Source organism: Parus major, chromosome 1 (assembly GCF_001522545.3).
Source record: "Parus major isolate Abel chromosome 1, Parus_major1.1, whole genome shotgun sequence".
Classification (NCBI taxonomy): Eukaryota; Metazoa; Chordata; class Aves; order Passeriformes; family Paridae; genus Parus; species Parus major.
The window spans coordinates 10,705,463-10,777,551 of record NC_031768.1 but is presented as its reverse complement, the minus strand read 5'-3'; the positions used below and the strand labels follow the sequence as shown (position 1 = coordinate 10,777,551).

General features: G+C 39.9%; 2 protein-coding genes and 1 long non-coding RNA gene across 12 annotated transcripts in view; 1 reads left to right on the top strand and 2 right to left on the bottom strand.

Moving 5' to 3' along the window:
- Positions 1 to 515, top strand: part of GK (glycerol kinase) — a 34,727-nt gene extending 34,212 nt beyond the window's left edge. For all 3 annotated transcript variants that reach the window (XM_015637702.1, XM_015637712.1, XM_015637694.1), the window contains one exon: positions 1 to 515. This exon is cut by the window's left edge and continues 1,917 nt beyond it. The gene's annotated coding sequence lies outside the window, so the exon portion shown is untranslated.
- A 12,837-nt stretch (positions 516 to 13,352) lies between these two features.
- LOC107206753 lies at positions 13,353 to 23,197 on the bottom strand. Its single transcript, XR_004496038.1, has 3 exons — positions 23,007 to 23,197; positions 22,833 to 22,889; positions 13,353 to 13,602 (listed from the first exon to the last, which is right to left on the bottom strand). It is a non-coding gene; the product is annotated as an uncharacterized LOC107206753 (long non-coding RNA).
- Positions 23,198 to 25,392: 2,195 nt separating this feature from the next.
- Positions 25,393 to 69,717, bottom strand: TAB3 (TGF-beta activated kinase 1 (MAP3K7) binding protein 3). 8 transcript variants are annotated; one of them, XM_015639863.2, is made up of 8 exons: positions 69,468 to 69,709; positions 43,751 to 43,939; positions 39,778 to 40,909; positions 39,460 to 39,633; positions 36,238 to 36,398; positions 33,826 to 33,919; positions 32,173 to 32,256; positions 25,393 to 30,026 (listed from the first exon to the last, which is right to left on the bottom strand). In XM_015639863.2, exons 2-8 carry the CDS (start codon positions 43,850 to 43,852, stop codon positions 29,878 to 29,880), a joined length of 1,896 nt encoding a protein of 631 aa, XP_015495349.1. In that variant the 5' UTR covers positions 43,853 to 43,939; positions 69,468 to 69,709; the 3' UTR covers positions 25,393 to 29,877. The 8 variants fall into 8 exon arrangements, 7 of the variants coding, with proteins under 7 accessions (XP_015495349.1, XP_015495357.1, XP_015495365.1 ...); XM_015639871.2 differs by having other exon boundaries at positions 39,460 to 39,597; XM_015639879.2 differs by having other exon boundaries at positions 39,460 to 39,537.
- Between the last annotated feature and the right edge of the window lie 2,372 nt (positions 69,718 to 72,089).

Genomic DNA, 72,089 nt, shown 5'->3' with positions numbered 1-72,089 from the left:
TGAGGAAGAGGAGTGGAGCAGCCTGTGAAGCACAGGAAACAGGGACAGCACACACCTCAAACTCTGGACTTGTGAAATATGACCTCTGAGTCTTGCCAAAACCACTGAAGTGCTGAACCTGGGAACGAATAATGCTGAAGTGTTGCCTTTGCCCATGGTAAATGTGGCAGGGGGAAAGCTTGTATCTAACAAGTAGGAGAGGGAATTTTTGCTGCTTTTCTGACTTACCTTTTACTGGGAAACACAATTCCTATTAATTTTTCACTGAGTAAGAATCACTATTTTATTTTCAATTGCTGTTGCAAATTTTTTTAAGAGTTTCACATCACTGTTAACTTTCTACCAACATAGTTGAAATATATTGTAAACTGCTTGTTGGCGGGGAGGGGACAAACTGTTAAAGTTAGCTTTTTGTGAAGCTGTGATTTATTTTTTTTTTTTTATAAATTACAAGTTTATAAATTCTTAATTGAGAAATGCATTAACTTGGTATTAAAGTACCATAAATGAGTTGATGTCGGGTGTCAGTTTGTTCTTGCACATCATCTTTCAGACATACTGTCACTGGTATTTTTATGTGAAGCATGAGTATGCACTGCTCATGTATACAAAGCAGTAAAGCAGCCTCTCTGAGACATGCTTTTTAAGTTGCTCAGATGTACAGGTGAAATATATGCACTTCTGCATTCTGCTTCAGTGATGCAAGGACTTGAGGACTGGATTAGAAATCACATTCCCTCAAGTCCCTCCATGTTCAGGAAAAAGCAGGAAAACACAAGTACAACGACAGGAAGGAACGTGGTCATAGTACAGGTTTGATGCAAAGGTGGGGTGGGACCAATACACCAAACAGGTTTTGGTCTTATACCATAGTCTGGCAATTGCTACAGATTCAAAAGCCTTTGTGAGCTGTGGGGAAAAAATGTTCATGAAATAGCAAACATTGCTGGGGGAGTGGCTTGGAGCAGAAGGTGCTTCTGTTATTTTAAGAAAGGAACATGGGGTGTATCTGACAGGTACATTTAAGGAGTGCGCCTGCTGGATTCTTATTCTGTCTTTTTGTGGCTTCCAGCTGCCTTCTACACATCCAGTGCTCCATGATGATCCAAGGACATGGCCTTCATCTGTAGTCCTTACAAATCCCTGGTGTCCTATATGGAAATAGTTGTGTGTATAGAAACAAGACACACACACTGACACACACCCTGGAAACAAGAATACATTTAAATTTCACATCAGCACACAAACCTGGGGTAACCCCTTATCACTCAATATCAGGCTTCTCTCTCTGCTCATGAGACTCCAGTGTCTTCCTTTCACATGGCAGAATTGCAACCTTGCCCTTAGCTGCCCTGCACAAGAATGTACTCAAATTTCATGACTCATCAAGCTGGAATAGGATGACATTAGAATTTTATTAATTTAATTAGTTTCAGAAGCTTATAAATATTTTTTTTCAGCAAAAGCTAATACAATGTGTGTTACTGGATCTCTGTGCAGTATAAGCAAGCTTCTTAATATCCACGTCAGCATCTAGGCTCTAATCTTTCCATCTAAAGAGCCCTGAATCTGCATCAGCTATTGGAATGTTGTCCCATTATGAGCTGTAGCTGGGCCCAGTATGATTGCTGTATGTCCATATATGTTTGTCTAATTACTATATATATTATATATAAATTACTGGAATTTGTGGAAGTAGTACTCATCAGTTGTGGAGATAAAGATGACCAAATGAGTAGCAGCCCTTTAAAGTTGGGAAATGGCACAGGGGCATTGCTGCAGTGATTTGTCCAGAGGGCCCAGTGCTGTCCTGAGGGATCTCTACAGGCTGGAGAAGTGGGCTGGCAGGGACCTGACAGAGCTCTGATAGGGGAAATGCCAAGTCCCACGCCAGGAGGGGCAAACCCCTACACTGGGACAGGCCAGGGACCAGCCTGCTGGCAAGCAGCTCTGCAGGACAGGTCCAGGGCATTCCTGATGGACACCAAGTTGAACCTTTGTTTCCAGCAACTGCACAAAGAAGGCAAACAGCCCCTCGGGCTGGGTCAGCAGAGCAGCAGGTCAGGGGAGGTGATCCTTCAGCCAGCCCTGCTCACTCACACCTGTTATCCACAGGAGCTGTGGATGCCTCACCCCTGGAAATGTTCAGTGCCAGGTTGGATGGGGCTTTGAGCAATCTGGTCTAGTGGAAAATGCCCCTGCCCATGGCAGAGCAGCTGGAAGATCTTTATCATCATCTTTAAGATCCCTTCCAGCCCAAAACGTTCCATGATTCTGTGATACCTGGAGTGCTGCATCCTGCTCTGGGGTTGCCATGTTGAGAGACACACAGACACAACAGAGGGAGACCTGTGGCCACAGAGATAGATGAAGTGTTAGAGCATTTGTCATGGGTGAGATGTTGAGACACCTGGGCATATTCAACTTGGAGAGGGCTCAGATACAAATTCCTGACACAAGGACTAAAAGCCAGACCCTTCTCAGTGGTGCTCAGTGACAGAACAAGAGACAAAGGACACAAGAGAGCAGGAAACCTCATTCAAACAAAAGAAAACTCTGAGGGTGGTCACAGGGAGCAGGTTGCTCAGAAAGGTGGGATCTCCATCCAAGATACCGAAAACCTGATGGGACACGGTCCTGATCTCACTGACCCTGCTCTGAGCAGAGGGCTGTCCCAGACAGAGGTGCCTCCCGCCTTGGTCCATCTGTGGGGCTGGTTAGATCAGCCACAGCTCAACCCCAGCACAGGCCAAAGGCTTGAGCCAGCTCAGAACAAAGGCTGGGGGAAAGTCCATGCTGGTTTATTTGGACAAAACCAGTTCAGTTTGTATGAACCAGCTTTCACCCACTGTTGTATTTCAACATTCTTCAGCTGGCAGTCTTACTGTGTTACCCTGTGTATGTATTTGCTTTGGAAGAGTCAGCCTGACTCTGTGGGCTGGTTATCTTGCTTGGTTTAGTCCTGGGAGATATTCTCTTAAGCAGTTGCAGTGGGAGTTTAAATAAAATTACTCTTTTTCAGTTCCTTGATTGCTTTAACCTAATACCCTATTTTTAATAGGGACTTACACCACCAGGTGGTTCAAAGGAGGCTAGAAGGCAAGCATGAGATAACGTGTTTCTGAAGACATCACAGTTAAATTAACAATTAATTAAATTTAGCAATTTAAACTAAAGTATGGCTTCCTTAAATTTTTGTAATGGGAAGACAGGAGTTTGGGAATAATTAATTTTATTTTCTGTAGTGTTTTTTTTCTTCAGATCTGCTGAGGCTGCTGGTCTAGGAATTCCTTCTCTGACTATCCTTCAAAGTACATCCACTTCAGCTGGAAGGATCTCCCACACTGTTCCTTTTCAGTTCTGCAGGGGCACTCTGAGAACTGAGGATCCAGCAGCTCTAGCTTCCTGATCACCTAACACAGCTCCTAGGTCCTGTGCAACTAGAAAACAGACAGGCTGGCGCTGGCCATCACTTGTCAGTGTCTAGATCAAGCATTTCCCCTCCCACCAGTTGTATTCTGTTTGTCTTGGCAGGAGGATGAGTTAGCGTGCTCAACAGCACCCACATTTCCTTTGCTACTTCATAAACAGCTTCAGGGGTTGGGGGGCTATCACTTCAGCTACTTATTTTTGCTAAGCTTTCACTCCTATCCCTCCTTCTTGCATAGGTTGTCTTGCAGGTGGAGCCATTGCTAAAATATTGCCACAGAGCTTATTTGTGATACAGATCCATGAACTCTTTGCCTTTAGCTTTTATGAGCACAGAAATCCCTTTGTTATTACTACTCAGTCTTCAACACCAGGAGTCAGTTGACAGGATACATAACACAAATATTAATTCCCTTCCCTGCATGATATTTCAGTATTAAAATCACTTTCTTCCACAAACACTAAAGCCGAGTGCTGCACCAAAATAAAGGAAGGTTACTTGAAAAACTATGCAAACTGCTTCAATCTCTATCAGCTTATAACTAGAATCTAAATCCAAGTCTTCTGTAGACAGCATTTTCGGGAAATGAATGTACCAGTGCAGCTTTTCAACCTTGATTTCTCAAGGGCAATTGATTCTTCAGTTGTACAGTTCTGAAGAAGTGACTCTTCAGCAGAAGAAAGTGCTTTAACACAATGAAATGCTTTTAGGGATCTCACAGTAGAAATACTGGAGGCATCAGATATTATCCATTTTTGGGGAAAAGGAGGAAGGGGGGAATCTGGAACATGCAAGAATCATGTTGTCACTGTGAAGCAAAATACAAGATGATAACTATAATATTGTTCTCAGCTAAACTTGTAGATGTATTTTTAAGTCTCTCCACCAGGAAATAGGTATGTATCACCAACACAAGCTATTTTCATGTGGACTCTAGTCCTCTAAAAGGTGCAGACCACTTCAAGTGCAACGTGATGCCTCTATCCTGTGACTCTAATATATAAACCTTAAAGAAAACAAATTACACCTTGTCCTGCTTTGGCTTTCAGCTCACTGATAAACTTCCAGCTCAAGTCAGGGGCTGCCATACCCAGCAACACATTTGGGACCATGCCATCATTACTTTGGCTCTTACCAGACTTCTGATATCACACCAACAAACAAGTGCACACAAGGCAGGGTTTGTCAAACTTTGAAATGTTAAGTAACATTGAGAAATGCTAAGCACAATTCATGTTAATATAACTAATGATTAAATTAAATTAAACATAATTGTGCTGAAAGATTTTATTTGCTAATCTTGAAATAGGCTATTTGCTTATTCATGAGGATGTGAAATACTGAGTCACATTTGATGTGCAGATGAGCTATGCTGTATTGAGGTAAGCACTTAGGAAAGGTAGAAAAAACATACCTGAATTTTAGCAGTTCAGAACAGAGTGTAACACAATAGTAGATGACTATAACAAGCGACAGGATAATTAAAGGTCATAACAGTAGGATGACACTGGTTTACAGAATATCCCTGATATATCTGAAATTGTTGGAAGAGTTCATTATAGCTTCATTAAAGAAAGCCTATCAGTTATTCCCACTTGCTTTTCAAAATCTGTTGAAACTATCACAGCAGCATCTGGCACGGTATTGTCAAAATGAAAATGTTGAAATCATAATTTAAATATTTATGCAGAAACATGAGTCACAGCTGTACTACCTTACAATAGAAACAAAGATAACATCAGCATGCGGGCAGCTCACTTACACACTGTAGATCAGTACTGCCAAACTAGTTTGCACTTAAAGTGTGGTACTAAACACTTGGGAGGAAAGACAGTGAGGTCTTTCATAATAAAATTAAAAAAAAAAAAAGTGGTGTGGTAATTCTTGTTTACAGATATTCCCTTAAGATTGTTCATATTATGAATTTTCACCTAAAAGACAGGAAGTTCCAGCACCAAGGTTACACACTCACCTCGTAGTCCATATTCATTAATCAGTAATTCCTTTCGATGAGTATTTCATTTTGGACACTGCCTAGAATTTGAAAAGACTGATGTTCCATAATGAAGAAAATGGATGTAAGATCCATGGATGTCTTGTTTCTCTTTTACTTTGAAGTTGGCAGTTTCGTAGAGCATAAGACATGGGACTGAAATTACAAAGCCACAACCTTTGCAGACACACCTCCAAGGTGCCTGTCTCTCATCTTCTGGCACTGCAAATAACACAGACATGTTCAGAAGGCTGTTAGCAGTTGTTGGTTTATTATTTTGGGTTTGCTTATCTACTCCATCACTCTGTCTGGACATGGTGTCAGTTAAAGCATTCCTGTTTCAGAGCAGGAGCATCATGTATCCCTTCTCTTGCTGGACAGCTGTGTAGCTCCAGCCCAACAGAAACGCTGTACAGAGGCAAGAGCTAAACAAGAGTTCTGCCAAAGTCCACACACTGAGTGTTTGTTGGGGTTCAGGGTAGTATCTCATGGATTATTGATAGGTTTGGCTTACATCATGTCAAGAACAGAGTACTGCTACTGGAAAACAGCATTTGGGAGTGAAAAAAAATAAGAGTTTGAGGCACTGCATTTGTATAACACTGCATTTCAAATACTCCACTATTTTCCAGGCTCAGTGCTGAAGCCAGGCCCACATGGTGGCCCCTGGCCAGCAGAGCTGTGCTGCCCATGGGCAGAAGGATGCTCTGCTGGGCTGCTGGCATGGTGTCTGCACACCCCACACATAACAACACTGCTGTGCTCTCACTGGCTTTTTGGGCATTGGGGTGGGGGCTGATCTAAACCCTCTGTATCACAAATCAGTATCACAAAATTGCTCTACTGCTATCTCATTTCTCTGCATTTAGAAAGGCTTTTGCAGAGCTCCCCTTGGCATCTTGAGCTTGAACTAAACCAGGCTGATATCAGAGCAATTTCAACAGCTCATTTTTCAGGGCAAGTCACATAATGCTTCTAATTTAAACAAATAAAAACAAATAGAGTCTATTCAAAACTAATCTTTCTTCAGTGAAGACAAAATTCCAAATCATGCAAGAATGAATGGTGAGAGTTCACAAAAGTCCCCTGTGACAGAATCTCTTCATTTTGAGTGTGTGCACAGGTAAGATCAATCAATTCCTCAGTCCCCTTTGCCCTTACATTGAGTTTGAGTTGCGTTCCACATGGTGGAAATTTTTCCAAAGAACAAAAAGTAGATTTGTCACCACTGTCATTTTCTTACCAGAGCAGATGTTAAGGAAATGTGGTCCAGACTGTAAATATGAAAATACTGATTGATCAGTCAAGTAACTACTTTCCTGTCCCCATGTGTGGGGCTTATAATTTAGCAGTACATATTTGATACACAGAAGTAATTTGCATAGATATTTATTATGTTATTATGTTCATTTTCAACAAGGCTATATTCATTTTGCTTCTTTGACATCTTCATCATTTGATAGTGACACCTGGGTTAAGATTCAGTTAATGCCACAAGAGGCTTGAAATAGTAAAGAATTGTGCAATTAATAAACTGCAATATAAGCAAAACAAAACAAAACATGTCCACATGGTTATGGTAAATTCTGCTTTGAATCTGAAGCTTTTGATTGATTAAAAGTTTAAAGCACAAATTGTATTTTCTGAACAGAGGAGCTTTCTTAATCATGTTTTGCCTTTGCTGAAAAGTACCATCTGTTTATAATTTAAGAAAAGACACTTGTTGACTGTGTTAATTTCTCAAGAAAGCTCAATTCAGTTATAATTAAAGGCGCTCACTTGGCAGTTTGACAAACACAAGTCCTTTGTTTGTTCACAAAGCAAGCCATGTGCAGGCAGCACACTAAGTCTTGCTCTCTTACCCTTGTGCATCACATAACCAAGCAGATTCATGCTGTCAATTACATCTGGGCCATCTTTTTGGGCAGAGGATGTGTGGTGAGATTACACTTTGTGTCTGTGTAGGTCCTTGTTGGATGGATACAGCGGAGTGTTTAACACCATCATCAGTAGGTGGGCAAACACCACTGGCCTTGTGTCAGTGTCCTGTGGATGGATTTGTCAGGCAACAAACTGGCATCAGCCTGGATCCATTCACTCACCTTCCTTCACTCATTTCTCTTCATTCACTGACTGTTTTGATATGGGCACACCCTGTTTAAATGACTCCAAATAGGATTAAGAGCAGTGGGACCAGCAGCTGGCCCTAAACTCATGCCCAGTGTGCACCACAAGCTGCACTTTGGGAGGACTTCAGGTTCTTTGAGTAATGATTTTAGACCTTCAAAGGCAGCAGGGCTCTAGGCTTCCAATAGGACTGAATAATTCACCTGGGGTCACACCAGAATTCTTTAGCTCAGGGTTGTCACTCGTAAACAGCAGGGCCTAAACAGATAAGTGCAGTCTGATCAAAGACCAGGTCCTTAGCCAGGAGGGCAGCCACAGGCAGCTCCCACTCAGCCATCCACATCATGTCAGCTTGAAGAAACCTGCCAGGGGCTTTGACAAAAACAAAGCCAATTTAAAAATCCAGAGTGCCGTAATTGCACAGGTTTATCAAATGTATCAAATAAATTATGTAATGGAAGTGGACTTAAAGCACTACATAAGTTTTAATTAAAATTTATTTCATTCAGTATGTAAAAGGAAACCACCAACTTTTAAAATTAAATCTTGGCAAAAGGATTTCAATGTAAATGCCAGTGCTTAAATTGCATTAATTGTGTAAAGCTACTCAATATGGCTTTCTCTGCTACTCTGCTGATAGAGTAGGAAGAAGGATGAAAGCACCATACCAAAACCTCTCTGCACAAGAGGGGATATTAGTCACTTCAAATTCTTTCCTGTTTGATAGAATGCATTAGCTTAACTTTCAGAGGGAGGAAAGTAATATTCTCAGTGGTGAAAAACAGCTGGGTATCATTAATGGCTTGAAAGTGGAGGTGGTGCTTTCATCACTTCCATTTCACTTCCTCCTCCCTTCTGCCTCCTTTTCAGAGCCATTGCTTTATTTTCCCTGTTCTCACTTGACTGACTCCCAGTTACAGCTTTCTGGCAAAATGAAGCTGGTTTTTGGATGTTTGCTTCTATATCTTGTCATCAAGACACTGGTGTGTAGCATTCAACAGATTTGCTTTCCCTCTGGGTTATGTTCCCTTTGTTGTCTGAACCACCTCACAAAAAATGCAAGAGAAGCTCTCCTCCATCTCGTGCTCAAACCCCCTCACTCCTGACTCCTCCACAAGTGGAGCTGTAACTTCGATCTCAAAAGGACAGACAGCTTTTATTAGTTTCCCTCTTTTTCCATCAATGACTCTTGCCTCCACAATGGTGGCTGCAGCCCCCTGTGCATTCTGCTCTGGAGAGCTTTGTTCTCTCCTTGCCCTGCCCCAAAGCCACAGCCAGAGCAGAAGGCAGGCTGTGTGCTGTACATCCAAGGGGACATTTTCCTCCTCTTATCCCAAATCTGTTTGTTTTCCTTTCTGTGATCCTGGAGGAAGGACAAACAGAAATATTTTTTATGTGGCCTAATCTTTCTATCTACATTTTTTTTTGTATTTGTCTTTGCCAATAAATTCTGATGATCCTAAGAAATAAGAAAGGGGCAGCCCAATAGCTGAAGACCAGATTTTTCAGGATTAGCCCCAGTCAAAGTGCCATCAGTGAGGATACATCTGGAAAAGGTCACAAAACAGAAGACCTGTCTCTATTTGTTCCCTCCTATGGCCAGGATCCAGTGTTCTCTGGGTATTACTGTACCCAGTCTTTTAGGAAAGATGAACTTCCCTGTTCTCCCATACTCCTTCACCTGGTACATGCTTTCCTCCTGATTACTGCTCATTCTTTGGCAATAGCAAACCCTGTTGCTCTTTGTTTTATGCATTAGGAAAAGCCCTGGTGGCACTCCTGGATGATCAATAAATGAGTCACAGCCTGTGGCATTTCATTCTTTACAGCTGTACCCCAAGCAGGTTTCAGTGATACAGCTGTGGTTCTGTGGTGGAAGGTAAAGCTCTTAATTAATAAATTGATTGTCCCAGAGGGCTGGGGGTGGAAGTTTTTCACTGCCACCAGCTCCTCTGTTACTGCCAACCTTTAATTGGTGAGGAAAGTCATGAGGTCTCACCACTGCACCGGAGATGATGCATTTAGCAAATGAGGTAGGTGCATATCCCAAGGAACACAGACAGGATAAAGACTTTAATCCCTTCCTCCAGGGGACTACAACTGGCTTCCCAGACAATTATTTTTTTGCTTTTCCACTTTCTCCTTCCCAAGGGATCACTTTTCCACCTAAGGGGATTACCATTGTTAACTTTAATTATTTTAATATGAGTTTCTCAATGTTTACAGTTCTGGATTAAAGATATCAGTTGCAGGTATAGTTATGTGTATCTGTAAGTATTTTATAGTTTCTACTTTTCACCTCTTCTCAAGCTTCAAGGAGAAGATTTATATAATTCTATATTTCAAATCATGTATTGTTTGTGTTGTTGGAGTTGACAGCATATTTCTGTCCTCTAATTGGACTTTAGAAGACAGCTCTCACATAGAAGTCTGTTGGGTTTCAAGGAATTATCTTTATGTACCTTTTCTTTTTCTCTGTGATGTAGTGTGAGTATGTTGGGATTTTTCTACTTGAAGTTTATTATTTTTCTATTGCCTTCCTTTGTAAAATGCTGAAAGAAAATCTTACATTTAGAGTGCTTCATACAGCTGTAATATGTCAAATAGGTGATTTTTATTTTTGACTCCCTTTTAAAATTAAATGGTATTTTCTGCTTTTTAGGATTTGATCTGTAACATGATGAATCATTGAAAAATTGTAGTTAGATTTTTTTTTTCTGGTGGGGACACAGAGAAGTGAATACAGCAGTTTGTTATTGGAATGCAAGAAGTTCACAAATTATTCTAAAATCCAAATGTGAGTAGGTGGATGAATACATAAACTCCTAGCAATTATTGTGCTTTCCAGGCTGCATGGTGGGACTTGTATTATTTATATTCTGTCACTGATCTATTACCTACTAACTGTGATGAACCATCAGCTCCAGATTAAGTTTTGAGTCAGTGTGCTTTTCCCTGCATGATCATTTTGGTTTCAAAATAACCTTCATTCTCTTCCTGCTGCTCCTGATGGGGCTAATGAGCAAAGCTTGTCTAAAATACCCCAAAGGCAGTTAAAACCTCAGAATTTAATTGCTGGTTAGAAAAAACCTTTATTGAGAACATTTCTATTCCAAGCCCTGAATAGTCATTTAAAATCACTCAAGTGATGTTTTCTTAGCTCCTTCAGGATAAATATTTTGTAGTGGGCTGTTGATTGGGTTGCTAAATGTCTTTGGGGTTTGCTCAGGTCTTCTTTGCTCATGAGTAACCAAATTTATGTCTGAATAATTCTTTGCTCATTTTCAAACACTGAAACTTCATTAGAGAAAGTAGGACTGAGTGGGGAAGTTCTGGGGTTGTGGGGACATGCCTGGGTTTTGACTGGGCCATGAGCAGATCTAATGAAATGTTTACCCCAGTAGTTACCAGGACTATGAATCGTGGTCAAGACAGGATGGTTCTCCTTATTTCCTTCAATAGTAGGAGCAGTTTGGCTGTTTTGGCAGTGCCCAAGGACATCTTTTTTTCTCCTTCCCATAACTAAATGTGCTGGTTTGAGAGTAAACCAGCAGAAGAAATGTACCCCACACAAATACCTTGAGAGAGATTTCAGGTCAGCATTGCAATATAATAGAATTACAATAAATGCAATGATAGAGAACAGCTGGTTTAAACCCATAAAGTCAGAGTACAGCCTGGCACCCTGTTGATCAGGGTGAGGGTGGTGGTCGCAGTCTGATTAAGCAGTGGTTGCACTCCTGGTGAAGCAATGTTTGCAGGCTTGTTGAAAGCAGTGATCCTGTGGAAGTTTGGGTTCTCCTCTGGATCTGTTCTGTCCAATGCTGTTCCAAGAAACCTGTGGGATAGCTGGACACTGGTGCCAGGCAGTGGGAAGTGCCACCAGGGACTCCCTGCTCAGAAGCCCCCAGTCCTGGCAGCCAGGAACTCCCCAGTGCTGCACAAAAGCCTGTTCCAAGTCCCCAGGGCACCCAGATTATACGTGGTCAGATTCAGGCAGGAAGGTTCAGTATCTCCCCCAGGGCAGGGAATTTCACAATGGGATGATGTATTTCTACAAGTCACAGGATATTTTGGGGACTCCTTGGTGGCCCAGGTGCTTACAGCTGCCCACTGGGGCCATTGAGCCATTGTGGGCCATTGGCAGAGCCCCTTGGGCTGGGGGTAACTACCACAGCTGAATCCCTTTGTGAGGATAAAGAAATGCTGTCCTGCCCAGGCTTTGCTTCTTTCCTATATCTGACACCCTGCCTGCAGCTGTGTGTGCCCTGGGCAGCTGCTGGAAACCAGCACCATTGAGAGTTCATCAGGAATAATAATAGTAATAATAAATAATGCAGTGGGGTAGAAGCCATCATCTGGTTACACCCCTCGCTGTAACCCAGCACACTGAACAATAGATTAAGTGCAGAGACTGGAAACAGAAGACAACCCACTGGAGGGTTTGGTAACTGCTCCCAGAAAATCCCGTGCAGTGGCCACAGGCACAAGACCTGCTGTGTGGCTTTTTTGCAGCACTGGGGAGCTCCTGGCTGCCAGGACTGGGGGCTCCTGAGCAGGGAGTCCCTGGTGGCACTTCCCACTGCCTGGCACCAGTGTCCAGCCATCCCACAGGTTTCAGCAGGCTGAGGAGAGCAGGGGCCTCACTGGTGAGTGCACACCCCCTTCCACCCTTCCCATCAGCTGTGTTGGCAGAGTTGAGGGCTGCTGGTGGGAGGATGATGATGGTCTGGTGACTGAAATGAAGAAGAAGCTGCCAATCCCTCACTCCAGTCATCCCTTCTGCCTGACATGAACCTCCCACAACAGTGGTGCACACAGGGTTTACCCTGCTCCTGCCCAAGCACAAGCCTCAAACAACGCTATAAATTCTGCATTTTTTCCTGTTCTCAGGGAAAACATTTTCTTGTTGTGCTCTTAGTAACTGCAACACAGAAAGAGTTTTACTTTGATTTTAAGAGGAAGTAAGTTACTGGCTTTTCAGCCTAGAGAAGAAAAGGACAGGGAGACTCCAGTGTGGCAGTCCAGTATCTTAAGTGAGTTTATGGATAGGAGGGGCAGGAACTTTTTAATATGGGGACAGAGCAACAGGAAAAAGGGCAATGATTTTAAAATGGAAAAAGGCAGGGTTAGAGCAGATTTTAGGAAGAAATTCTTCACAGTGAGGGTGGTGAGGTACTGGCACAGGCTGCCCAGAGAAGCTGTGGATGCCCCTGGATCCCTGGAAGTGTCCAAGGCCAGGCTGGATGGGGCTCTGAGCAGCCTGGGATAGTGAGTGACATCCCTGCCAGGGCAGGGGGCTGGAAGGGGGTGACCTTTAAGGCCCCTTCCAACCTCAACCATTCTATGATTCCATGAATTTAAATTCTACAAGATAAATCAAAGATTTCCTGACAATTTGTAAGTTCCTTTCCCTCAGCACTAAAAAACATTGATGCATCTTTTGTATGGCATGAAGCTGGAGTTTAAAGCAAAGGCATCTATTTGTTGGTATCTGCTACTGCATCTCTATTTGAAATTTGATTTTGCAACTAAATTAAACTATTGATGTCATTTGATAGCTTAATAACCTCATTTTAAAAAACCTATAAAGGAATAGTTCATCATTATTTTATTTATAACTTAATAATGATTTAACATAAATATCTGTTAATAAAAAGATGTCAAGTCATTATTTCTGTTGTATTTTGTCGTGTGCTTTTCCCATCTGAAAGCTGAAGGACAGGAAAGGATTTTAGTTTTCCCTGACAGTGCATGTTTAATTCAAGGACAGGCAAATGAAAAAATATATATATACCCAGGACAAAGTGCTGGATGTAATAGCTCTGATCCAGGGAAATGTCTTTATTGAGAAAAGAATTTTAACTGTATTTTAACATTATCAGTGAGAAAGAAGTAGGTGTATGTTTCCAGAATAAAAAAAATCAGCTTTGAAAAATTTCAGTGCTTCATCCTTCTCCCCAGGAGGGATGGGAGGTCTGAGTTCCTTGATGAATGGGAACAATGAATATGCAGATCCTGTGCAGTGGCCTCTTAAGTCCTTTCAGGAGACCTGGTAAAAATAGACAGATCAAATAGAAGTAGGGAAATTTTGGTGTGTATCTCACATCACTGGCTCTTTGAAATACAGAGTGCCTGAAGCAAAGTGAAACCAGTAAATGTAAGGACAGGGTGGCAAAACTGGAGTAAGAATCTTTCAGAGGAAAAAAAAGAAGTTTGAAAAAATAATAAATGTTTCATTGCCTTAAATTCTGAAAGTTTAATCAATAATGGGAAAGCTACCAAGAATTTCTGTATCTCAGTATTGATTTTTATGCTATATTTATCCTTTGAAAGGCACAAGCAGGTCATTACTGAATCAGATACAAGAGCCCTGAAAAGCTGAGGACTTTTATCACCCTCAAAAGCTAGGTATTTGTCACTTAAGATCACAGTAAACATTTATTTTTGGAAAACCATTAGTTCCTCATGGTATGTAAGGGAGAACAGTCCCAGCTGTCAGAGAACAAGCCTGATGTTTCTGTTGCTGTTTGTGAGAGTTCATACATCATATTTATGTTTCAAAAGAAGATTATTTTTCTAGCCTAACAAATAATTGATTAATTTACTTTGGCTTTTCAGTTCATCATTACCCAGCATTGCACCATTAGCAGGTTTGTGACCCTCTTGATTACATTTTTATGGAAAACCCATGGCATTTACATGTGGGACTTTGTATAAATAAACTCTGGACTAACCAGAGGCTCTGCAAAAGAAAACAGTTAGCATTCCAATGGCTAAAAATTTCCCCCTCCCCTGAGGAGACTTGACAAGCTCTGCATTTGTGTGAGGGTTTTCGGGGCTTGGGCTGTTCACTCCTGGGCTTCCCACACGGATCCTCCTGCCAAAGTGCAATGTGCAGCCCTGTCATAGCAGCAGTCCCCAAAATGCCCCTTGTGCAATGTTTATTTTACAACTTCTCTATATTAGCTTGCCAGTAGGCCTTCTGTTTAATTACAGTTTAAACTTAAATGCTTTAAAAAAACCCAAACAGCTCTATCCCTTTTCAGTATCTCGTTTCAGTGTCCTCTCTGCTTTCTGAGTACTTTTTCTTAGCCCTTTGTTTCCTTCTATTGCCTCATGGGGAAGACAGTATTTTCTTTGAATATTAAACATACAGTAGGATATAAAGGAGAAAGAAATCTCCAAGTTAAGCCTTCTGTCTCATTATGCTTTACAACTTCATTTTGATTTTTCCTCTAATAGCCTACCAAGATCATGATGAACTGCTCCAGATAACCCTTTTCCCTCCACAGAGATGCAATGATTGTGTTGGGGTAAAAACCAGGAATTGTTTAGGGAATGATGGATGAACACCATGACAGTTCATAATCAATTTCCTAGAGAAGCTGACTCTGTGAATAAGAGGAATGTGCTATGGGGAGCTGAGCAGCTCCACAGTGGGTCAGACCCCTAACTCTGTATCTGCTGAGGTACCAGCAAACAGCTCCACCTGCATCCTGTGCATAAAGCAACACTAAACTGCCTAAATTAATTCTGTGCTATTCTGAGGAGTGGGGAAGACCCCCCAAAAATAAAAGAAATAAACCCCCTGCCCCCATTGGTTCTTTTTTGCAAGTAAAAGATGATTGGGATGTTAAAGATAGCATGGTGTCCATAATTTATTCAGTTGTTTTTACTTCAGGTTTTGGTGCCCCAGTTAATAGAAATGGTATTCAGGCTTTCTTTGAAAAAAATAATTTCAAACTTTCCCTGCAGATAGGGATTTTTTGACAAGGGCTTTGTGATGAGTGTCTGATTTAATAAATCTGTGAACTGCAGTAAAAGAGAGTTACAGTGAACCTGAAACTCAGCCCCAGCATCTTTTATATTCTTCCAGTGTCTAATGTCTGTAATTTACATAAAATCTGCTCTGAAGATTTTTTTCTCTTTGTGAAAAAAATGCTTCTTTTGCTCTTTTAATCAGACAACCGCTGCATCTTGTATTATTGACAGGTTGCCAAAGTGGAGATTTAAGTTGTACAATTTAATTTCTTCTCAGTTTTGAAAGATGTGGTTATTTCTGTTGATTTTTTCCTAAAGATTATAGGTCTTCAGGCAGAGAGCTTTAAACAGTAATTATTCCTGTCAGAATGAAAGGTGGAATAAATGGACTTGTAGGTATTTCCTATTTACACTGATGATATCCAGCCTTGCTCTAAATGTCTTGTCATTATGTTTACAAGATAAAGGAACCTCCGTGTTTTAGCACCAAATTTTGCTGCCTTTCTTGATGTACACAGTCTAGGCTGTCAAAACAAGTAACAAATAGAATGAAAAGGAATCAATGAAACCTGTAGAAGACATGGACAAAAATTAGTTTTCTTACTGAAAAGAGAACTGAGCACACGAACCAAAGAGACTTTTTCCATTAATACTCTTCCCTGAATTTCCACTATTGCAAAGGTGCTTTAGTGCTGAAAATCAGAACTTGCATTAATATTAGAGCTGATTTATTCCATATTTTCCTGTTAAATAAAACTGGCTTCTATAAATAAATAGACCTGCGTGTTCCAGGCTAATACCTTTTTACTCTGTGTTGTAATCTCTGTAAGTGCTGCAGTTCAGAGATTCCAGGAATGCACACAAAACACTGACTGCTGGACACTGTGCTCACTGCATTCTCATAAATATTCCTGTAAAGCATGTTAGGAATTGTCACATATCCAAATCAGCACTGGGTAGCTCTTAGCAAATGTTTTGCTTGTGTTCTAAGTTGTTTCAGCCATGACTATTTAAATTCAGATATCTTCAGGTAACATGAAACAAAATACTATTAAAACCTGTGAGGTTGTTGTTTTATTTACCCCAAGGCTCTAATCTGGGGCAGTAATACAGCAGGCATGCCTGTGACAAACTGGATTCTTGCAGAAGTTTTGGAGGGAGGCAGATTTTTTACTTCCCTTTGTAGCTTGGTTTTCAAACCTTCTCCTTGTACCTTACCCTAAGAATTTTAATGAAATCAATTTTGTGCAGGAGGCTCTGTTCCAGTGTGAAAAATGTCACTGCAGGCTTGGTACTGAGAACATGATTTCCTGTGAGCATAAACTCATGTGCCAATAAAGTTAAAGTTCAGTTGGGGCTGCTCTACACAGGCTCAGTCCCAGCAATTTCACAGCTGGTTTTGAGTTGATGCATATCCAGTGTGGGGGATAACTCAATTTGAATGGACTGAAGGCAAACACCTTTTACCCTGCTCATCTGTATTTATTAAGTCTTTCCATTTACCTCCTTTAATTTCATGAAAAATGGTAGTGACCAGCTAGGCATATTTTATCTGTCTACAGAGGGGGTCATGTTTTCTTTTACCTCAGTACATTAATAATGATAATATGTTTCTAGTTTTGATGTAGCAAAGGCTGTTCTTTATTTTCAAGGCTTGTATTATGTATACTGAATGTAATATGTATACTGTACCTTTTCTTTAATCAGTTAAGATATGTAAATCATAAGGAACAGTACTTGGATGACCCTTGTGGGTCCCATCCAACTCAGGACATTCTATAATTCTGTAATTCTACAAAGTAGTTAATTCACATTGGCTTTTGTTTAAGTGGATTTTCCTAAAACCACCTAGAAGTTGATGTAGGTGTTTTTAACCATGAACTATGACTTATTCATAAGGATTTCCTTCAGCAGCTGTCTGATAGCTTGTGCTGAGATGAAGATTGTACAATTTGAATTTTGCTGTCCAGGACTGCTCAGGAAGGCAGGGATGGTGTTTTCTGGCCGGGTGCCCGATGCCATGGCTGGGGTCACACTGGGGGTGTGACAGGTTTGGGTTCAGCTCATGGTGGGTGACACTGGGTCAGTGCAGTGTTTGCTCCTGTGCTTCACCAGCAACACTCTGCTGCTGGCAGAGGATGTTGTGGGAATGTTGTTGGCTTCAATGCTGTCCTCTTGAAGGTCAGCTGCTTAACTGCTCAAAAATAGCTGCCTTCCCTTGTTTTGTTAGGAAAGTAACTATTTCATTGTCCCAGCTTGGGATTAATGGAACTCTTTGAGTCTGGTTGGGAGAGAAAGAAGAGCTTTCCAGGCATTCCTTTGGTTTATGGCTTATCTCAGCTTTAGCAAGAGACACAGCAGCACCACCATGACTTCCAGAGAAGGGTGCTGAGCATGTTTGTACTCGGTGATTTTACTGCATCCAGCAAAGGACTGATGATAGCAGCAGGTTTGCTCAGCACAGGGACTGTGGCATGTGGATCTTCATGAAACTCAGTAAAACTGACCCCTCAGCCCCTAGAAAGACAAGACATTTCCCTGACAGCCCCATACCTACAGATACAATGCCTGTCTCTGAATCTACGTTTATTCCATACAATGACACGATCAAGGTGAACTTTGTCAGATGCCAGAAATTTACCCTTGTGATGGGTAAATGTGTGGTTTTGCCAGGATTTGGAATGGAAAGCTTTGGCTGAGTGGCAGCCTTGGTGTTACAAGCAAATATTGGTAACTGCTTTAGCAGTGGCCGGGCGTGGCTCACAGATTAATGCCCACTGCAGTCTCAGATGCTGAGAACACAAACACTACACTCACTGTAAGCACCAGAAGTCAGTTCCCAGAAGGCAGAATGTTGTTTTCTCTGCAGTCAGAATTGAACAAGAAGTGCAGTTGTGGTATCCTCCTTTACCTGACTTTCAGGCTGTTACATGAAAATTGCAATGATCAGGTTTCTCTAGGCACTCACATCACCCCTTGCCAATTTTTCCAAGCCATTCTGGCTTATCTGGATGTAGGATCAAGTGCTTGGACACAAGTACTGCTGTGTAGAAGTGCTGATTGGTTTTAGACACTCTCAGAAGCTTAGGGATGCTACAGAGCACATTGTATAAATTCATGTCTGAGGCTTCAATTCCTTTAAATTTCTTTGTCCAGGTAAATCTCTGGACTCTCACAAGCCCTTTGCAATACAGTAAATCTTTTCCTGATAGTTACTTGGGTCCTGCAGCTCACTGTGGACACTGACATGTCAATGGTTCAAAACTGCCCTAGGGGAGATTTAGACTGGGTATTAGGAAGCATTTCCTTCCTTTTGGGGTGTTCAAAACCTGGAGCAGGTTTCCAGGAGAGGTGGTGGATGCCCCAGGGCTGACTGTCAGTATTTCCCAGGCGTTTGGACAATGCCCAAAACCATGTACTTACACCTGGTCAGCTCTGCCATGGTCAATTCAGTGCATGCAAGCCATCAGCCCCTCTGGGACCAGCTCCAAACTAGCAGTAAACTGGATTATTTTATGTTGGTGTACACAAACATCTACACTCCCAAACATCCTGCTAGAAGGGCAGGTAAAGGTAAAACTATCAATATCTTTTTATCAGATGAAAATAAAACCAAAACAGGTATGAGTACTCATATTGTGGCTCATGTCACAGATACTCCCTTTGTAAGGAACTTTTCTTTGTTAAATTCAGTGATTCAGGAAAAACTGCAGTGGAACACCCACCAGAGCAATTGCAGAACTCCTTATATTGGAAAGTGAGAAACAAAAGAAAAGATTACCTTGGAGAGGCCTGTGCATCACACCAATGTAAATTGAGACTAATTCATATTGGTTTTGTCTTCAAAATCTGTCAGGGATGATAAAACTGATGGATGCAGAGCAGGTTCTAACTGCTCCCATGCCCACAGAGCTGGAGATCTTGCCTCCTACTTCCATTTCTCCTCCTGGGAGGAACAGGGCATTGTTTCAGTGCTCAAGCGATACTGTTGTTCTTTGTAGGGAATGTCTGAAACTTTAGAAAAGGGCTTTGGGATTAACCTGTCAGAAATCCTGAACTACTGCAGTGTGGGAATAAATGTGACCTGAGGACTAAGAAGTTTGTCTTGAAGAAATAGTAGATTTTACCAGCATCTTCTGTCAAGGCTGATGAACAAAACTAAGTCATATAGACTTAGTGCTACTAGTGCACCTTTCAGAATTGGTGCAGCACATCTGGCAGCCTTACCTTAAAAAAAAATTTTAAAATCAGGAAAAAGAAAAAAAACCAAGGTTTTCAGTCAAGGTGTGACATTTAGAGCTTTAATCTAGATTATACCTCTCCCTACAGCATATGAAGGGGCTTAATCTGCTGCAGACTTTTCATTCCTAATATTTGAAATGGTGGCAAACTGAACATATTCCTTGGTAGAATTTTTATACTGTGGCATTCCTGAGAATCATCCCTGAGCTAATGAACTGCATTAGGAAAGAAAAGAGGAAATCAGAGAGAAAATCTGGCTGTTTAATTGTTATCTATTTATTACAAAATAATATTGAAAGTATCATTTATATTTTATCTGACACTTTTTCTTGTCTTTTGGGAAAGAGGGCAATAAGGGCAGACTTAGTGAGCAAGTGCCCCCAGGACGTTTGCAGGTGAAGATGAATGATGCAGGTGACAAACCTGAAGGATGGGAGGGCATCCAGAAAGACATGGAGAAACTTGAGCAATGGGACCATGGGAATTTCATGCAGTTTAACAAGACCAAGTGCTGGTGCTGGCCTGGCCTGGGCAGCAGCACAGACTGGGAGAAGAGCTCACTGAGAGCAGTGCTGCAGAGAAGGACTTGGGGGTGCTGCTGGCTGAGGGGCTGGCCTTGACCTAGTGCCCAGAAAACAAGTGGTGTTTTCTGCATCAAAGAGGAATGGCCAGCAGGTCCAGGGAACTGGCTGACTCCCTCTACTCTGCTTCCATAAGACTCACCTGGAAAAATAACCACTACCAGCAGAAGTTAATCCAAATGTCTTGAACACAGGTACCAACACATCTCTCTTGATGTTCCTCACTATTACTTTACTCCTCTCACACCCGAATAATGAATATTATAAATAAAAATGGCAGCTGGCTATAGTTCTTCCCAAATTCTGTCACTAAACTCTTAAATCTGTAGTTTTAAAAGGAGTAACTCAGATTGGCTGCCCCAAATGAGAGAGAGAGAAGCAGAGAGGCTCTGAGAAGCGACCAAGATCATGAGAGGAGCCTACGTTTGAGGATGCTGGGATTTCTCAATCCTAATGGCACCAGTGTTGACCTCTTCCTGTAAGAAAGTGGCATGACAGTGAATCACACACATCCAGGTCACACATGTGTGTATGTCACAGGGCAGTGACCTGCAGGAGCCCAGAGAGGCCTTGGCCTGCAACTGGCAAAGGCAGGTGGAAAAATGTGATAGCTGATAAAGAACATGACCTTATAACAACCTAAACATCTGCAGAAGCTAGAAAAATCCAGACAAGACAAAATTAATATCTGGGAGACAGTAAGTTATTCCTCTGGATATGAAGGAGGTCCTTAATTTGTCAGGACAGAGAATTTCCTTCAAAACAGTTTCTTATCTAGAACAAATTTGATGCCAGTAGAATTTGTGAGCTGGAAAATGAGCAAAGTGGTTATCTTTCACTTCCAGTTTTAAGGAACAGCTTTAAAAACTACTGGGAAACATTCACACACTCTGCATTTATTGCTGCAATAAACTTGCTTTCATTTTTGAAGCTGAGCATCACCATGTGGGAATTCCACGCACTTGGTGGTTTTTATAGCTCATGAAAACATCTGCATTTCCCTTCTTGGTGTAGAGACGATTTGAGTCTCACCCAGAATACTGAAATAGCGTAGCTGTATTTAGTGTAACACCCTGCTATTGCTGTGCTGCCATTGGTATGATCCTCACACCGGCTCCTGCACAGCTGGGAGCGCACAAACACATCCAGGGAGCAGCCCAGCCTCTCCCTTTCCCCTGCTGCTGGCACCTCTGCTTGTGTGCACTTGGGTTCTGCTCCAAAGCCTTTCTGGCCTCCTGGACCGTGCTATGGTGTGCACCATCCCTGATCTAGGAGTACAGCTTGGATCCCCAAAATCTCATCTTCCATAGCCCCAGTAGTGTGGACATCCTGTCAATGCAATAAGACAATCCCAGTTCATTCCCAGTGAGGGAGAGTTTATTTGGAGAGGGCACCAGAGCACAGGAGTCCTTAGAGATGGAAGTGAGTCTCAGTGTAACCAGTGACCCAGGCAGATCAGAAAGACAAAAAGGCAGAGTGACCATGGCTTCTCAGCCCCACAAATCAAGAATACAACTGGATTTGAAAACAGTCAACCTCTCATGAGAGACAGCTGAATTCCTACCAAGAATTTATTTTAAAAGAAACAGACACCATAACAAATCAGAAAAGCTAGGGCTTTGCACCTCAGCCTCTGAAGTGAAGAGGAAAATTCCAAAATTAGGAATTAACTAGCACCAAGCAAGAAATCAATACAGTTAACTCATTCTTTTCTAGTATTCAATTCAGAGAGAACCTGAAGTTCTACATGAACAGTGGCCCTTGCACTGGGATACAAATTGCATCAGCTCCCATTGCAGATAACCATCCCAGAATGTTTCAATAATGGTTATTTTTCATTACATATCCTGCCTGCACACACCTGTTCAACACTCAAAAGTTGACTTTAAATGTTCATAGTTCAGCTATTCAGATTTTTCCACTTCTAAGAGTCTATTCTATTTACAGAAGTGCTGCTGGAGAGAAGGTGATGCTCACCAGGTGAACATTGATACCAAGATCTGTGTTAATTTAGAAAAATTTTGCTATCCATCAGATAACCTTGGTAAAGGAGCCATCAAATACATGGGGAGTCTCCTTGGCCAAAGTAGGATGTATTTTATCTTAGATTTGTATTGAAAGGCAACTGAGCAACTGGGAAAATATGACAGAACATTTAAAGGGCACATGGTATCTTGTCTGGCAAGTTTAATAGTGCTGTAGTGAAAAATAAAAAGGATTTTGCTATCACTTCAATCATGGACCTCAGTTTTAACACTGTGATACACAAAGTGCTAGATTAATGTTGTGCATGCAAATCACTAATCACATGATTGATTAACTAAAAAGCTAAGTCCAACATATATTTTAAAAAATCTCTCTTCAATCTTTAAAATATCTCACTTCAGTGTATACAACACAAGGTAAGTAAGTTTTGCTGGCAGCTGCTGTTTCACTGGAGGTAACAATTCTTACTACTAGCATTGGCTTGGCTTTCTTAAAAGGGCACCAGGATCACGGCAGCCTGTCTGCTGCTCACTTTGAAATTAAAAAGAACACTAAAGCCTGCACTAAGTTTCAAAATGACGTGTTCTTTTCCTAAGATTTGCTTTATTGATTCATATTTATCCAGTTCTTCCTGTGTGATACAACACTGACCTGAGCACTATCAGTGTTGTGAGGAAGGGTGTGAACGTACACACAGCTTGTTACCTACATGCTGCAGCCCCCAATTTTCATGGGTTGAAGGATGATCATCAGGGAAAGCTTCATGCTTGTACATTATTGGTAAAAAAAAAAAGCAAAAATATAAAATAATGTCTTTTTGGCTTATGAACAATCAATCAGTTTTGAGACAAATGGGGGTTGGGGGAAATGTGAAATCAGTTACCTGGAACAGCTACCAAGCCATGAGGCTTCAGGATCCATGGTGATGAAAGTCACCCAAGGTTCTCCACCACAGCTCTCACCATAAAGCAAAGCAAGGCATATACAGAAAATTAATTAGAGGGAAGGGTTCACAAGCTCTCATAGAGCTCAAGTCCTTCTCTGGAAAGTTTTCTCAGACCCTGCTTACTCCCATCACCCACCTGGAAAGCGTGTTTGACTGTCACTCTGCCCATCCTTGGGAGGTCAGGGGGCTGCTCCACATGGATCTGACTGCAGGCAGTCACAGCAGGCACTCTGTGGCACACAGGGTATTGCCAAAAGCAACTGTCTTGCAATATTGTTAGATTTAACTGACTGGCTCAAAAGTAGAGAGTAATACTTTCAGGTGAAAGGAAATATAATTCCCCAATCCTGAAATGTGTAAGACTGGTTCAGGATACTTTAGAACAATCCAGCAGAGAGCCACTGAGAATTTGGGATGAATATTTGAGCTGTGACTATTCTGTCACTGCAACCAACACCAGAATTTGGCACCAATTGTACAAGACACTGTTGAGCTGCACCAGTCTAGAATTAGAACATGACATTCAAACATATGAAAACCTTCCTCACCTACCAGCTTTTTTCCTGAAGTATTTCATATTTTCCCTAAACTTCTTTTCCTAAAACTCTTCAGAAAAAAAATAAGCCTTTAGTCAAAAGCAAAGCAGCACCTGCATTACACATCTGTCATTCCCAGGATTTGTGGTTTAGTTTCAGAACAGTAGCAGAACAACAGTGACTTCATTTTAAAGCAAACATGGCAAGAAAGATTTTGTTAACTGCAAGAAGGAAAAAGGGACAATGAATTTGTATCTTCAAAACAGTTTGCAAAAGCAGCAAATACATGCAAAGTTTTAACTGTTGCCTATCTGGAAAATTACCTGAAGAGTTGTTGTTTGTTGCAGGTTTTGGGGTTTAGTTTTTTTTGTTTGGTTGGTTTAACTCAATACATTACTGTTTTCTAGAGAAACAGAATATTTTCTGAAGCAGAGTGGCACCCCTGAAAGAGGCTTTCACAGGTCTCGCCCGGCTTTACGGTCAGATTAGAACACGTCACAATCACAGACCTTTTAGCTAAAAATTAACAAAGTCCCTTTAACAACTTCACAAGGGCTCTACAAAAAATCAGGTGATCCATTGAGTACGTAACACTTTGAGTCCAGCTGTTCAGACAAAATCAGGTTATCAATCAGCTCCTTCCAAAAAGTGCATTTACAACCAGAGATAGTGATATAAGGATACACAGCACCTACCCATCACAGCAGAGACTATCCTGACTAGAAGCAGCAGCGCTAAATTCCAGGAGTACTTACCAGACCACAGGACAAACCACATCTCAAAGAGCCACAGGTTTAAGACATGGTTCACTGCTGACAAAAATAAAGCAATTCTGAGGAATTAATCAACCAGTTTTATGCAATTCTGCCGGATCCTCCTCCTCCTGAGTTCAGGGAAACAGCAAAAAAATGGTGACCACTTTGTTAGACTGGTTTCCTTTGGCTCTGTATGGTCTCCATTACCACAATATAGGTACCATAACTTTTGTATGGTTTTATTTTTTAAAATTGGTTTCAACTGCAATGATTTCTAAAGCAACAAAAATCAAATGATTAATTGAAATACAAACCTCTCCTGAAACTGTGATAACTTCAACTTAGCAAAAAGAACGCAAAGTGAAATTCTTACCTGTGTTTCCTGGCTGAAGCACAGCAGGTTTGTCAGTGGGAAGGTGCTGAAGGACCTCTGGTGTGTGTGAGAACAGAACCCAGCAGGGCATAGCTGGCTGTGGGGAGCTGATGCCATCAAGGACATGGAAAACACAACCCCAGAAAAGTGCCGGATTTGTGCACTTCCACCTCTCCACCCTCTCCTGGAGCAGTGCCTTTCCAAGAGGCTAAAGCAGCAGCAGGACATCTGTGATGCAGACACTCGGTACTGGTGCTAAGCAGGGATCCAGCCCATCATCCAGCCCACAGCCCAGAGCTGCTACAGCAGGTAAAGCTACTCCTTCAGTAACCTTCAACTCATAAGGGAAGGGAGAAGTGCTAAGGTCAGCCTCACACTCTGAACATGCTATGTCCCATTTCCACACCAGAAACTGCACAGAATATCCACCATCTAAATGGGATGCCTGCTCATTCACATCCATGGGAACAGGATTTGGACCCCAGTTCAGTATTCAGCAAATGCATAATGATCACCAAACAAAAACCCCAAAAGCCCTGAAACAAACTTGCTATAGCTACAGGTCCAAGTGGGAGACCAGAAACAACCAGGCTATGAAGGCCAAAAAAGGCTGTACTTTTAAAATGTTTCCTACTACATACAAGAACAAATGCAGGATGTGATGTTTGCTTAGTTTTATTAATTTATTTTTGCAGGAATCTGCAACTTGGAGTATGCACTTTCTGGAGGTACCATGCATGCATAGCCTCTGAATGCTTTTATACAATTTCATCTCTTAGTAATAAGTTCATTCACAGCATACACAAATCTAGAATGTAGACACCATATATACAGGATTAAACAAGATCGTGTCTTCTTTTTTTAATGAAAAAATTTAACAGGGTTTCACACAGCAGGAAGTATGGATTAGATACACTGGTGCCACCATAAATAAATAAGTTTCAAGAACACAGTTTTTTAAAATTGGTTTCAAAGATACTGGAAATCCAGGATTATAATATTGCATGAACTCCACTGATTTCTGATTATTCCAAGAAAAATATTTGAATTTATGGACATAAACAGCAATGAAAGCCCCAACTGAAAAAATGTGGCAAAACTCAGTCATGTCTGGGTTTATGTAAGATTGACATTTTGAAACGAAAACAAATGCAGCTGCACACAGAGACAGTACTGACTGTGAGATGTGATATCTGTGCGTGTCTTCCTTCCTTGTGGGATTTGGAGTCACTGCAGTACAGAGCACATCAATTCTGTGGTACCAAATTGGCTGTTGAATTGTTTATGTCCAACCATTCACTTCTCATCAGGATAGTCATGTTCACATTCTAGGGTACATCACTGGATTTTAAAAGAAGAACCATCATCCTGATGACAAGCTTGTTTTTAACATATTTAATATTCTCACATTCTTTTTTAAAACATTCTTTATTGGTTTTATTTTGTCCCCATTTCAACTCAAGTATTTCTATTTCCGTTTCAAGGGATTTTACAATCAATATTAAATGTAAAAGTATTTAGAAACTGAAAAAGTATTAAAGTATTTAGAAACTGAAGTGAGAAATGTATAGCTGGGAGAGATAAAGTTACTGAGCAAAAGTTGTTTTTCTTTTAAAAAAAAAACAAACGTGATTCAGTAGCATATCATAATCAGAAAGTACTGAGACCAGCTCTTTTAAGAATTATTACACCTTTTCACCACACCTCCCATTTTTCAAGGGAAACACACACATACCACAGACACACAGATACACAATTCAATCTGATCTAAGACTACATTTTACAAAGTACTTCCTTTTGCTTGACTTCCCACCCCTTTCCTCTTCACCCACGCAAGACTAATAATTACATCAAATTAAAAGTAGATCCAAAGTTTAGGATTTCTTTTGGTTTACTATGTTCTGAATAATTTTTCCACAAGCCCCACTCTAAATAAACTTTTAAAGAACTACAGTAGTATCCTATAATTATAAGGGAATTCATCTTAATAGCACAGGAAATATAAAATAAGCTTTATAAAATTTCAATGAACAGTGAGATCATTTTCAATAACTGAATGTCCGAGTCAGTTACAAACTCTACCAATCTAGTAGCATGATTGAGGGAAAGCTCAGTCAATAAGGAAAAAAGAAAACACAAGTAGTGCATTAACTCAACACAACAGCATCAGCATCCCAACATTCTCACACACACACACACACACACACACGTTTTATACAATACAGTGCATTTTGTATGCCAGCTGACATTAGGGTTTTATGTGCATTCAATAAATATTCCATAAACCAATCTTTTTGGTATAATCTACAATTCAGTTGGGGTTTGAATGGCATCACCTGCTTTCAGAAGGAAAATGGATCTTCCAATATTCAAAATACAATTACATTCTAACAAACTAGAAATATTCAAGCACCATGTCAAGTCTTCACTATTAACATTTGAGTATGGGCATTTACAAATAAAAGAATACAACAGAAGGTGTGGTGGTTTTCTTTGTTTGTTTGTACAAGCAACAAATGAGAGTAATTGAAAAAAACCAAGTAAAATCATTGGTACAAAGGACTTACTTTTCAATTTAATGGCGCTAACTCACTCTTCCAATAAGTACCTTGCTGTGGTGGCAGCCTTCTTTCTCTTCCCCTGGTGAAGCTGGGACTAAGATTTGCAAGTCTCCGTGTATGGTTATTGCAGTTCAGGGCATTTTTGGACTGAATGCATATTTGCACCTCCTCCTTCAAATAGTCACATCTTCAAAACTTCAAAACATAACTTCAAAATATAGTAGCATCTATTCTTTCTGAAAATGGCACAATGTATTTTTGCATGACAGCCCTACTCTCATTTGCTGTCACTTCAGTTGCTATCTTTCTGTAATTCCAGCAAAAACAAATGCTTCTAGAACTTCACCAGAAGTATAAAGGAACAGAAAATTGAAATAATACAATGACAAAGGCATCAGGATAGAAAAGCCATGAAGTTACTGGTATTATTTGGAGTCATTCATTATATAGCTGATAAGAGGAATGCTTCTGCTCATCTGCTTTCTAGTCCTCAGTTTTGTCAAACTGTCCACTGATATGCACAAAATTAATATCTGCCTTTCAATTACAGCTGACAGTAGTTGACAGTAACTTGCTTACCCCCTTCCAAATGTGATGAGCTCCCCCCACAGAAATGTAAATCACTAGGAAGGGTGGAAAACTATCTCTGATGCCTTTGACTTTGTTTTGCACATCAGTGGTACACACTGATTGCTGGAGATCTAGCTTATTTAAAAATTATCCTGAAGATTTAGTTAGTGCAAGAACATATTGAAAAATGCCAGATAAAATATTGGTTCCTCATCTAAGATCAACAGTTCAGTTCTTACTGTTGTCTTTATAAAATTGTGAGGACAGAAGACACCAGATTGAGCAACGCATTCAAGATGAGTTTACATCCACCCACCCCTTGCAAATGCTGCTTTATTTTAAATAAGGATTCAGACACATGATTGTTCTACCACAGCTTAGCATGTTATCACACATCAAGAGAACTGTGGTAATTGACAATATGGATGTGGCTGCCATTAGCTAAGAAGAGCTTAAAATGAAGTAGTTTAAAACTCTCATGGTAAAGTTAATAGCAAATTTTGCTTTACCAAGTCAATTACCATAATTCAGCTGAAGTGCTTGGCTGCATCTCTGAATTGTGATGAAGTTATACCATAAAACTCAAATGCACTGTACCAGCCTCTGACCAGGACACAGAACACCATACTCAGTCACACAGTTGTGTCACAGAATCATTCAGCTGCCCAAACCCAAGTTCGATCACAAAGTATCGAGTGCTTTATTCCAGCAGCCTGAAGCATTCAGACAGATTGAACATCACCCTTAGAATACAGTGTATCATAGACAGATAAGTACCAGCAGGATTTTCAATTGCAAGTCTTGTATTCTTTAACCTATGACAAATATTTCCTGATCAAAATAGAAAGAATGCTGTGTGTAATTCTTCAGGATCTGGCATCTGCTATTTTGTACAGGCTGGTTTATTTATAATGTGCAAATAAACCTTTACTGAAGAGCTGATTAATTATCTTTCAGCTAACTTTGATCTGGGGCACAAAGTACCTTCTGTGCTGTAAACACCATGAATTCTTCACAAATTGGAAGCTGAGAAGGCCTAAGGAACTGGGTACAAACTCTTCTCAAACACAACCATGGCTGAGCCCAAGTCTTCCAAATGGAATTTGGAGTAGCCTGTGTTTGGCATATGTCACTGTGCTGCTGCAGAGCACAGGCTCAGATGGTTGTATAGAAAAGCATCCTTTGAGCTTGGAAACACGACGGCCCAATGAAAGCATGCAGCAGGATTTTCATCCGCAACGTGGTAGAATTCATTCTTGGTTTATTACCAGTGTTGACACAGCCAGGTGAGCACTGTACAAGCAAACGGGATTGTAAAAAATTACCTCTGATTACACTCTCTATTACACTCACACGGTTCCTCATTTAGTCACCTCAGGTCACTATTTCAAACAGCAATTTTTTGTAGACATAAGTTACCCTGAAAAAAAGCAGCAATTACAAATACCCTTCTCCTTTTTTTTTATACATTGCAAAATTTATCATTGCATTTACCTGTCTTCTTTTTCAGTAGCTTACAATCTAGAAGCACAGGGAGCCTTTGTTTTCCAGCTAGCTGTGGCCAGGTTAAGTCAGCTCTGGCTCTTCAGTTTTTCTGGTTAAGTGTAACACTTCACACCATTACTAAGAGTCCTATAATTTTCTTTTAAAAAACAGTAGTTTCGGGTTGTTTGTTTTTAGAGCCACTAAGCAGTAACTATAACCACAGGAATAAACACCAGTAGTTACTTGCTTTCCTGCATACATTCTTCTCAAAATTAATCCTTTTACATTTTCAGGTTTCATTTTCTGCTTCGCTCACTGCAATGGGAAGGAATTTAACCCTTAATTTATTTATTTTCTAGTGCAGCAGAAGCAGAAACATCCTAACACATTACTCCCACCCCTTGCAATATGAAGATTGTTGACTGGCAAAGGCCGGGCAGATGGACTGAAAGGTTCCCCATGTTTCCTTCTCTTACAGGTGTTGGCTTGAGAGCCTGTGTTCAACCCAATGCAGCCCCTTCCTGAATTTCAGGTGTATCGTGGCATTTCACATTGTTCACAGCGATTTAGTGCTGGGTGATTTAGAAAGGTGCAGCTACCACAATTCCATGGGGCCCCTTCAAAGTCTTCATCTCTTGGCTGAGTTCGTGGAGTCTGTTTGGAGCTGTTTTGATGCTCTAAAGAAAAGCCAAAAGAAAACTTTTTTTCAGAAGAGAAGGATTAATAGTCAACACCACACTACTGGAAGGTCACCTATTAAACAGTCTATCTTAAAATGAACATGGAAACCTTTTCCTAAAGCAGTTCTAATTCCGTTTGTGAAATGAGAATATTTAAAGTATTTCTTCTGTAAAGAGTCAACACAAAACCAAGTAGAGCACTCACCACTGTTAAGTCACTGATACCGCTAAAGGTTTAATAGCTTAAAACATACAAGTTTGTTATTGGCACTGCAGCACCATCCAGTTAAGGTTTACACACAGCAGTTTATTTCCAAATTTTAAATTACAACAACCCTGCTTTACCTGAAGAGGGAAACTACTTCTAACTTTGTTGCTTCAGTCTGACAAAAGACATATTTTTCTAGCATTTATTCAGGCTGAAAAAGGATACAATCTAAAAATAAAATGACAGGCCTATTTCAAAACAAGACAATTTTTCCTCATACCTTTGAAGCAGGGATATAGGTATGTGAAGCAGCATTTAAGTCTGTTTTCACTCATAAAATCAGTATGTATGCAAATCAGACATTAGGCCTTAACCCACAGAAACACTCAGTTTTCCAAGTCTCCTGACACCACCTCAACACCTTAGGTTATCTACTGTAAGTAAGGAATACTCCCAGGATGGGGGAGCACAACACAATATTTATTATTTATATATTTATTAACGCATACCTAGAAGGTATGGCTAGGATACCCAACTGCTAAACATCTGTGAACTTATGTCTAACAAAGGCCAGCAATTTGTAACTGCACACAAATTTGCAGTTGCTGCCCCACCTGCTGAGAAATGCAGCAGAGGCTGATGACCTCAGTGCAAGTAGTACTTAAGTCTTCAGAGACAAACAAAGGAAATAAAAGTAACCTCTTTGCTTACATGCAAACAGTCTCCAGCCCAGAAGCTGCACAGTCACATCAGCAGTGCTTGACCTCAACAAATTCCTGGTAAGCCAGGCAGTGTGGGCACTCACTGCGTTCCATTGACTAGCCAGATGGCAGCACAGAGCACACCCTTGTCTGCCCACACCCGTCTGTCTGCCCACGCTTTCAACAGTCAATATTCAACAATATTTATTATTTAAAAAAAAATAAAATTATGTCTCCATGTAAAAATCCAAGCTCTGAATACAGTACAGCAGCCCTACAACTGATCTCTAATAAGCTGGCAGACAAAACCTGGAAGCTGGCTTTACAAATCCTTACAAGGCACTATTCTTTCTAACTGCCAAATAAAATAACTTATTTCACGTGAGTTTTGCACATTATTTTGCTTTAAAATAATACATCAAATATGGTAGTGTAATTAAGAGAATGGCAAGCACCACAAAGTTAACAATTTCTTAATCAATTGCATGATCTCTGCAATTTAAGGTGACCCCAGGCAGCTGCCTGCACACCATGGCTCACCTGATGCTATCTGCTTTCCTGGACACTACCACCTAATGCAGGGAACTCCTCCCGGTATTATCTTTTCTTTGAGCCACAAGCAGAAGTTCCATGCCTTCTTTTTCTTTTAAAATTTCCACACAGTAATAATTTTATTATACTGAAGGGCAAAACACTTGCTTCAAAAGAGGGGGGAAAATTTCCTAATATGAATTCAAAATTCACCTGCAGAAACCTTTGTGGAGTGTTATCAGCAACCAGAACTCATTTACAAACTTTGGAGTGCCAGGGAGACTGCAGGATTACTGATTCAGAAGAGCTACTTCTTTTCCACTAACAAGTGCAGTACGTGCTAGTTTACAGCAAGAGGAAACACAATATTATAAATCTTATCACACAAACCATTTTCAGGGAAAAGATCACTGATTTTTCTGTATCAGAGCATAAGACCCCACATTGGCTATTTCAGCTCTTTTTTTCTAATGGGGAATAACTATTTATAATCAAAGGGATATTAATGGAACATTCATTTGCAACAATCTACCTGAGGATAACAAGCTGTAGCCAGGATTTACTGCATGTATAGAAAAATATTTTGGTTTGAATTATAGAGAGAAAAGTTAAGTAAGTAGAGCTGCTTCCTGCCACCACAGGGATTGTTTAAGAAAGAAACATTACTCAATGCAGATTTGATGATTCCTGTTTGTTGACCTACCTTTTTTATATGGCTTTGGTGGCACAACAGGACCAGGCTCTATGTTATCATAGAAGTTACATGTGGCTTTCGGATCAAAGTTTCCTGTCAGAAAAGAAAGGAAGAAAGTGTAACCTGATGGTTATTTAAATGCCTATGCCAGCGATATGAACATCCAAACACTTCTTATTTTACACATATTTTTATTATGATATTATATCTTAGCTTTTTCACAAGTTATGTCACATATTTTTAGTTTTCTGTCAATCAGGGTAATTTTTAGCAGGGCAATCCCATACTGGAAAATCAACTCCAGCTCAACATTTTGTATTGCTGTGGAAACATGCAAAATGTATGTCTTCCTACAGGATACTTCATTGACAAAAAAGGACTGTGCATCTCCTGATCTCTTTGATTCTATTTAGGACAAGCTTCTGTTGCAAAAAGGACTTTTAAAAACCCCAGTAAAATTCTGTTTGCTAGCCTCTTGGTTGCAGCCTATAGTCCAGTTCTGTATGACGTGGCCACAGCATTTGTCAGCAAAAAGTTAAAATCTTAAGTAAAGTATCTTCACAAAGGAGTATTTTTTTTTTAATATGCTCCTGACAAAGTTATTTTATGTCACCACTCTTTCTTGCTAATGGAATTTAATTTGGCCAACAGAAGCATTAGCAAGTTAAGTTTATTAGTTTGCAACTGAAAAAACACCCGCCTTTTAGAGCTACGTTGTCATTGCTAATATAAATTGAACTCTAAAAATCCAAATATTCACATTTAAGCACATGCCATATTAGAACCATTGGATCATTTAGGTTGGAAAAGACCTCAAAGATCATTGAGTCAAACCACTACCCCAGCACTGCCACGTCAATCACTAACCCATGTCCCCAGATGCTTCATCTACAGGTTTTTTAAATACCTCAAGGGATGCCAACTCCACCACTTCCCTAGGCAGCCTTGTTCCAATGCTTGACAACTTTTGCCCTGAAGACGCTTTCCCTAATATCCAATCTAAACCTGCTGTGGTGAAACTTAAGGCTGCTTCCTCTGATCTGTTACTTGTTACCTGGGAGAAGAGGCCCTACCTCACCACAGCCTCCTTTCACATTATTGTATAGAGCAATAATGTCCCCCTGACCCTCCTTTTCTCCAGGCTGAACACCCCCAGCTCCCTCAGCTGCTCCTCACCACCCCTGTGCTCCAGACCCTTCCCCAGCTCCGCTGCCCTTCTCTGGACTCGCTCCACACCCTCAGTGCCTTTCTTATAGTGAGAGGCCCAAAACTGGACACAGCATTTGAGGTGTGGCCTCAGCAGTGCCGAGTCCAGGGGGACAATCCCTGCCCTGCTGCTGCTGCCACACCATTGCTGATCCAGCCCAGCTGCCTTTGGCCTTCCTGGCCCCTGGGCACACCTGGCTCGTGTTCAGCTGCTGTTGACCAGCAAACCCAGCTCCTTTTCCTCTGGGCACATTTCCAGCCACTCTTCCCCCAGCCTGTAGCTCTGCCTGGGGTTGTTGTGACCCAAGTGCAGGACCTGGCACTTGTCCTTGTTGAACCTCATAAAACTGACCCCATCCCATTGATCCGACCTGTCCACAGCCTTCCTAACCTCCAGCAGATTAACATTCATGACCATATCCAAATGATGTTTTTAAAAAAGTATCAATTGAATACCTCTAGATTGAAGGAGATCAACTTCTTTCAGTGTACAGTCAACATTTATCTGGAGTTGTCTGTTGAGGCTTCTCAATCTGGTCATTTCCTCAGGCTAGAGAGAAATATCCCAAAATAGTAACTGTGCGAAAATCAGCATCTTACATGAAATAGAAATAACATTGCTCTATCTTTGTTAACAGCTTTATTAAAAATTGAGTGAAAGGCACTGAAAGAAGCTCAGCTGTCTGGCCCGCTACCCCTAACTCATCTGCCTTCAAAAAACATTCTTCTATTAGCATATGAGGAGGAAAACAGAAAAGTTACTTAATATTAAAATTCGTTAGTAAGATGACATAGCTGAGCTCAAGTTTATAAAACCACACGTTACTAAATTCTGTATAAATGGACGACTTGCTACCCGAGTTTGCATCAAGATAATCAACAACAGAATACAAACTGCAGGCCACATTAACTATTTTACTTGATTATAACTGAATGAGGTCAAAAGTTTATTCATTTGCATCAATCCAAGGAGCTCCAAGAAGCCAAACCTTCTAGCCCAGTATATTTAAATCATTCAATGACGAAAGATTGTAATTATTCTTAACAGCATAATCAGTTATTTAAGTGCATATATTTGCATACCATTAAGAAACCCTAAGCTACTGGAATGAAAAGCTTTCTTAATGCTAGCAGCATCAATCACTAACACATTTTATCCCAGGATACATTCCAGTATCACAGTCATAAAACCACAGAATACTTGAGGTCACAAGGAACCTCTGGAGGTCATCTGGTCCAACTCCTCTGCAAAGTGTCCAATCAGACTTTGTGCCACTAATTGCCACACTCCAGTTTGTCCAGTTTTCAATGAACTTAAGTGCTCATCCAGCTATTTCTTCATCACTTTCTCTACGAAGATCTTACAGAAGACAATGTTCAAAGTTTTGCCAAAATCCAAACAGACAATAACCACTGTCTAAGTTACCAGGACAGACTTTGCATCCTAGAAGTTTACCAAATTGGTCAAGCTTGGCTTCCCCTTGGTGAATCTATGTGACTACTGCTGACAACCTCCTTGTCCTTCATGTGACTGGAAATGGCCATCAGCATCAGCTGTTCAATCACTTTCCCAAGGATCAAGGGGAGGCTGACTAGCCCATAGTTCCCTGGGTACTCCCCCTTCTTGAAGACAGAAGTGGTATTTGCTCTCCTCTAGTCTTTGGGAACTTTCCCAAACATCATTAATCAACCAAAGATTATCTGGAGTGGCCTTGCAATGACACCTGCCAGCTCCCTCAGCACTCACAGGTGCATCTTACCCAGGATTATGACCTCGTGTATGCTTGCTTTGCCTAGGCATTTCCTGACCTCATTCTCTTCCACTAAGGGTGTACCTTCCTTGCTTCACACTTTTCCCAGTGTCTCTGGGATCAGGGATTCCTGAAGGACTATGAAGACTGAACCAAGAAGTTCATTCAGTATCTCAAGCCTTTTCTATGTCCTATATAACCATGCCCCCCAACTTGCTGAGCCCACATTTTCACAAGTCTTCCTGCTGTCACCTGGGTAGTAACAGAAGCCTTTATTTTGGTCTTTCAAGTCCTGTGCCAGATTCACCTCCAGTTGGTCTCTGGCTTTCCTAACCTCATCCTAGCACTCAGTGGCTCTGTACTTCTCCCAGGTACATCCTTGCCAAATGCTGTCCTGAAACAGGTGAGACACAGAATAGCCACAGTAGCTAAGGAGCCAACAACCCTTCTGTGCCTTCCAGCCTACACCTATGTGCATTGTTTGTGTCAACACAGCCAGTAAGTCTGAGATGAATTGCTTAACTGCACACAGTGGAAGCTATTTTTCAGCCAGATGAAATTCCTTATCAGAGCTACACACATGTTTGGGCTAGAGTCACTTGCAGGTGGAAGTCACATAGATAAGAAGAATGAACAAGGAAAATAGGAGAGTTCCAATTATTTCAGGCAACACTGCCACTGAAAAGTTATTTGGCATGTCCTGCACATACCAAATGAGAAATACTGCCTATGAGAAGCAACTACTCAAACAATAAAACAGCTTTATAAAAACAAACCTTCCTGCATGAACACCAAGCTCTGTATGGCTAAGGCCATACAATAGACTTGGACATATTTTTATTGGTTGTTAGGAAACCAAATATATTCAGTTGAGCTTGTAGTCCACAAAAGCACATGCATACAACTTTCAGAAATTTTGTTGGGAACACTAAGAAAACTGTACACATATCTATTTCATAAACGACAAGAATTAGCTTATGACAAGTCAAGTACTTAAAGTGTCTCCAAAGACTGAAGATTTTATACTCAGAAGTATTATTTTGAACAGTCCTTTAGTTTCATCAAAATATAAAAAATAAATGTGTATGTTGAATTAAAATACTAACAAATTGCTTACTGTTGGAATTGCAGTTGTACAGCTGACTCTTCGAAGCCGCCTCTGCATCAGATCATGCTCCATACCATTGACTTCAGTCTTCAAGCGTTCAAGCTCTTCTTTCTCAAGCTTCAGTTCCTTTGCTAATCTCTCCATCCTTGCTCGTTGATGTAACAGCAAGGCTAATGTTTTACACAGAAGAAATAGTTACTAGCACATAAAAACCTGGAACACTGAATTCTTAACTTATGCGTAAGATTCATGAGTGACCTTTCTGGAAAAAAAAAGGTGATCGTAGACATGCAGCCAAATATCAGTGTGAAGATGCTTTCATGCCAAATGGACTACAATTTAGAACAGAGTTCTTCCAGAATAAAAACACATTTTATACAGTAACTTGAAGTTGTTATTACCATTTTGGTCAAAGCTTCTTTTTTTGCATTTGGTCTTTCTCGTCTCAAAAATACAAAGGCACCTGTACAAGGAGACAGCTTCTCAGGATGAAACAGCAACCTAGTTATACTAATACTCTACTGACAAAAAAAAACCAACCAAACAAACCCAGAGGTAAGATCAGAAGGTAACACACACTTCATACCTGCTGCTCAACAGCAGCTGACACACCAGCCTTTTGCTGAGACATTTGCCAAATATCAGTCCCAAACTGTTTTTTTTCACTGCTATTACAAATGGTGGTATAACTTTTAAGTAGTCTTAGCTTTTCAGGGAATACTGTAATCCTTAATACTGTAAGTTCCCCAGGTTTCAGAGGTAAAACTATAGAGATTCAACAAAATTAACTAGAGAATCCAGAAAAATCAAAAGCTGAGTCAGCTCAGGTGCTTAAAACTCTTAATTTTATGACAGATCTATTTCTCCAACCTCTCTCTGCTGTTAAGTCACTCCCTTAGTTTCATCATGATACTGAAATTTATGACTCTGTCACAAGCTCATGTTGGACTCTCAGAGAACCAAAGAAAAGAATTTTGACTGCTAGAAGATAATATTCCGTTTCCTAAAGAACATTTCTCAGTATTTCATCATGATGCAAAGCTGGCCAAGTCAGTGTGATGCTTAATCCTTTCTCATCGGGCTGGTTTTACCTGATTGGAGTCTGCTAGGACAAAGAAAAATAAGACATTTGATGTGGGCATTCAGACAAACATGCTGCTCATATAACAATGTTCCAGCAAACTGTTCAAAGTAAGGACACTGTAGAACTGCAAAATGGCTACTTCATGAAAAGCCCCAGCCAGAATGTGCCCTTTTCTTCACCCCATCCAATGAAGGCAAAGCACATAATACCTAAGAATATTAACATAGGAGCTAAAAAGAATTAGAAAAGTAAGTAACAACATGATAACTTACTGCAAAAGCAGACAAACACCCCGACCTGTTAGAAGTAGATACCAGTATTCCACACAAAAATGTAGCACTGTAATTTGTATTTTATATGGATTCACCAATTCATGGTGAAAGAATAAACACCAAAAATCCCAGCCAAGAATAACATCAGGTGTTTTTACACTATGTGCACCAGAATTATTGAACAGAACTGTTCTCCACTTTTTCAAATAGCATAAGTCACGCAAGCAGAATTAAGAAAAAAGTATAGACCCCAGACTGAATGATTTTCCACTGTTGTTACCAAACCCTATCTCCGTGTGATTCCTTCAACTTAATGTTGTGTGACTACATCTCAGAGCTTCACATTATACTCTGGTACAACTCATCAAATATGACTCATATTACAAAGAAGCAGTCGAAGTACAGACACCAGAATGAATTTCTCGTGACACTTTTTGCAATGTCTCGCATTCCAGCAAAAAATAAATAAACTTGTTCCCTAAATTAAGCTGTTAAATATACTCTTTTCTAGGACTCTTTTGTGGTAGTAAAGAATAAAATGTTTACTTTTCTACAATTTATTTCCATCAAGAGTTCAGAGTGCAGCAATAAAAGAAAAAGCTCCAGTAGGTATTGCCACAAATGCAAACACCCAAAAAGCATATACTAATTAGTTTTATTTGGTGTGCTTTTCAGAGACACAAATCTAGTGGAAGGCACGAAGACAAAACCAGGTTTTACATTTCAGGATGTGTTTTTCACAGCTATGTGAAGCTACTTGTGTTTTTCTCACATAAATGACAACCTTTACTGAAGCTGTAATAGTAACACCACCAACAAAGCACAAGGCCTCAGGTACTGACATACTGGCAGTCACTTTTACTACAGAATTGGGTCTACAGAATTTCTAATTGGGTCTACGAGGTAAAAAACAGCTTCGTTTGATGAGTTAGAACAGCTCAAAAGGCAGTAAGTGAAACAAGAAATTAAGAAGCACTCTAAGCTCTCACTTCAGCTCTCTGAAGTAATAAAAATGGCTTGAAGGAACAACAGAGGAATAGACTCTTCTTTCCAAACACAGATCCAGAAAATACCTGTTGCAGGTTATAATTCTGTCATCACCCAAATGACTGGTTTGAATGCATGCAGATTGATTCACTTGCTCAATTTTAAATGTTTCAAATCTATACAGCGATGACTCCAAGAAAATAACTTTTTAGCTTAGGGCTTAAGTTCACATTTTTCTTCTTTACTGAACTACTAAATTCTTCATTTATTTATGACATTAAAACCACATTTCATCCCTATGCAGCAGAACACACATCCTAAAATTTATCTGCCAATCTCTTCTTCCTCTTTGAAAACTCTAAGAGGAAGAAGTGAACTTTTAAATTCTTCAAAATAATTATTTTATTACCTTTAAAAAAATATTTTAATGCTTTAACTTTTAGCTGCATTCTTATCTCTCTTCTCTTTCACTTAATATTCTTCAATCTAAACCAAATGCAGAAAAGCCAGAGCTTCGGGTGCTCTAAAAAACTTGAATATGGAACAAATACAAAACATTAAAAAATCCACATGTAAATTTATGACCCAGCTCTTCAATGCAAAATTGACAAAACTGACACAGTATATGAATAAACTATTTATCTTCGTTAACTGCAGTGTTTTAAAAAAGTCCCCTAACATCAAAAGCACAGCAAAGTTAAGACCCTTAGAAATTTTTTATGTATTAGACAGAAATTTAGTAATATTAAAAAAAAAATTCAGATGAAAACATCTGATCTTTGACAGTTTCTATTTTCCTCTGTAGGGGTTCAACAATTCTCACTAAGTAGCAAAATCAAGCTGAAAATGCATTTTACAACACTACAATTTGCAGGGTGAAACATTTACCTTGAGTGTAAGCATAGTCGTCTGATCCAGAACTAGAACTCCTCTGATACTTATGGCTTCCTTTTTCTCCTCCAGATCCTGGGATTACAGAAATAGGCTGAATAGGTTCTGGTGCTGCAGAACGCTCTTCTTGGTCCACTAAATTTAAAAGATTCTCAGTCGGTGCTCGACCTACTGTGATTTTAAAAATGGTTGGGTTTGGCTGAGATACCATTACCCGAGGAGATTGTGTTGGTGCACCTGCAGGTCCAGTTGGTTGAGTGTAGGTAATAAACACTGGATTAACACTAAACGGAGGTTTGGGTTGTCCCGACATACCTCTGGATGGAGAGCCTGAAGGAGGAGTAGTGGCTGCATACAGCGGGTGCTGGTTTCGTTGAGATGGTTGATTACTTATTGGTGAAGGGCTTCTGTTCATTGCAGTCCCAGGTCTTTGTGGTGGCTCAACTGTAATTTCTATTTTATTCATGGAACCTTTGGATAAACTAGGTCCAGCAAAAGGAGGAAGGTACGATACAGAGTGACCACCTTGCTTTTGAAAAGTCTGGGATGCTTGCTGATACGGATGGGGTGGGACAGTGGAAGGACTAGGAGGCATGAAAACATGTGAACTCTGGTGACTCAGCTGAGGAGGCTGAACTTGGTGTTGAGGAGAGCCAAAGGGAGAGGGACACTGGGATGCCGGCGGTGATCGAAAAGCCGACTGAGGGATCTGGGGTTGTTTCGGAGAATACTGAGAAGGTTGGTAGTTCTGTTGATGTGGATATACAGGTAGAGGACGAGGAGTATAATGTGGAACTGGGCCCTGTGGCGATGAATGCCACTGTGTATTCTGAGGAGTCTGTCGTCCTGAAGAACTTTGAGATGTTTGTCTAATATAAATAGAGCCAGGAGTCCCATAAAGATTGCTTGGAATCTGTGGAAGAATTTGTAGAGCTCTGGGTACACTCTGTCCAGAGGGGAGGTTTTGTGATACTGTAACAGTAATGGGATTTGTACTGTACCGAGGTATGTGCATATACGTGGGAGGGCCTTGCATAGCAGACGTGTTCATTCCTGGTTGTATGGAAGATGGCTGTGGAGGTGGCTGTGGAGGAGGAGTAGCTGCATTTCTATTCTGGTCATTCATGAAAAATGGATTGTAACTAGGAGAAGCTGCCACAACGGCAGGAGCAGAGTGTGGTTCTTGAACTAAGCAAATCAGCTGTTTACCTGCCGTGCGCTGCGGGTCAATGTGTCCATCGCTTGAGCTGTGTACCAGTGTACGACCACCATTAAGTTGAGCTCCATCCCCCGCGTGATAGCTGGTATGAGGATGAATACCCAGATTAATGTGCAAAAGGCTATTTCTATTCATTCTGGTGTCATCAGGGCTGTGGTACTCCATATACAAATACTTGCTGCTCTCCTGCGCAAGGGCTCGACAACAGGCATCGAGGTTGTTGTTGTTCTAGGAGCAAGAACAGACACCTATTACTGCCAGAGAGCACAGGAAAGAGCCACCACTCTGGGTTCAACAGTCAGCCTCAACCACCAGGCCTAGCATGGACACAACTAGGGGTAACTTTTCATATGCAAGTATTGTGAAATAAAGATAATACTTGCTACATGGTATGCAAGTAATACACAGTTTACACTGCATCTGGCAAAATGCCTTGGTAACACTTGTTACACAATGACATTAAAAAAAAAAAAAAGTCCAGTTTTAGGAAAGCAATGGTTACAACTCTCTGTATGTTCTTCAAGGACCAAGTCTTTACAATTAACTACTTCTAGTAACAACACAAATCAAATTAAACTAGATCAAAATTGAAAACTCTGGAAAACCAAAAAAAAAAAAATGCAAATAACATTTCAATGTTTATCTGAGTGTTTACTGTTTTCATTTTCAGTTTACTGTTTACCCAGTTCTTGTCACCCAGAAGTTTAAAAACCAAACATTTTAAACCAGCTTTTATTGGTAGAACAGTATTTAATACCTTAACAATGAGGTCAAAGTATTGCTTGAAGTACTGGGGATTCCATACAGAACATTACAATTCCAAGCAAATTTAAACTGCCTTTAAGAATTTCAAGCTTAAGGCAAAGAAAGTTTACTCATACATCAGTGAGAAACCAAATAATCCCTTTAAATGTTAGATTTGTTCTGTGGTGCTGGCAGTTGAAACTATACAGACAAATTATGAATCAAATGAGAAATATAATGGGAAATTCCTTTTCCCTTCTTGCCCTCTCCACTTATTTTAGCTTAATGTAGTCTGTTAAAAGAACAACACAAATGATAACTTTTCCAAACAAATAAAATCACTAGAAAGCATTCCAGATGGTAGACTTCTTTTTCTCCCCACTTTACCATGTAACAGCCTCCATCAGCTGAGGTTCAGATTTTAACTTAAATAGTAGCTAAAGAAAACAAATTTCACTTTAAGTTCAACTAAATCTGACCCTTAGCACCCTAACTTTGTTAAACATGACCCAAGACTGGTACCTTCTGTGACAGAGAGCACCTCCTTCCACAGCAAGTGTGTACGTATTTATATATGCACATACACCCCTGCCTTCCTCAGTATGTTAAAATTACCATTCTAAGGAATATACATTAGTAATGGCTGCACTTCTATTTTAAACACTATCACTATATAAATTTGTATGCATATATTACATATATATTGCCTTGCAATACTATTTTCAACAGCCACTGGTTGAAAAGTCACGTTACATTTCTTTTCTCATGGACTAATACCTCGCCAGTCTTAATACCAGAGTGAAGATGATTTTCCCAAAATTTCATATGATTTCCTTATCAGATGAAGCCACATACACTGTATCTTCTCATATGAAGAGTTACTACTAAACATGCCAGAAGAGTTCAGCACTTAAATAGGAACAGCTCTAATTCTATGCATACTTCTCCCTGACAACCTCCCTTCATCCTGGGCTTTCCTTCTAGACATGAGTGGTCAGTGGGAATATCCAGACATATCACTAAAAATTTAAGACCAGAATATGTGGAAACCAGACCTCGTAATAACAACCAGCAGCACAATGCCAAGAAAGCAGTCCCAGAAAACTAAACCACTGCCATCAGCCACTTGCCATCTAAAGCGAACTTGACAAAAAGAACCTTCAGCTTCCTTACGTCACTTGATCAGGGTGCAGGTAAAGAGAATGTATGTAGGACAAGCTCCGATTACTTAAATCTAGAGCATTTATTGCAAATGGTTATTGGAAACCAGCTCATATACCTTTAAATATAAAGTGAGTCTGGAAACAAAATCTATACTTAAAAACATAGTATTTGCCATGCAGAGCTATCCAGAATGCCGTATTATAGATACAGAACACCATTTGCTTCTGTAGCGTTAGGGGTTCTTTAATTTTATCAGTTTAAAAAGTCTATGACAAACACAGTTCATCAAAAGGATCATGTACTTAACAGTACAGAAGATATGACTGTCAGGATAAGTAAAGCTTTAAACTGAAGGACTTCCCCTGCTTTACATTTGTTTGAAAGCAGTTTCTATTTGTATAGTTTAGAAGATAAAATGCAAAAATTACAACCCTTGTTCTAAGTAAGCCTACTCATCTGCCAGGGACAGGCAGGATGCAAGTACAGTTTTCCAACCTCAGCCATGGTTACACAAGGCCAAACCAGATCTTGCATGTTTCTATTCCGTTCCCGAATCTTCCCATTAATTGAAGGTATTCCCAGCTGACCATTACTTATTACATGCGGTAACTTATTATCACTTCCAATTTCTGATTTTAGATGAAGGCGGAAGAATGAAATGGAAGGGAAAAGGAGTGCAGGGAGAAGAACCACCTAGCTGACCTAGAAAGAGAGAAGTACAACTCTGGAGAGCCATAGGAAAAAACCTCCAGAGAGCCATGAAGAGGGAAAACTCTAAGATTGCTAGCTAAATCCAGCTCCTTTCCTTGGAAAGATGAGTGACTGTTCACTAAAACCTCCTCCTTAGGTGTATGTTATTTATGGAGCCATCATCAATTAACATCCCCTGAGCCACTTTCTTTAATACCCATATGCATACAGTCACAGGTCACACGGACAGCAAAAAAACAGTGCAAAATAACCTCCACAAACCTAAGTGAGGAACGACAAAGTTTTTTGTACCTAAAAGACAAGACAGAAATGTAAGTAGTGGAGTCTTCCAACCTTTTAAAATAAAATCACGAGAACGAAAATCTACGTTCCACATGTACTACTAAAAAGGGTTTTCATACTAAACTGATAGTTCGTGCCAAAATAAAATACACAGACTCCTCACCATACCTGAAGCATGCACTGAGATACCACCCCTTCAGGTATCTCAGGGAAACGCTGCCGGAGATCATGGAGTACCTGCACATCAAGCTGTTGGCTGCCCTGCGCCATGCCAGATGGATGATGTTCCAGATTACCAGAAAACGGAAGTCAACAGGCCTTCCAATGATTGTGGTCTTCTGAGGCTTCTGGCATTTTCTGTAAGAAAGAAAACACAGTATTTTAAGCCATCACCACTTTTTGTCTTTTCCAAACTGCTTGTGTAGAAAAACTACTGTAATGCATTTTAACTACCAAGAGAGACAACAGCCTAAGTGTAAGGGTGGGAATAATCATGTCTCAAATAATAATATTAAAATACTTAACATACCACAGGTATGTCTATATGGCATTGCACTGGAATGTGCTAGTTCAGGTCTTTATTTAGTCCCACTGTGGCACTATGTGTAACTTTAATTAGTGTGACCTGCTTAATATAGAACTGTTATGTATTTACTCCCAGTGAAATTCTGAACAGTCTGCAGAAAAGTCTGAAGTTAACACCAAGTACAGATGTCTTATTTACAACATGCTAGAAATAATAGACTGGAAACTAAGTAGCATAATCATCCAAAAAATACTCCTCTATTAATTAGGTTCAAACTCCTTTTTGTCTTTACATCACTACAAATCCGAGAAGTCAGATGCAAATTTTGTGAAACTGAACAAGAATTAAACAGAATTTAAAGAGCCCTTTCCAGGTATGCAAGATTTTTGTAAAGTACCTGTTAAATTCATACTAACATGATGACTGACAAACTCCAAACCAAACAAAACCCCCTAAAGCTCTTTGCATTTAAAAATTCTTGTATTCAACAACAAAAAAATTCTATCTGAACTTCAATACCCAAGAACTACTGGAAGGCAAATGCAGTCTGAGTCAACAAAGACTTTTTGTGCTTGTGGCTCATGATCACAGCAGTAACCAAAAGGCAGCTGATGTCTAAGCAAAGATTCACAAAAACTTTGCATGAGGTGGTGCACGACACAGCCCTGGTTACACATCTATCACTACTAAACTTCAAAAGTCTTTCCAACAATACTGCTGAGTAGAATTCTTAACTGCAGAGAATGCACTGCTGTGTTCAAAAACAAAACAAAAATCAAATACCAGCAGAGCTGGTGTTTAATAATATATTAGCTACCCAAAGTCCCAAGCTTAAATCACACTTATCTTGACCTCAGTGCAAGTGCAGGTGGCACATGGCACAAGTATTCCAGTCAGCTTTTCATTTGTTAGTTCAACTTCCAGCAGCACTACAGACCAGCACACACACATACCTCTAGGCACTAAAATTCCAACAGCTCCCTCTGAAAGTTTCTTCATTTTTATAGGGAAGAAAATAGAATATAAATCATCAAAGAAAAGTGTCAGGTTTAGGGTGGAAAAAAAACAACCCTTGGTTGAAGCTTTAGGGGTAAAAAAAGCAGGGGTTGAGTCCAATCCACAATCTGTGGCTCTGCATGTGGACAGTTCTCAGCTGCCAACAGCATTCACTGAACACCACACGTGTTCTCAGAAAGGGTCACTCTCTGTCCCATCTCATGTATTCCAGTATGACACCTGCCACATCACACACATTCTCAAATAAATGAGACAAGTCTAAAGAACAATGAGATATGTGAATTATCTTGATGTGACTTAAGAAATACCACAAACTTATATTGTACAATTCATTTCTGTCCATTGCAGTAATGCTTTTTTTAAAAGGAAAGGGAGCTTCCATCAGAAAAATCCTATCTACACTCCCAACAGGGGATCTTTCATAAAACTAATCTTTTTTTAAATGACGAACAAACATCATACTCTGAAAGACAGAGCATCACAAGAATACTCAAAGAAAACCTGACAGCAATCAAGCACTGTGTCTTTCTAGACAACTCTCCTTATCCCAGGAGGCAAAGGATGAAATGCAGTAATGAAAAAGTATCCTACCAGAATAAATTGCAGTTAAAACCTCTGTGGAATAACAAATGATGGCATCTGAAACAGAAGTTAATAATCATAAGAATTTCACTTGCATGGGCAAGAGCCTTTGCATCACTTCTCTCTTCAAACAGAAGTTTAAATGTAACATGGGTGACTGTGTAAATGCAACATGTGGACTGTAGATTCATCATCAATACATTTAGTGTTTTCTACTACAGTCTTAAAATAATAGAAGTTAATTTTTTATTTTCTACTATTTCCCACATGTGTGTGGTGAGTAAAGGTATTACACAAAGTAACTGGCCAACTATGAATTTTATCAGACTTCTAAACACAATGGGTAACAAAGTTCCATTTTTGAGAAGTTGAAGCTTCCAGTCTTTACAGTTACACAGATAGCCTTAAAAAGTCTACAAGAAACTCAAAATAACTGTTGGAAAGCATGAACAAACACACAATCATTCTGAAGTCCTTGGGTGACATAGCTAAGCTACTGTGAAAATTTTCTGGGTTTTTTCCCCCCAGCCAAAACCACAAAATTTATTCTTGTCATTATGTACAAGCCTAGCCTTTTGTCCTACCTATTGTCCAGCATTTTGTTCAGCTTATTCTACTTGACCTGAGTACAACTGACTGCACATTTTCCACTCTAAGCAGGCACAAACTGGCTGGAATACAATACCCACTTCCCATGTTGCTCCACAGCACACGGCAGGCAGAGAAGCAAGTTATTCAGAGAGCCAAGGGCTTACAGCAAAGGCTACACAGCTGAGATGCTTAGACAAGAACTCCTGCTGAGCCACAACACACTAGGAAAGCAATCCTTCAAAGACTTTCTTCAGCAGCATTCACAGGCTAAGGGACGTAGTGAGGTGCCTTGCATGACCAGCCTTGTAATTACTGAAAGTTCAATGGATCAAGCACCAACATTACAAAATGAAAACAAGATGCATCATCTGTAGCTGACAGGAAGGAGTTGAGGGTCCCTGAACCCTAGATGAAAAGTATCTCATGAAGATGGAATAAATTAACAGCACTAAATACATGGCAGTTCTAATGGCAAAACCATAGCATATTGTCACAGAATTGGTCCTGCTGTGTTAAGACACAGAGCCAACCTCAGGAGCCACTCAGTGAATCTCAGGGATTATGCAAATCATGCCTCAAGGCCTAAAGAAATACAATAATTTGTTTTTTCACACCTGTTACATGCCCAAATGATATGTACATGAAAGCAGTATCTTTACATTTAACCTTTTCCTTAAGCCATTTGCATATATTACAAGTTAAGAAAACAACCAACAGTTCCATCAGTCAACTGATGCCTCTTTTCTGAAAGAATAAATAAAAAAGCAGAACTATTACCGTCTTGATCCTCCCCAAGATCTATTCAAATATGTAGAGAAGGAAATCTATTCTGCTACCATCATTTTTGAAGCACTAAATCAATTAAAATGAAAACACCTAAATCACCAGGAATAAGATTCAGTTGAAACTAAATTCTGTCAATAAATACTATCTGAAAATGTAGAAATTATGTAATGATGTGCACTTATACAATCACTATGTATGGCACAATGAAGTAATTCCTGAGTGAATCTCCAAAAAACAGGCTAGCTGGAAGACAGTTTCTTAGGCTTTAATAATTTAAATTTAATTATTAAGAGTTTTATAACAACAGTTGGGCATTGAAATGAAAGGAAAAAAATCAAGAGGCAGAACATAATAAAATATCAGCTTACGGAATCATAAATACTCTGGAGTCAGAAGCGACCCATAAGGAATATCAAAGTCCAGTTCCTTGCTCTGCACAGGACAGCTGCAAGAATCATATAATCATAACCCTGTGCCTGAGAGGGTTGTCCAAACACTTCTTGAATTCTGTCAGGCTTGGTGCTGTGACCACTTCCCTGAGGAGCTTGCTTCAGAGTACCCAGCCACTCTCAGGGTGAAGAACCCTTTCCTGATATCAAATCCAAACCTGCCCTGACACAACCTCAGGCCATTCCCTTGGGTCCTGTCACTGTCACCACAGAGCAGAGATCAGTGCCTGCCCCTCCTGTTCCCCACATGATGAAGATGTAACTGCAGTGAGGTCTCCCCTCAGTCTCCTCCAGGCTGAACAGACCCAGTGCCCTCAGCTGGTTCTCCAGATCCTTCACCACCCTCACTGCCTCCTTGGCACTTACAACTCACATAAAACCGAACAGCTTTCTTCCCACCCTCAGTCAACTCAATTGTACTAACTCAACCTGTTAAAACAATTTAAAAACCAAACCAACCACTTTTTACTATAACAAGGTTTCTCTGCACAATGCATACCCACTGAACATCACAGCATTGCATAAAGGAAGATGAAAAGGTAAAAAGGGGAAAGGGATACAGGACCAGGAACATCACACCATCTCCCTCTTTTCAGCACATGTCAGTCATCTGATCTGTTAAAGCCATAAGAAGAAGACACTTTCACCTGAAGCAGATTTGTAACAAACCCAAAAGCTATTCTTGTATAAACAGCACTAAATCAGGATGGGGATTTTACCAAGTGCTGTCAATACTGGAGTTAAGACAGAGACCATGCTGTGGCACTGCAAGAAAGCTGCCTGTCAGCTGAGCCCTGAAGCTACCACCAGATACCAGATCAGAACTGCAACCACACTTCAAACTCCCTATTGCCCAAGCTCAACCCAAGCAATAAATACTAACACTATCCTCTACAAAAACTGTTTCTGAAAACTACGACAGACCAACTGATTACAGGCAGCAGCTCTTTGTCACTGGAATGATTACACCCCTTGCATCTCTGCTGATGCACTGGCTAAATGTTTGCAAAGGCCAGGATATTGTCCATATACTGCTTGTCAACAGTAACACAGGAGAAGACAAAAGACTAATTAGCTCAGACAATGTATTTAAAAAGCACTTTATTAGATTGAGTATTAGTATCTTTAGGGTTTTAGCTACTACTGTCGTTTTAACAAATAAGTATTATTTCAGCCATTATTGCATCATCACATCCCAATTCCACTTCTGTATTTCAGTACTGAAGTAGATGTTAAGGTATACAATTATTGTGGTACTTCCTACCGTGACTGCAAACACACAGCACAAAAGCTGCTGAAGAGCAATATTTTTGTAAATCAGTTTGTATAGAACCATTACATCTGAAGATAAAAATAAATAACTCAGTAAACTGAGTTGCTTCACACAAAGGATTAAGTATTCAAAAATGTTTTTTTTTAACATCCCATCCCACACATACCTACTATTTAATAGGCATCAATTATAGCCTTGTAAACATGCCCAGTATATGACCTAGCTGCAGATGCAATCATGTAATCCCACCTCTAATCCTTGAGCAGCCACTGTTGCCTTAAATTCAAAGGTGCCTGCCTGCAGGAGAAAATTACAGTGCCTGTGATTGTTAAAGATCCTCACAATCTATTAATTCCAATACTGGAAAGAAAGACAACAGATTTGTACACCAAGCTTGCATTTATTTAGCCATTCAAATAAGCAAAACAAATGAACTCATCCCACAAGTATCAATTGCATCAATCCAGCTAAAACGTTGGATTGCTCTTGCAGCAAAGGCAGGCAAATGATTTTACGGTAATGTGACACCTTCACAAAGACTTGCTAGCTGGAAGACCTCAAAATCTCAGAAATATAAGAAACTAAAGCATTGTAATAGTGCCAAGAGCAATTTTTCCTCACAACCATCTTCAGTCACATATTCACTGTATAAACAACATATATGAGAAAACCCAAGGATTATTTTCCTGCAAGTGTTGAGCTAAAATAATTTTTAGAATTATATATATATAAATAGGCACAACTTTCCCACCTCAAAAATCAGAATGCCTATTTGTTAAGAAAAGTTTTCTTTATTTAGAGGGTGATACATCCCCCCACAGCTTTGGGACTGAACTGCTTTGCACAGTAGAAAAGACACAACAGAACTTAAAGACATTTTGTCAGTTCATAGACTTTTAACCTTCAACAAAGCAAAATAAAAGCAGTCAGTGTTTAAAGCTAAACTCAGCATGCTGCTGCCACTGCTCTGAATGACTGGCTAGACCAGTAAAACCACAGCTTCATGGTTTGGCAAGCCATCTTCTGATGAACAGTCATTTGCTTGTGTAAAGGACTGACAAATTCATAAACCCCCTGGATGGTAGGAAGGCAATGTGAAGAACAAAAAAGAGGTATACAGCAGAATGAAACTAAAAATAAAGCTGACAAGCTATCATTGTTGACCAATTGACCTCTGATGGTAAAGTTATACAAGCTCTCCAGACAATTCCATATCCCTGTCTATTTAGCCATACAACAGTTACCATCATCTGATGGCCTAGAACAGCTCAGAGTACAGAAATGGAATGTAAATCATTAAAGTCAGCATGATTAGAATACTGTTATCTCAGATGGATGAAAAAGGAGTATAGAGTGACAAAATCATTCCTTCACTTGCTCATGTTTTTTTTCCCCAGTAGCTTAAATTTAAGCAGTGATCAGTTATATCCATGTTTGAAACTTTTTCCACAGACTCTATAAATGACTAATGTTGCAATACAGTGTGGTGTGTCTCTATCACACAAAAGCAATATATAACTTTGAGGTAACAAAAACCTGGAGAGAGGAAACCCGTTTTTGGCAGAACAGTGACGCTGCCTAGAAACACGACTCAAGCATTAAAAGTTTCATCTGTAACCTGTGCATAAGTATGTTACACAAGTTGTTACAAAAATTAAAAAAATCATTATCAATCATTATTCCCTCTTAGGCACGTGTTTCGTGTGCTTTAGTATTTGCTTTGCTTTTCTCCCTTTAATTACACTCTGCCATCAACATCAAAATGAACTAGTGATTAGTGTTATTCATTTACTGTTTTCTCTCTTCCATCTACGTAACAGAATCTTTAAGGTTAGAAAAGACTTCCAAGATCATCAAGTGTAACCTCTGACTGAATACCACCAAGCCCACTGAACCACATCACCAAGCACTACCTCTACTCATTTTCTGAACACTTCCAGGGATGGTGACTCCACTGTTCCCTGGGTAGCCTGCTCCCAAGATTAACCACTCTTCCAGCAATTTTTCCTGATACCCAACCTGAACCTGCCCTGGCACAACTTGAGGACAATTCCCTTTGTTTTACCTCTATTTATCTGAGAGAACAGACAAACCCCCACCTGGCTACAACCTCCTTAAAGGCAGGTGAAGCAAGCAATAAATAAGGTCACCCCTGACGCCTCCTTCTCTCCAGGCTAAACCTGGTTCCCACAGCTGTTCCTTAGAAGAACTGTGTTCCAGACCCTTCACAATCTAAACTGCCCTTCTCTGGACATGCTCCAACAAGTCAGTGTCCTTGCAATGAGGGATCCAAATCCTGTCTTTTCAACTAAACACTTATAGAGAGACATTATTTATTCCATTGCTTTGGAAGCAAAAGGGGTGAAACTCATCCCTACCCCATATAAAAGTAAAATCTCCACGAAGTAGAATTTACTTTTAATACCTACAATACACTGGGAAATAGTAAAAACTGAATGATAATGAGAAGAACACTTAACTGGAACACTGATACTCCTTTTAGCAAGTAGCTAAGAGGTTCTTGGCCAGTAATTCCTCTACGTAAGTCACAGCGCAGTCTGGCTAGGATGAGACCTTCAAGAGCCACCCCAGTTCCAAAGCCTTGCTGAGAGGGCACTAGACCAGGCTGCTCAAAGCCCTGTCCAGCATGACCCAGAACACTGCTAATGATAGGGCATCACTTGTCTGAGCAGACTGCTCCAGTGTCTCACCACCCTCATCAGAAATTTCTCCCTTGTGTCAATCTAAGCCTACTGTCTTCCCATCTAAAATAACTGTCCCTCATGCTGTCATGACAGACCTCAGTAAGAAGTCTCCCCTAATATTTCTTCTAAGTCTCCTGTACACTGAGAGGCCGCATCACATAGTGGGAAGCACTCTGAAGGAACTGATGGTTCTCTCACTCCAGTGAGCAAGTAGAAGCAGCTCTCACTACAGAGCCAAGTTACAAAAGAGAAAGTTTCCAAGGCAGAGGGATAGCTCAGGAATGATGCTACTAAGCCACAAATACCAGCTTCCAGAAGGGCTCTGCTGAACATGAGGTACAACTACAAGTTACAAACACAAGTGAGTTTGTACAGCTCATAGATAATCCTGAGGTTACCACAATTACCACAATTGTACTCAAAGCTATGAGAACTGCCCTTCTTATGAGGACATATGATCTATGATTTTTGACCAAACATTTGTGAAATGAGGCTGTAGCTGGGAAAAATCCTACAGGGAATAGTACACTGTCAGATTTCCCAATTCATCAGTTTCTGTGCTGGCCCTGATAAAAGCAATTTTACGGCAATGCAAAAAGTTTTTGGTAGTGATATCCTATTATGTGAATCAAAATGAGCCAGAAAGGATACAAGAAAATGCAAAACTGAGTATATACTGTAAAGAACTGGAGAAGATCTACTGTAAATGCATGGATCATAAACTTCAGCTCTTTCTTAATTTTTAAGTACAGTCTGCTATCCATATTTCCAAGTTTAGCAACTACTAGAGGCTGAGGTTTATAGAAGAGAGAAACTGAGATAAAGTGCAAAAGTACTGGACTATCGTTTCATACACAATCTGTATGAGAAAGTGAGCTTCCTTCTCAGAGGTTTAACACTTCTCAAAGAAGGAATGTTTCCAAATATTGCTACAGACAGTGAGCTACCTGCAGAGCACTGGTCTGAATCTTCACCAGCACAACAGGAATTCAACATTGTTCCAGCCTGAGATGTTTGATAGCTCCTACACAAGGTGATTCTCAGATTAACTCCTACATGACAAATTCATTGCTACACACTGAATTCACCTGTAAAACATTCGGAACAGGCTTTGTTCCTAAGATATATTTACAACAGTCAAAACACGAGCCTCTCCACAAGACACTTCTACAAAATGAAACACTGCAAGTACTTTTGCAGGAGTTTAGATCAGTAAGAATTCACTAAAGCCTGAAGTTGCAAAAGTCTCAAGACAGAAGCCATAATAAAAAAAAACCAAAACAAATAACCAACCCACCAAATTTGGATTACTCAAACTGAACTTGTAAAATTTCAGTGTTTCCTACACTCATAAATCAGCTGTTACACATTTCAATGGCTAGTCACAAAATTAGCCTAAATGTGTCCCTCCCTTTTCTTTACCTTTTCACTTTGACTTGGGCTTCTCTCTACGAAAAATTACTGCTCTAAACAAATGAATTGCTATCAGTAAATCTGAAAGAGGCTCCATTTGCAGAGTAAAAGCAACACCATCACACTGTTTGTCTGACCCTGCAGATACTTCTATAAAAGGCAAACCACTGCACTTCACACATTCAGGGCTATACTATTTTAATTTTTAACCAGTTTTTTACTTGTCTGGCTCAGAAAACAATTTTACAAAAAAAGTCTGGCCATACTCTCTGAGAGAGATGAAGCTGTGCAATAACTACAAAATTTAAATTCACTTAGACAATCATGCTATGAATCAAGAATAGAATTTGAAAAATAAAATCTAATTTCTTATGCTACCAAAGAAAATTTCATCTATTTGAATTAAAATTTGAAGTATTAGAATATTAAGCAATTATCAAGTCAGAAAAAAGGGGACAAAAGTTCTAAACCAACAGTTTAAATATGAGGTTTCCTGCTTCTGAAATACCCATAAGACTTGTGTTGGCTTGCCATAGAAGTGTTTCAAATAACAGTTTAAAATAAACAGACCAGTACAGTTTCTCTGTTAAATCTCTGATGAGTTTTTCTATGACAAACCTTGAAAATATATTCAATACATTGAATCAAAGCTTTCTACTTTGTTGATAACTGCATATATGGAAAAGCTTTACAGGATGCAGACATTTTCTGTAACATACCTTGTCTTAAACATTCAGATTTTTCTGTATCATTGAGAAAATGATCACAAAAGTATATTTACACGATAAAGTAGAAGTAATTCCTTTTCCTGCCGAGAGAGAATTACCACTAGCTTCAAATCAAGTGAAATTAAGTAAAACCTAAGTTTATTAGCAGCCCATATAAATCACAACTGCAAAAAGCAACATCAATTGCAGACTGCCTGAACATTTTATTCCCTATATTTCTACACCCAATATGGCCAGATAAGAAAGGAGAAGATGATACTGGGAAGCATTCAACAACATTCAACAGTTTCTGGCCTGATGACCACCAGCCTCTCTTCACTTTGACCATCTGAAACTAGGAAAAAACCCAAGATTGGAAAGAAGTGGAGTGAGGGGATGACAGAACCACCTTTCAGGATCCCAAACAAACACAAATTGATGGAGGATATGACTCTTAACACATGAAACTAAGGAGGGAAGCAGACAAGCACATATAAACAGGAACAAAAAGTAAGAAACAAAAAGGAGAAAGCTGATAGAGAAAAAACATGGAACAGACAGGAGTCAATACCTAACAACAATACAGAAAGATATGAATCATACTCACTACACCAGAAAACATCAACTTCCATTTTTGAAGTTTTGAATTAAACTTTGGTGGCCTGACAATGTAAATTTCTTTGACATGAATAACTGCTATAAAATACAATGAACAAGTTATGCAGCATGCCTGCCTTTCCTATCATTCCAGAAGAATTTGTTAACATAAGGAAATTTAGCATGGACCTTGCTGATTCTGTGGTATCTTCTGACAAGTCTCTGCATGAATACTTGCTCACGGGAGTGTTGCAAGACAGTCACATAAAGAGGTTACACACCACATTATATGAATGTTATTTATGTTTATTGCAATATAACATATTGACACATTGAGATTATCCATGATCACACCTGTACATGTATAGGTGCTCAACCACGTGCCGTATTGGGAATTGCTGTGCCCAATACCCTTGAGGAAAGCAGAAGGCACCTTAAAATAAAAAATTATCTGCCAACAACATAGCATACAGACACATAGTTGCATGAGCTATGTATGTATATATACAGATGTCATATACACCTTAGATTATTGTTTTTACACTTTTTTTTTTCCTTTTACTTTTGGGGGGCAGAGAGGGAAGAATGCCTTAAAATTAGATTGTTGTTTCTGCAACATGAGACCACAATCATCTTCTATTAACATTATTTTATCTCATCTTAGCCCAAGATGGATCTTCTGGGGAGATGTGCCTTACATATTACATAATGCAGACATTTTGAAATGTTTTCTTTCTACACTGGTTTCAGCATTCTCTATTAAAAAATACTAATGGGATACCATTTAAAAAAAAAAAATGTCTGATGAAAGGAAAGCTATGAGTTTCCCCTCTTTCCATAAGCTTTCCATATGTTACATCTGTTGCAGGAAGAAACATGGGTATGTAAGGTAATATTTAAACAATTAACACTCAGAGAAAGCTGTAGCTGTCCTGTCTATAGAATTGCTTGAATAGAAAATCTCTATAAGGAAGTCTCGATATTATTTCAGATTGACTTGTTCCATCATCTTGGGTCAGAAATGGGATAAGCCAAAAGAGATGATGGAAAGACTAGAATATGAATATGATTATTCATCCTAAAATGCACTGATGCATTCCTGCCAAAATTCTTGTATAGCTTCAAAGGCTTTGAAGAGTATCTTTACTTGATGAAAGCATTAGATCCTCTTCCTAACAGAGAGCTCCAAACCAGGTGGGTTTAACACCTGAGAAACTACAGATAACAGCACAAAAATTGCAGCCACCTACACTAAAACTTTCTGTAACAAAATTAATTTCTGTTTAGAGTCACAGAATGGGTTGGGCCAGAAGGGACTTTAAAGATTACCTACATCCAAACCCACTGCCATGGGTGGGTGACACCTTTTCACTAGATTTATATGGGGGTGTGTATGTGCACGTGTATGTATATATATTTGTTAATAATTTAAATATAATTAAATTTAATAATTATTATTTATTTTTCTTGTATTTATTGCTTCTCCCAACTTAAAAATCTAACATCTACTCAGTAAATTCACCTGTTCCCAACTCAATGTAGTATCCAAAGTAAGTACATTTGAAAAAACAATACTTATAGCTAGAATATTCTATTATAATAATGTAACAGTCTTCATACTGTCAAGTAACTTTCATGCTCTTCTGTATACTCTGGGCACAATTTTAAACTGATTTTTTTCTAATATTTATTCTAATTTTATTATTGGAAGATTAATGGATTATAATCACTTGTAGGTCAGCTACAGTTACACAGAAGCACAAACTCCTCCTAAGACCCACACTTTAGCTCTCTCCCTCCAAGGTTTTAAGTCATGATTTTGGTAGCTTAGCCAAAGCTGTGTTTGCAGTCTGGACACCTTAGTTACTCAACTCAATGACACTGCCTGCAAAGGCAGGTTGGCAGTATTCAGGTCATCAGCCATAACATTTGTTTATTTCTCTTGGTCTGACACCAGGCCAGAAAAATTCAAATTCAAGTGATGAGATTAACGCAATTCCTGGCTGGAGCATGTGTAACTTTTTACATACAGCTGAGCATAAAAAGACCAATTTTGTGATGATGGAGCTGGATTGTCTTTCACTGAGCCTGCGACTGCAAGCTAGAGTAAAAATACCCCTGTGGCTTTACAGAATCAGCCTTGTGGTATACAAAGCAGAGGGAAAGAGGTCCTTGACTACTAGACAGTCTTTCTACAGCTGATATGGTATAGCTGGCTGATGGTGAATTTACAAGTAAATGTCGCTTTCATCAGGTAGAGATATTAAAAAAAAATATACCACAAATCTGAATATGAGACAAAATGAATGAGGTACACTTTCTGGAACTTTCAGGAATAAGTAGTATTTGACTTTTCAAAGCATTTCATCCAAAAGTCCCTATTCACAATTTCAAGAGGATCACTTCAAGGTCGTTTTACAATACCTTATTTTTATTCTACATGATAAATATCCTTCCAAATATAAGTTACAGATGCAAGTTAAACACGTTAAGCAACCAGCATCTCTGTAAAACCAAATAATTTCCACACTGATCTGCCTTACTGTACTCCACTGAGGTTGGTAGGATAAACTGCACTGATTTCATTTCCCTTTTAGGAAGCTATCCTCATAATCCTGCTTTAGAAGAAGAGGAGAAAACCACTAGGGCTCAAAGGCAGCTTCAACTTTAAATAGTTACTAACTCATTCTACTCTTAAATAGGTTTGGATTATTTCACTTCTCAAAAACAAAAAGATGCTGGCCAGCAGCTCAAGGTAGGTGCAGCCTCCAAAATCCATGTCCTTCTTTGTTTTAATAGACCTCTCTCTTCTCTCACAATTTATGGGGTTCTGTAGGTAGCTAAGTAAAGCAATAGCTAAAGAATTGTTGAAACATTCTCTACACTACACTGAGCTTGCTCTGGTATTTGTGCTGTGCTCAGGGCTCTTTACCCCCATCAGAACAGAACACTGGAACTGACACCCACCCAACAATTTGAGTGTCTCAGATGCACTACAAGAACGCAAAACCCTTTCCCTCACCTGGTATGTCACAGTGGTTTCCTTCGCTTAGACACTGCAGCAGAGGAAGAGATGGGGTATTTAGTTCTTCAGTTCTTTTCTTTACTGTTAAGAAGTGGGAGTGTCCATATGGCTTGTAGAAAGCAAGAACCTGGAGCATGCCCAGCTCTTCAATTAGTAACTAAGAATTTCAACCTTTTCAAACCAGTCTTTTTTTTACTTGAGTCTTAGAGGGGCATCATGTACAGAAAACATAGAGGAAAAAAATAAGAAAAAAATCAAAGTCATACCTTCCCACAAACCCAGTGCAGTCTTTTGTACAACAGGAGGTCAGACAGTAGAAAAACCTAAGGTTTAAAATAACTTGCTGTCTCCCCCCACCCCAGGCCAGCCAAGCACAACTGCCACCAGAGTATTCCCTGAGGCCAGTAAGTGACACACAATGCCTGCCCTGGACAAAGGAGGGCAAAGTGAGAGATTTGTACATTTCTGAATTAAAAAAAAACCTAACCAGTTGAAAGCAAAAATATATTAAAATAATATTGTAATCTGATGCCTTGATTCCAAAATCAAAGCACAAGTAGTCACACCCTCTGCTTCACCAAACAGCCCAATGACTCCTTCAGAATTCTCACAACATTACTGCAAACAAACTCGACTCTAAGCATTTACACAACCGAGACTCGAGTGTAAGCTTTGGATTCTCTCTGCTTTTAAAGGAGAGGGAGGAGAAGGAAAGAGATGAAAACCTTTGACATTTTTAGTGCTGCTTAAGCACAAGCCTTATTCTATTTTGTTCTGTGTCATTCCTCCCCCACAGGATGGAAAGCAATGCTACACGTTCAGTATGTGAATGGCCAGATGAGCTTAGCAATACCGTAACAGACCTGTTAAGTCTGACTATAAATCATATGCAGATTCTCTGCTCCTTCCAACTTATGGAGAAATATGTAAATTAAGTAATTGGATACCTCTGAGAAGCCTGTTCTTTGATTCAGCATCGGCTTTAAAACAACAAAGGTACTTCATGTTTTAAAAAAACCCAGACAATGCAAAAATAATTGATGCTTATTTTCACACCTATTTCACACCACCAGTTTTCCATTATGGCGGACCAAACACAGTACTATTTAAAGTTTGGGAGGTTTATTGGCTGAAAAATTATGAAATCTTTTTTTTCTAAAACAATATTTACCTGAGAACAGCAATCAGAAGAACCCCCAGATAGTAGATTTACATTTTAATACCATCTCATCCAACCTTAGTGATTCCCTGTTTTATCCACCTTCTGCCAAGAAGGGTTATTGAGCTCCAGTCAGGGAATACAAAAGACTTTGGATACCCAATCCCCACTAATTCTCCATTACTGTCTGCACAGTTTAGCCTGTGGAGTTACTCTTAATTGAAATATCTTATTACATATTTTGTCTAATTTTCAAATGGATTAAAAGTAAATTTCACACAAATTTAAACACTTGCAGAAGACAATGCACCTTCAACTCTGTACATACTTCCTCATATACATAATCTCTACTACTTTGATTATTTGTCAGATTTCCACACCTAACCATTCACTTTGATGAGAACAACTTTTTATGTATTTGAAAAGTTAATGAACTGTGTAGAGTCCATAGACAAAACAGCCTAATGAGAAACTGCCTTTAAAATAATACATTTTGAAATATGTTTAAGGATAAAGACATTCCTTCTGTAGTTATACATGCTCAATTCAGCTAAATCAAGTCCTGAATAAATAGAAACTATAAATAAAAAAAACCTCTAAACAGGCACACAATTAAGCCACAGGTTCAAACACTGTAGTATTGACTTTCAACTTATTATTCACTATGTAAACTTTAAATGACATCATGAAAGAATCACATAAGCATGATAAAATTCTACTAAAAATTATCAATCTGCATTATTTATTACAAAAAACAACTTTTAAAATTCAAATTATTATTTTCAAATAAGAACCAAATATTTAAAGGAAATCTCATTACTAGAAATCAAAAGTATGTGGTTCCTAATTTACAAAATTTTTCATACAACTGCTTTTACCTAAATAAAACAGAACTGCCAAATGTATTTTACATTTTAAAAGCAGCTTTTAAATTAATAGCATAAAACAAACATATACCTAACTACAACTGTGTAACAAACATATCCTAGAGTGGTTTGGAGTCAGTAGAAAGACAATTGAGCAGTGAATTCTGGAATGTCAGAACAGCTGAATAAGATGCTATTGAAAGTTACTTCCAGAAAAAAAAAAAAAAAAAGAAATTCTAAAACATCTATAGTGCAAAATAATTAACAGAAGGAAAAAAACACACCAAAACTTACAAACATACTACACTCAAATACCAATCTTCTTATAAACTTTAACTGGGAATATAGGGCTGCAATCTTAATTCCCTTCTATGCAGAGACACAGAAATACGGAGTTACAAGGGACAAGCAATACTGAACATCCAAATACATCATTTTTTTTTTTGTTCAGCATAGCATCACAACTCAAAAGAGCAAGGAAACAGCAATCCCAGCAAAACAGAGGTGGTTTTGATACTACTGTTGAACTCTGAAAAAACAAACAAAAAAATTAATCAACTGAGTATTAGGCACAAAACCCCTTTAACTTCAGGAAATAAACTGGGGTGGTGGTGGGGGAATCTTTGTCTATGGAAGTATTTATCATCATAAAATGCTCTCCAACAGCACACATTCTGGGTGCTTCCACAAGGGAAATTGTCACAAAGGAAGTCTCATCTGACTGTTTCATAATCACTTTAAACAGTAAAAACACAATAATTCTGAAGAATGAATTTTCTTCTCCTTTCATTTCAATGCTTGCTCCTCCCAACACAACACCACAAATCTAGAGACCACAGGGTGACAAGGACATCACTAAAGCTAAACTTTGATTTAAAACACTAAACACTCACCCAAACTGGATCAACTCCCTGATTCCCCTCAAAACCCCACAATATCTTGTGCCATAGACATAAAACTTCAAGACAGAAGCAGGCAGCCAGGGTGAGAAAGAAGTGTTAGACCAAAGTGTCAGGATGAGATCTGACCACAAATACCTCAGAGCAGACTCTCCCTTCACGTAAGGCACAAAAACTTATTAGGAATTAGACTTTCTCATTAAGAAAGCAGTCCAAGTCACAGTCCAAGGCTTAACTGTTTGATTCCATTTAGCAATTTTCCTGTTACTCCCAGGAACCTCATAGTTGTAAGGAACTATGCAATCAACAATTCTGGTTGCAATCAAATGTATCTGGTTGGCCACACTTTACCCACTGATTTAGACACTGAAGTAAAACATGCAGCACTTCTAGAAGTCTTATTTTCCACCTTAAATGACAGAAAAATCAGCATCTCCTTGAAATCCAGATGGTCTATATTCAAACAAGCCAAAAACCTAAACCTTGGAGAAGTGCTGATTGTTCTCAACTTCCTGAAAACTTGCCTTCCTGAATTTTCATTTTCTTTTTTATTTGGAAGAACTGGGAAAAGTTCTTAGTCTTGAATACAGTGAAAACAAAGCCATCAAACCTGATTAGTTATGGATTTCAGGGATTAGCAAATATGAATCATAGAACAGAGAAACTAATCCAAAAACCAGGGCAAACTATAAAAAATACTAATATTGTGATTGAAACATATTAGTATTTTGAGATACACAGAACTGATGTGAGTTTAATCCAGTATCATACAAGAATTCAAACACACATCTAAAAACAAGTTTGCAATCCTCATGGATCCCTCTTGAAGTTATTCTACAGAATGACTTACACAGTAATATACTCAGAAGTTACTCATCTTTGAGTATTCAATAAAACATTTAAAACCACGAAACACTAAAATTTGATGTACTTGAATATATGTGTAATAAAAACTTATTATAATTCAACCTTGACGTTTGCACCTTAGTAAACTCATTTAATGTTTAAGCAGTCTTTTTTCAGCTAGTAAAATCATTAACCATTAAAGGAACCCAAACTAAATACTACTACAAATGCAATACAGCTATTTAACTGCTTTTTAAGGACACATTATTCAAATCATCACCGAAATACTTTTTGACTATTAAACAAAAATTCCAAATTTTTGGTAGAGTATTTGTCTACTGGATCTTCTTCTAGTTGCATTCTGTCACACTGGACATGCTATCAGGTAACCAAACGACTAAGATGCTTATAGTACAGAATATGGGATCATTAGTAGTACTGAACAAATAATCCCAAACATCAAGTTTTTCTCCTTGTTTGACTTTTATTATAGTTTAATAAAAATTAAGATTATTTACGATTATGCAACATGCTTACATAATTCACAAATTTTACTATAACTTGCCCTATAAGTCCAAGTGTACCATACATTTGCTGGGCAAACAAAACAAACACCACCCCCATCCCCCATAAAACCAACTACAGTGAAAAAAACCAAAACAAAACCAAACTCAGAAAAGCAGATAAAAGAAAGCCCTAAGCAAGTCTAAATGCATTCCCCTTAAGAATGTAGAGTGTTCATTTTCTGAACAGACTAAACAGCTAATGCCATAAATAGTTTCACTTAAAAAATGAGTCCAGCTTACATAAGCATGTGGCAGTCAACCATTTTTACTGATGGTACTACAACCAACAGTGGCAATAAAGTTCAGAAAGCAGCACTTAGGAGCTAATTCAAAGTATCTATTCAAAGTCCTTACTCCAAGGCTGACTAAGTAAGGCTACTGGGAAATCTTAAATATTCCATGAATTGTTAAGTGGATGGAGTAATCCAAGGATTATGCTAAAGAAAACTTATTCAGAGTAGCTCCAAAGCAGAAATTTGCTACTGTCATGAGGACACAACTTCTTCCCTAAGACACATCTGTTCTTCCTGGAATCTGTGTTCTAGCACATAATCAAAACAGAAGAACAAGACATACCAAAATGTCAATATCATAACTACTTTCTTCTCACCTGAATCATAGAAATTCTAACACTTAAACCTACCTTTTTTTTTTTTTCCTCTTCTTCTAGAGCTCACAAAAGCCTTACCTTTCAAAACTTTAAAAAAAACAAGAGACATTCAGAGACTTTAGAATGCCATTCTTTAAATGTCTTTACAGGAGGCTGGACAAAACAATGGTCTACGGTATAGATTTTAACAAGCTCCATGGTGGGGGGAAGCACAATAAGGACTGCTTGGTTTTATGGGGGACTTTCTTAAACTCAGTGCACAGAAAAGAGTCAAACTTTTGATCCTTTCCTGTCAGCTCCCCAACACCAATCCCCTTTCAGCTAGCTCTCCAAACCATCGAATCCATGAACTGCAAACCCCACAGAGACCATGGCTTCACTGAGCCCAGGACTGCAAAAAGAAGTTCTCTCTACCTCATCCAACCACCAGAAGAGCGAGCAGAATCTCTCATAAGATATGGATTTCTTAAAAGGTTAAAAGGAAGGAGCTCTTCTTCCAACTCCTCTGTGTTTCCAGGACAGGAATCCTCCATCAGACTGGAAACACCAGTCCACTACCGCTGTGTTTCAACCTCCCAGTAACAGATGGACATGAGAACAAACTGCACTGGGATTTCTGAAATCAAAACCCAAGAACTGAATGGTACAGATAAGAACCAGACAACACAAGCCACCCTGCCCTGATCACATCTTGGATAACATATGCTCTTAGGAGAAGTGTCATAAATTTTTGCTACAACTTTCACAGAAAAAATGTCTCAGTTAAGGAAAAGCAGCTTTCAAGTGACTGAGTGTTCCTCCAGAAATAGAAGTACTGTTTATCACAGTAACAGAAATGTCTGTGTTGTTGGTACTAGTGCCTCCATGAGTAACAACAACAGAGATCACTGAAGATGCCTCAGTGTCCACATTACTATAGGAAGATGTCACTCACCTGATGGAAGTAAGACCATCAAGGCCTGCTGTACAGAGTTGCTGAGAAGATTCTTTCTTCTCTTCGGAAAACTTCAAGTTGTCCTCAACAGAAGCCACCTCCCTCTTACAGACCCCTTACTCCTAGAGGAAGAACTTTATTTCAACACTCAGGTGCTTTTTGACTCTTTTTCTCTTTTTTTTTAATACAGTAGATCATAATTCCTAAAGACAGACCAAAATAGCTGATCTTACTCAGGTCTCTCTTAGGCCTAAGGCTACCTTCGGCCTCATTTACCTCATATCCCAAAACTTGAAAAGGATTGGCAGGTAGAACATTTACTTGACTTGGAACTTTCTTTAAAGCAAAAGAAGCATTTACAGCACCTAGAAGCTGGGCTTCAAAAGCAAAGAGGCAGATGTAAGAGAAACTACATTCTGCCATTTATGAACTTAATTCAGCCGCGACAGATGTGGTACAAACTCTCCTCCCTGTCTGACCTACGTTCCTTTAAACTGGATATTCCAAGAAAAGAGTAATGAAAAAAAGTTTGTTCCAGAAAGTGCCAATGAACTCAAACCAACACAGAAGGAAGCTGGATGTGAACAGGGTTAATTCTCACTGTCACTGCCTGCTACTGAAACCAGTACACATCAAAGAGTAACACTGTAAGAGCAAGAGAAATTACAAAACTGCAAACATATTCCTGAGCAATTATTCAAAAAGTTCTTACTCACAATGCATGAAGCATTCAGTCTAACAATGAGATTTGTTGTGAAACACCTGCATAAAACACTGATGCTCATCAAGTTGGAACAGAATGTAGACTTTCATGACCACGTTTTCATGATGCTGCCCAAACAGCAAAAAACAATGCATAGATAAAAGATTTAAATAGTTATTCCCTCCCCTGTGCTGTCCACTTGAAACTTACTGAGTTGAAAAAAAATCCATGCTAATGTACAAAAGCACTGACAGAAGTTTTAAAATAATATTTCATTTAAGTGTTCCAAATTCAGCTACAACACTTATTCAGCAATTACTGAAGTCACATTTACAAATGTCCAGATCATTCAACAGCTAAAACTTGATTTTTACCAGGAAAAAAATAAAGTGACTTTTCAGCAGAATACCTAGAAAATAACTTGAAAGTTTTTAACACATTCAAATCAGCAGTGAGATGATATTTGATGTAATGCTTGCTACTAGAAATTTAACCTCTTCTTGTTTTTTTGAGCAAATATGAAGCAACAGAGAAACTGTACCAAATTAACATTTCATCTTACCTAGACACATCATTTCTGATCCAACATTAGTAGGATTAGAGTGAGAATTACTGTTCCTTCAAGATAAACGTAAGAATTTCAAGAAAAAAAGGCAGATACACTTTAATGCAATGCTATGCAACAGCCTAGTACCTGGCTCACTGTTTCTGCAAGCTGATCTTCAAGAACATCGACATGAAAGCCAAGTTCTGTATTTCTTTCTTAACTTGCTCAACATCTAGGTTAAAAAAAAAAACAAACAAAAACCAACCATCTGCTATTAATCAACTATTATTGATCCTATGTCCAACACAAAAGAACACAACAAATCTGTAACTCTTTCAAGTGCCAGAAAAAAATGCCCACATCTTGAGTCAAGCCAAAATATACAAGCTCCCCTCTGAAGACAAAGAATTACACTTGATGATTTATACCAGCATGACAAATAACATATATAAAACAAGCCAACCATTTTCTAATGCAGCTGTGGCACTGTAAACCAGGAAGAGTTGTGCAAACAAATGAGACTTGGGGGCTAATCCCCTCAGAATATAACCAAGGAATAGGAAAATGCTTAAGCTTAAAGCTGCAACAAGATTAAAATACCACAATACCACTGTTGTGATTCTTTTTGCCGAATTTGGTAAGAAACCATCAATACTGAATGCAGTTTATTAAATCAGTCAAGTTTTTCCAGATGCAACATCCAAGACAAACACTGGTAGTAACGGGGTTTCTTTTTCTAAAAACTCTCCATTTGTCCCTAGATCAACCATGATTTCACAGAAATTGATCCACTTTTCAAATTAATGTACACTTTAGTGAATATGCAATTTCATTTGAAAGGAACTATTTCATTTTGAGTGTTGAATAAGACTGATTGAACAGAATCTGCTGAAAGGTCTTTTCCAGAAACGCTCTTAATAATCCACCAGCAAGCCCACACGCAGGTAGGAAAACATCTGTACTTGAGTTGTGACCACCAGGTTACTCAACACTACCATAGCAGAAAGATCTCTTGCACTCTCTCTCTCTCTCTTTGCTACTTTGCTATTTGCTTACAAAGCCCCTTGCTTTAAACAACTCTCTGAAAAGAGCAGTAATTTTCCTTACAATAGAGCCAGATTAGGACAAAACCTGGTAATTCGATGCTTTTAAAATACCACTACTTTGAATTCAGGCCCTTAATAAAATAAAGCCCACCAGGAACTGAAGAACTAATGCTTCTTAAAAACACAAAGCTGTAGTATATGACCTCAACAGAGATGGCATTTTTCATTTTTACTCTGTAGTTCTATGCTGGCTACTTTAAAATAATACTTGGAAGAAACATTTAACATAGTAATCAATGGAGTGTAAGAATACTGGAATGTTACTTCCACTCTGACATTAAGCTGAGATAGACATTGTGACCTATCTGGTATAATTAATCTTCAAAAGGAAAAGAAGAAAAAGAAAAATGCCAAACAATAAGAACTCACTGCACAACTTGAACAGTACCAGCAATACTGTGGCATTTTCTCACCTTATTATATACATACTGAATTTTTTGTCATGTATTTCAGCTTCAAGTCAATGACAACGCCTAAGTCATGTTTTTTCTGGAAGTTGTGCATGTGAGTCTCCTGGATACCAATACCACAGTGCCACCTCGAAAACACTGACACAGCACAGAAGTTGCTGACCAACTACTCTCCTCATACAGAACAGGAGATACCCAGCACGGATATTCAGTACCACAGAAACACCTAATTATCACTGTTTGCCTGGAGCTGGAGAGAGCATTTTGCTTAAGTATTATAAGCACATTCCATGTTTAAAAGCCTTTCAAAGGACAACTCTGACTGACACTTAAAGGTTTGGCAGAGTACTGGAACCTATTCTAGCAGTGTTTTCAACCAACACCTTCAATATTTGCATGCGCGAGTCTAAACAAGTATTTCAAAACTTCTTTCCATTTACAGTGATCACAGGTGAGAACTGGCACCATGACATCACCACGCATTCAACTTCTGTAAAAGGGTTGTCAATCTCTCACAAAAACAAGACAGTCAATATGTCTTTGGACAGTATTTTAGTATATTTGGATAGTATTTTACTATGCCCATACAGAAATAAGTCTAGATGAAATTTGTATTATATAGAAAATCGAGAGATCCAATGTGGAAAAAAGAAAGATAATAATAGAAAACTTTGCCAGAGATTTGAAAATAAATCCCTAATATCAGTTTACTGCACTAGGTAGCACCAAAATTTTTCAGTTTGGCTATATTTTTCTAAGTAAAGACAGTAACAGGGTCAGGAAAAGATACTGCAAAACCACAAGTAACAGATACTTCTGCCACATACCTTGCATTCAAAAGTAGTCCAAAAGGTGCTTATGATAATATTTCAAGCTTTGTATGAACCGTTTCAGTTTCACACTCCATTTGTCACCTGCCTTTTAACCATACCATGTAACAAAAATAACTTCCACTGCAAACACCTTTAGTTACACTTTACTTGCACTTATGTGTGCGCACACAGGCGTGCACCTACTTCAGCTCACAGCAGTGGGAACAGCTGCATCATAGATGCTCCCAGAGCAGAATGTGTCATAGCATAGTTGAGTTGGATGACTAAGCACACACAATAGTATCATTTGATGTTACCCAAAATTTACTAGATTTGATCATTTTCTCAATGACTTGATCATCACTAAAATACCTTTGGTGTCAAAAAAGTAAATCAAAGGCTTTTGCCTATGTTGGTGATTTTGCTGAAACACTGAAGCTGTGAAAGTAGGAATTTGAAAATCACCCCAGCTGAAGACAAAGCACTTTGAAAAATAATTCAATGAAACATCTTAGGTTTCCCATTCATTATGGACTGCAGTACGTGCCTATGTAACTCTTGTCCTAATCAAGAATATTTTTGTAGGTAATGCTTTGAGGTTACTTATGCTGTTTACAGACACATACAAAATAAATTATCACAGGTTTGAAATCAGGAGAAAGCCCCTACAGACCAGTGCAACCAAAAACTCCATTTAAGCCCTACATAATTCTTGGGAGGGGACAGAGGAATTACTGCCGGATAACCCAAAGAATCACATCAATGTATTCTCCTGGATGACTTCAAAAGAGTCATTTGCCATTAGGATTACCTTTACTCTGCAACTCAACTGAGAGACACCAGCACAGATAACACCAAAGCTGGGTGAAAGTCAGATACGTTTTCACAACACCTAGTCTTCCTCAAGATGAAAAATCGTGGAAAGAAAAAGGAGTCTCAATGAGATTCAGTATACAAGAATAAACACAGGTCTCACAATACCTTTGTTACAGTCACCCGCAGTCATTATCTGTAAAGGTTATGAAGCAAGATGAAAAAAAATACATTGTAAAAGTAAAGGATGATTTCATAATAAGAATGCATCACACTTATCCAGCTACCTGTGTTTAAACTAAAAGATTCAAGATTAAAGATAGGCTTAAATGCTAATTTTATTATTCTTTACTACTGTGTACAAAATTTGGTATGGTAATTTTACAGACAAACTGAGACAATCTATATATACATTAATTCAGGTTGTTATGGCACTCTTCAGATTGCTGCTGTCAACAGACACCATTCACAAGGCATGAAAAAGTGCAAGCTTTTACAAATATTGTGAAATGCTTTATTTTTAAGAATCCTGTTCCTCTCTCTCTACAAAGAGGAAATGAATTTAACATTTCTTCTTTTCACATGAAGTATGTTAACTGCAAATATAGTTAAGGAGGGGCAGAAGAAAGTACTGCTTTTCTCACAGATCTAGAAAATAAAATTAAAGTTACCAGAACAGTGACTGACCTTTGACTATGCAAGCTTTACCTGTAAGTTTTAAGAGTTCTGTTCTACTAAGTCCTCTGGAAACATCAGTGATCAGGTGGACCTGCTATTGAACATATGCCCATGAAGAAATACTACTCAATTTTGTCACAGTAAACACCAGCACTAAAAATAACAAACACATCAGCTGCATACGTTAACCTGAACACTCTCAGTGTTTATTTAGAATTGAAGAATAACATCTTCAAACCTGTTAGCATTGAGACCTTCCATAACTGTTTTATGCATGTTTACCTGAACACTGTCTCTAACTTAAGTTTTTCCACTACTTTCCAAGTGTGGTGTTTCTGAGCTATTCCATTTTTTTGGACACAGAGAATCTCCACCAAACCCTGAATTACAAATACTCCCAAGCCATCTAAGCAATTGTCTTTCCTCTCCTTGTTTTCTCCTTGCCAAAGCCAGGGAAACAACGGCCAATATCATGTTACAAGTTATGTCTGAACAAGGGGAAAAGCACAACTGCATAGTCCTACACTAACACTGAACAGTATAAATAAGAGCTGCATCCATCCACCATATCCACTTACATCAAAAAAACCAACTAAAATGAAACTCGAGTTAATTTTCCTCAGAGCCAATAGAAGCAGTCGATAAGATCTCAAACCAGACCTGAAGCCAAGACTCTGGACAGAGCTTAGCCAAGGCCTTGCTACCTTTGGGGGCCTTCTATTTCTAGAGCCAAGGAGCAGCAGCAGCATCGCGCTGCAGTCACGTCCAAGGGGCAGTGGCAGCGTTTACCTGAGAATCCATTAGGTTTTTATTAATTAATTAATTTTTACGCAGCAAGAGCATCATCAGTAGCCCAGCAGACACCACAGTCCCTGCTGAGGGGACACCCGCACGGGATCCCCGGGCAGTCCGCCCGCCTCGCTCCGCAAAAGGCTCCAAAAACAAAGACCAAAGTTTTCCCTGCTCGGTGCGTGGGAGTGCGGTAGCGAAACAGGAGCCAGGATCAACACGAGTCGCCTTCCGTCACCACACCCGGGCCCACGCAGGGCAGGACACCCCCTGCTCCCTGGGGCAGCCCGTCTGTGTCCCCCGGGACGGCTACAGCCCGCTCCTACACGGGAAGGGGGGGACACCCACAGCCCGGCGGCATGGGGGGAGCGAGGGGTGTCACCCGAGCCTCCCTCACTGACCCCCGGCAGCGGGGCGGCCCTTCCCACCCCCGGATTCACCTCCCACACCTGTCCCTCACCACCGCCCCCCCTCACCGTGCTGCGCTGGGGGCTTGGCTCCGGCTGCGGCTGCGGCTCCGGCGGCTGCATTCCCGCCCCCCGGCTCTGCCCCAGGCCCCGCTGCGGGGGCCCCCCCGCTCCTCCTGAGGAAGGGGAGAGGGAGAGGCGCGTGCCCCGGCGGGCGCGGGGAGCGGAGGCTGGAGCAGGGACAGGGGTCCGGGGCAGAGCGCGGCCGGGAAGCGCTTCCGGGCTCAGTGCGGGGCGCTGGGGCCGCCGGGCGGGGCGGGGCCCCGGCTGCGCCCAACGGCATCCGACATGGCGCGGCCCGCGCGCGCCGGACCGCACGGCTCTCGCGAGACTTGGCGGAGCCAGCAGCGGAGCGGGGGGAGTGGGGGCGCGAAGGCGCGCGGCAATGAGCGGGGGAAGGCGGGCCGGGGGCGGGGCCGAGGGCGGGGCCGGGGGCGGGAGCAGCCCCGGGTGGGGCGGGGCCAGCCCCGAGGGGCGGGGCCAGGCGGTGTGAGGGGCTCCGGGCTGGGGGTGCTCTCCTGTCTCTCCTCCGCCCTGGCACCGCGGGGGATACTCGGTGCCTATTAAACCGAGCTTACCCGGAGCTGGGGAAGGACACGGTGCTGCGTGCTAGAGGCGATGGAGGTTCCTCCTCCCGGGATTCCCCCTCTAGAGAAGCCTGGGCGTAGTTGGGCAGTGACTGGAACCAAGGTGTTATTTCCTGAACGTTGACAGCAGCGATAAGGTGCGTGGACACAGTGGCTACGGCACAGTTCACAGAATCACAGAATGTGTCAGGTTGGACCACAGTGGGTCATCTGGCCCAGCCTGTCTGCTCATGCAGCGCCATCCCAGAGCACATGGCACGGGACTGTGTCCAGACGGTGCTGGAATGTCCCCCGTGAGGGGATCCATGCCCTCGCTGGACGATCTGTTCCAGTCCGTGTTCTTACATAGCACCGGATAGCTATGAGCAGAAAAACACTGCTGTGCTCTGCTCCTACCCAGATGTCTTGTGTGCGTGTGCCAGTCCAAGTAATAATTTTGTCCCTCTGCTTGCAGGACAGACTTGGGGATGTTATGATTAATATGGATTGATCCAATGTGAACTTTTAATTGACATCTACGGAGGCTGAAACCTTCCTGTTGAGGCAGATCCTTGCAGATGGTTTAGTGGGTGTACACTGATTTTTCATCCACAGGGCCTTGAGATTACATTTGGCTTGTGTGCCAGCACAAACCAGTTTAAAGCATCTTTTCCCAAATCATAAAGACCATGATTTGCGTTTTTCAGGATTTGTGTGTGCGTTTTTAGATATTTTTCTTTGTTTTGACAGCATCTGTCTTGTGTGGATTTTTTTTCTTTTTTACTTATCACAGTTTCAGAGACACAGAAACACCATTGCACTGATACCAATGAGAGCATCTGCAGAGCTCTGTAACCACCTTCTGTCAATCTCTGGCAGAGAACTGGAAGCGCAGGGGGGACGTGTGTCTTGTATTGCTATTACTGATTCTCCACGTCATCTTCCGTGTGCAGAGGCCTCGGCTCCTGTGTCAGAGGTTGTGTGAAGTTAATTAAGGAATTCCTGTATTCTATTCCCTACATTGGAAACACACCAAGCCTGACTAACATTTCTGGATGGGCAAGATGCAAAACTAGAAGTAAACAGGATCTCGGTGCAACAATACTTTTATCTAAAAGAGATTGATTCTTATTCTCTGATTAGAATTATTATCAAGATGCTGAAGTGCATATTCCTCAGCAAAAATCTGTAGTTCCCAAATATAAATGAGTGCTGTTAATGCCAATGAATGGCTCCCATAGCTATATCTGGTCTCATTTAAAAGGTAAGAAACAGCCCTGTTGATGTTGTGCACATGACAGTCTCTGTGCCCTGGCTTACACGTGCTGACCCTGGCTTCTTCAGTATTATTTGTGTTGTCCAGCTACTGTCTAAATTCATCCTGTCATTATTGTTTCCAGATTTTTCAAACCAACATCTGACTCACTTTGTCATTGCCTCTCTGTAAACTCCTTGCACTACAGCTCCAGTGTGTCCTGGCAAGCCACTGTTGCTTCATACAAATGGGCTCTATGGCTCCACTTCTTTTCAGAAGCAACCAGTGCTTTGTTTTTGTTTGAAATTATGTTTTTCCTCTGCAATTCTCTGCAATGGACTAATGGAGGACTATAATCCAGCAATTGCCTGACTTTTATCCCACTTTCAAAGCAGGAGCATTCCAACAGAAATTGCAGACACTCAGAATTTTTCATCTGCCCTTAGCTAGTTGTAGGCTTGAGAGCAGGATTGTGAGACTGGGAAATTAATCGGTCTTGAAACTTCACAATTAATCACAGCACAGCCAGGGCTGTGCTCAAGAATTTAAGAAAAAAATCCTTATGGGTATTAGGTGCCTGATTACCCCAGAAATCAAAGATTGTTTATGTTCTAACTTTGCTGAACACATCTCTGGAAGCAGTTAATTTTATTGCTGATCCAGCTTTTCTGTCTCTTAGCCATATGACAACTACAAAAATTGATTATTCGGAAAAGTAATATTAGGAAAATGCTTAATGCATTTTTAGCTGCTTCTAATAGGATTTAGCAGCTGGAAACAAGAAGAGCTGGCACTGAGTAATCATGGCTG

What these genes read in the sequence shown, in the direction of transcription:
- TAB3 (XM_015639845.2), bottom strand. Translation starts at nt 43,852, where the DNA reads ATGGCGCAGGGCAGCCAACAGCTTGATGTGCAGGTACTCCATGATCTC. An exon ending in TATCTCAGTGCATGCTTCAG is followed by an intron (nt 40,910 to 43,750) that starts GTATGGTGAGGA and finishes TCTTGCTCCTAG; the next exon opens with AACAACAACAACCTCGATGC. An exon ending in CGACTATGCTTACACTCAAG is followed by an intron (nt 36,399 to 39,459) that starts GTAAATGTTTCA and finishes GTAAAACATTAG; the next exon opens with CCTTGCTGTTACATCAACGA.